The following is a 72,089-nucleotide window of genomic DNA, read 5'->3' as shown; positions in this document are numbered from 1 at the left end:
CTGTAACCGCACTCTAATGTACAACATGCAATCTGAATGCTGTGTTTATGTGTTGTATCTGAACAATCCAGTGTCGACAGTGATATGTATGTTTCATGCAGTTTTACTGTAGTGGGTTTTTGTACTTGTACGTTAACCTTTGTTACCATGTATTGGCATTTGAGGATCTGTTTTATTACCACAATGTCTCTGTTTCCATAGTTTTAGACATTCTTCCTCTTATAGTAATAATAAGATTATGGTAAAACAAAGCAAAAACACTAAAAACGTTTGAATGGAGGGTTGAACGCAAAAATCATAAAGTTCGTGTTTCAAACAAACCCCCAGGTTAGCCAAATGTATCTGGGTAAAAAATAAAACTAGAACCCAAACTGGCTATTATAGTCCTATATTTGATAAAAGGAAACTAAGTTAATTGCATGTGACACTGTATGAAGTGGTCTTATTAACTCTTGACACCAAAATAAGAGTTAGCAGCTAGCAGCATCATGAGTCTCTTTGCCGTGTTTTGAGAATAATTCTGCAATTCGACAAAATATGTCAGCAATTGGCTGACTACATCGGCAGTTATATTATTGGCCTATTTTAGTCATTCTATTTTTGCTTAATTATTGGTTGCCTCCTAACGATTGTGTGAAAGCTGCATCTCAGCGGGAAGCTGCTAATGTTTTTTTATTAGACCAAAATAGCTAAGATTACTTTCTACTCAATGAGGAGCTACAGTACTGTACATGAAACCAGAATGATCCTTTGTAGCCGCACATCAATGTAACCAAGAGACACCATCCTCGAGTTCTTGGTCTTCACTACAGTCATGCTGTTACACAATATGCAAGGACGGATGAGTGTTTTTTGTAAATCCAAACTGTAATTCTACAATAATCATTGTGCATTGATGCCATATTCCCTATATGAACAAAAGCATTCGTGCAGCGGCTGACACATCCACAATAGTGTTTCCTATCTCTAGATCACAAGATCCAAAGACAGCTCTCAGAGGGGATCTGTGCTTCTGTAATAACTCTGTGTTCACTCCAACACAGCTGCCCATGCGTAGGTTGAGGGTTTCCTGTTTCTCTATGCTCCAAGTACAGTTTGATGGATGGAGGCCGGGTTGAATCCCGCCGCACCACAATGCCAAATTGCAGCTATCTGCTGATGGTGTTTAAGAAATAACATTCTCCATCTCACCCTGTCGTGGCGCCAGGCTGTTTGGCCTGGCGGCGATGTATTAAATGGTATATTGATAATTGAAATCTTCGCCGCCCCAGCAATGCCTTTCTGCTGACTGTGATCTTTCGGGCAGATGGTCTCTATTACTCATGTGCAATTGGAGAACAGAGAGGAGGGGGAGGACAGATAGGGCTTATGTAAAATGTGGATCTTATTATTACAGCCATGTGTTAAGATTCCACAAGACATGCAGAATACATTAACACCTGATTGGACATTTCAAAGCACATCATCTTTAGGAATCCTTGTATTTCATTTCCCACATTTAATATTCCAAACATACTTAAGAATTGATAAATGTTGACCTCACAGGCTCCTTCTGACTATGTGCATCGGAGCTATAACCAGATCACTGCAGCGCAAATGAGAGACCTCTTTTCATTTCCATTGCCTCCGAAATATCACATTGAAGGGTAATAGCCCATTTCGTTTCGATTCCAATGGACTTCGCGAGTGTATTTTCACCCGTGGCGCTCGGCTGAAATAGAAATAGAACAGACTGTTGACAGTAACCAATGTCACATAATCTCCCCCTGAAGGACAAGCATCAAAGATCAATTTATTTTCCTAAATGCTATTCATATATCCATCTCTGCAGAGCGCCAGGGGACATTGCATATCAGAGTTTAAATCTAATGTTGCACGAATGGATTCTACGGTGGGGCAAAAGACAATACAGTGACAGAGAAGGCGGACATGAGAGAGAGGTGACAAACAAGCTCATGGGAAACAACAGGATAAATTGAAAAGCTGCATGCAAAGTGACGTGGGAAATGAGGAAACGGTTTGTTTTCTCAAGAAAGCTATTTGCACTGCACCTAGAGATGGTTGCCCCTGACAAAGAGGCAGTCGTGGAATAACAACAAAAAAGGTGAAAGTGCTTATTTGATGTATTTGCATTGCATAATTAAAGCTAATTGTAAGTGTTTCTTTGCACGTACCTTTTTGGCTCAACGTTTTTTAAATTCTGTTTATAGTTTAAAAACCTGCTTCTTCTTGCACTTCATAATTGCTCGGCACACATGGGACAGAGAGGCTTTGTTTACTGTACCACGAGCAGGCAGATCAATTTCTCTCCCACTCTGCCCCCTTTGATAATTGCTGAGCAGAAGATGTGTGTTTCACAGTTACAATTCTGCCAGCTCTGAAACACGTTGGACAGGAATAAAAAGCGAGAGGCTGTGAGGTGCACGGGAGAGACGAGAGAATAAAAAGCTGGCAGCATCTTTTTGAAAATGCAAGGCCTGATATGATCGGGGAAAAAATCAATACTATTAAAAATGAAGGATGGGCCAACAGAAAGCCCTTCAAAGTGTCAGTTTCAATAAAAGATGGCACGGGTATAATTAGCCGGTGTGAAGAAGCCACATATCTCCTGCATGACCTTGTGAACAAATTAATGCTTGATACGCTAACAGAGTGAAAGGAATCAACAGATTTGCAGTGAATCTAGCTAGGACGCGAGATAATTCTGGTTAAAATAGTTGTATTTTTAATATTAAGAGAATAAATCTGATGTCAACACATATTGGTTTGATCTGTGACATGATGAGTGAAAATGTACCTGAAGTTAAAGAGGCCCTATTGTGCTTTTCTGGGTTTTCAATTTCCTGTAGTGTGATATAGGTGCATGTAAATGTTCTGCAAAGGCTCAAATCCCAAAGTTCCCTCCAGTCAGTTGAATTAAGCTTTTATTGTATTATAAAGATTATTTATTGTTTCCCTCTTTTTTATGTGATATGTGGGATGCTTCTTTATTTATAATTTTTTAATTAGTGCTAATGTTCATGCTAATAATAAATGAAGCTCAAAAACATCCCATGATTAGCCAGATAGCTTTAGCTGAAATTGCTGTTTTTGCACACCAACATACGAAAGCAGGTCAAATGTGTTGCAGATATGTGAGCAGAGAGACAAATAATCCTGCACATAAATGTAATGTTTCTAAAAGAGAGGTTTGAGTAGCACCCAGCTTTCATGTTGTCTCTTAAAGCTCAACATGAGGAATGGGAAAAGGTCTAGGTAATGAAAATATTATTACCATTTATATCTATGAGGAGGCAGGTGTCCAATCCCGGCTCCTACCCTGCAGATACGGTAGCGGCTGGTTTTTATGTGGCCCCGGAGAGGCCCCTTTAAAGTGACAGTGCACGGGTATGGCAATGAACTTTGTACTTCTTTAGAAAGAGGGGTAAAGAGAGGCAATTTATGGAGTGACGGGTGCCGGAGATGATGCCCAATATGCTTCAGCTCTTTACAATTCACAGCCTCTGCGGCACTGAGTAAACAGCTGGGGAGCAAAACAGGGTGCTCTGCAATTTCTTCCTCCCCTTTCCGCTTTTTTCACCGCTCTTTTTTATTATGCTCGGTCGGCAATGTCCTTGAGAGAACATACTTTTTAGATTTCTCAGGAGAAATGTATAACTATAGTGCCTTGCCTGTTGTTTGGATGCCAATATTGCAGTTTTTTAGCCGCACATCTATCAATGGTGACGGAGCAGGGGTGTTTACAGGAGGGCATTGTCGCCTGTATAAGCATGCAGGGGTTAAGAATGCTGTCATGAGCAGGTGTTTAATGGATAGTTGTGGGTTTGACAACAAGAATTCACTGCTATCTTGATGCAACACCATTATTGTGAATCTTTTTTACGATGCCTGTCGGCGAAAAGAGTCCTATCAAAGATAGAGACTCTTAGCTTTCCAAGCTAGTACACCAATATATAAATTGTTAGGGCTAACTTCATAATACTGAGCTGTATAATGTATATCTCAGGCTCATTGTATCTGGGTTTAAACGAAAATGCTTTTCCCCTGTATTGTTTTTCTTCCACTTCTTTTAAGAGCTTTCTACTTTATAGTTCTGCTTAATGTAAAGCCTGACTTTCCTTTTTCTTTTTTTGTAAAATGTACTTCATTTACTGGAAAAGGTTTTCATTATTCAGTATACAAGTAATCCAGTGATACAGGAAGCACTTTGATCAAATTCAGCATACCTGTAAAGAAAGTAGGTAAATAGATAGGAAAACATTTTTACTTCTTACTTTATGTAAATTAATTTGTATTAAATATGTTTCATGATTCCCTCTTAGAAAAATAAAGACATGAAATAAACGTTATTAAAATGTATATCTTGTTCAACATATCTTTATTTTTATGGATTGCTAATTTACTGAGACAACTGAGCTTACAATAACTGTGTGTACTAGCCTTGCCTTATTGTGTCAGGTACAGGTGTGTTGGCCAGGATGTTGTCACGGCTAGCGCCCAATCAGATCACTCGATTTGAGCTACCCAAATGAAAAGAAAAAACTGTCTCAGCTACCTAATTTATTCAGAGCTTCAAATTGTAATGCAATCCAGAATAAATTTCCAACAAGAAATGTAATTTATGTCAACTGTATAATTTTAGGCAGAAACGTCTGCATACCAATGTACTGTATTTTAGAAACTTTTACTTTTGGGAATTTATATTTCCTTTTCTATTCATAAGATCTGCGTATATTGCTTTTCTCTGGGGTTTCTGCGCATGCCAGAGGCCGAAAGAGGTCCCACAGTCAAGCCTTGCAGGTCAAATCCCTGTCGAGAGCAGCAAGAGAGCTTGTGCCAAACATCTTGAGCTCTGACCTCAAGAGAAATCTATCGCTCACTCTGGCCCGGGTTGTCTGACTGGAAACTTCTTCAGACCCTGATGCAGATCTATAGTGGTAGCTGCGGGGGTTCTCACATGCTGCCATGGCTCTGAGGTCCAAGGGCCAAACAAGTGAACACACAGCAGAGTTCGCTGGGTTTGTCAGAAGGAGCTGTGTGTTTGTCCTGATTCGCTGCCTGTACCCTGCGCAGAGGCATTATGCAAGGTAGCGTGGATAAGGAAATGGTTCTGTCCACCCACAGGGACGGATCTTAAGACTGTGTGCAGGGAGAGAATGAAATGCGCTGGTATATCTTGTTGTTTTCCCTGCTGCTGCTGTAAAAGGCTCTTGCACATTTCTTCCCAGTGCGCAACACACTGAACGACCTCAAACTTTCCGTTAACGCACAATACAATGTTTAAGTGGCACAGCAGCGCCATTGATCTCTGTGTAAATAACTTAATATTCTCTGTGGGGCTCCATATTGTTTAAGATAACACAACATTCCTGCACAATGGAGAAGATTACAAAATATATTACAGGGAAATATTTTTTGTCATTGCTTTATTTATATCTCCGAACTGTTGACTGATTCAAGGTTCAAGGGGTTCAAGGTTCTTTATTGTCAATCTGACATAGCTACAGAGTAATTATGCAGTTGAAAATCTTATGTCACAGGCTTCTCCAACAATGCAACATAATAACATAATAACAATAAGAGCATGAGCAATACAAAAATAATAATAGTTATAAAAATGAAATAAAGTGATGATGTGGAATAGTGCAGTACGAGTCTATATACAAGTTATTGGAATGATATATATATATTAGGTATTAGATACATACTACTGAGTAGCAGATGAATGTTTGATGTTGTTTCAACAGTTCAATTTTTTAACAGTCTCACTGCCCGCGGGAAGAAACTGTCTCCGAATCTTCTTGTCCTTGCCAGGATGCTGCGGTAACGTCTGCCAGACGGCAACAGAAAGAACAGTTTGTGGCTGGGGTGATGGGGGTCTTTGATAATCCGTAGTGATTTCCGTAGTGATTTCTTCCTGAGCCGCTGGGAGTAAAGGTCCTCCATGCAATTCTCAGCAAAGGATGTCTTTTGGAAAGGAATCCAACACGGGTAAATATCTATATTACACCTTTGTTTTCTCACCTTAGTGTGTATTTTGTTTTGCTAACTTCCAGCATTACCACATGAGGCGGAGAAATATAAAAGGGAAACACAATGCATATTTCAGCCTGAGAACGAATGTAATGGAAATGCACGATGATGATGATTCATGCATATAATGGCTCTGGCATCCCAAATGAATGCCTCCGTTGCGCAACCCTTCAAGCCGGCGTCGAGATACCGCATCAAACTGTCATACTCGGCTTTTCATTTTACATATTGCCCCGAGGGTTGTTTGGAAATGTTTGCATCCGGGACGCCTTATGATTTAACATAACAATTGAACTTGTGAACTCCCTTTCCACCATAGTTTAGCTGTTGAGATTCATAAAAGTGAAGGAAAGCTTTACCCAACAGAATGCTTCGGACAAGAGCTACATAAAGTGTGTGGCAGAGAAACTCCCTCTGGAGGGAACTTTGGGATTTTAGCCTTTGGAGACCATTTACATGCACAAAAACCTTTATAAAACAATACACACAAGAGAATACCCCCCCCCCCAAAAAATGGTAGGGCCCCTTTAAAGTGCTGTTAATCAGATATTTGTTCTTATTTACAGCTTTAAGAAGACTTATTTATAATTGACCTGGGCTGAATAAATCTAAGCAAGCACTGAAATCAAACTAGCCACAGATTGTGACGTTTGACGCTTGTTTGAATGTGGAATGGAAACACAGCATTTTCTGGTTAGCCTGAATTATACATTTCTAGCAAAGGAGGGGCTACTGTTATAAAGAAAAACAGAAAAAAAAACATTATTCACTGTGGTGAAGTAAACAAGGCATGAAACAAGGTGCATCCATGGAGTTTGTATGGATGTGTGTACATCTCAGCCCTGGGTATCCCTGCAGGGGGAACACCGGATGCTTCACATACACACACACATGCGCACACACACACACACTCGCTCAGTCTACTCTGGCAGAGATTAGCATGATAAACATGTCTCCTGGGGAAGGGGAAGTAACAGGGTAAGATGGACACACAGTATTGGACGCTTCCCAGGACTGCAGAGCATGTAGTGTCGTTTCATATTCATATCACACACAGCAACACACAGCGGCGGCAAGCACTGCTATTGGCAGCCACTGCTGCTGTTATTTGATTTTAAAACACACATTCTGAAAGATTTTCAATAAAGGAAGATATATTAAAACTGCCGAAAAAAATATATATGTGTCTGAAACAAATATAAATGTGACGCTTATATAAAACTATGCTCACACATTTACCACTCTAACCAAGGGTGATGGAAACAGCTTGAATTATTGAGAACAGAAGCAGGAGGAAATGTGTGATTACTGTGACACAACAGGACAAAGGAAGACTATTTTTGTGAGCTGTTTATGTATTAACAACGCCAGTTGTGGCTGCATTTGGCAGAATTGCTGGGATAAATGATGCACAAGTGAAAGTGCAAGATTAATAAGCAGTTCATCCCCGAAGAGGTAACATCTCCTGCATGTTAATGTATTCACTCTCTTCCTTTTGTGAAAATAAAAGCACACACGCACAAACACACCCACTTAAACAAAAGCATACACAGGCATATACAATTATTTCCACATAGACAGGTTTTATCCTTATTTGATAAAATGTCACATTTTGTATCAGAAAATTACATAATGTATTCGTCCAATGGAGGTGTCTCAGGCAGGCAGGGGGGGGGGGGGGAGGGAGGAGTGTGTGGGAGGGAAACTTTGGGATTTTAGCCTTTGCAGACCATTTACCCATTTGGGGAAAAAAAGTTATTCAGTTAAGGAAGTGGATTGTTTAAACCTAATTTTCACACATTAAATATTGTATTTCCTGCCACTAGAAGATGGTTCACTGCAGAAAATAATGTATATTCCAAGAAGCACAGCTGAGGAAAAATAAGAGGAAATGAAAATGGGCTGATCATTATGCAGTCCCTCATATTAATTGAAAAAAAGGAGACGAAAAACAGCAATTTCTAGAAACAATGTCCCAGTTACTCAGGATAATCCACAGACCTCAGCATCAATCGTTTTCATATAGGGGCTAATTCTTCAGTTAGGAAGAAGCCAGAGTAAAACCTGGAGGTCTGTGGATTAACAGGGACTGGGAAGACACACTGCTGAGTCTTTTTAAAATGCCATTTTTCAAACCTCTAAGCTCCAGGAACCACATTACATTCATTGTATTGTGGCGACAAAAGAGGTGGATATCTTCAAAGCTGAGCTAAGAAAACCAAATCTATCTGCATTGCTAGATACCGCCACTGAAAAAAATGTTTTTTTATGATTTTAGTACTATGGTTGGGATACATCCCTAGATTTAAAATAAATAAACAATGTTGAGCCCTAAACTGTATCAGGGTGTTCCACAGTATAGGGTCCTAAAAAGGCAGCATCACCAGATAGACGGTGGGACTAGGTTAGGTGTATCAACTGTAAACTTATTTATTTCTGTGAAAGTAACATTTAATATTGAAAGGGCAAATTAGACTCTGCAGCTCTAAATAGGCGCTGCAGTTACTTTTTCTGTCCTTTTCTATTTTGTGATGACGCAGAACATTCTAAGGCCCTTTCTCCACCTAATTTGTATTTTTAGCATCCAAAATTATCCATCGAGATTGCTCCAATTCCTGTGATCCTTGTCCAAGAAAAATTGTTTGATGTTGAGCGTGGGGTTTTGTTGGAAATGTTCAGCAGGCTCCAAAAGAATATTTTTTGCCATATTTTGAAGTGGCAACACTGCATGGCGGTGCCAGCAGCCACCAACTGTCTCCTCTTTGAAAATGTCCTGGAATAGAAGGCCCTTAGTGGCGTCTAAAGAAGAACAGGAGCAAAGAGGGAATACTTATCTATGTTATTTCCTGTCCCACCAATATGATAACTCCTCTGTGACTCATACCACACATGGTGAGTCCACCCAGAGGTGTGTGTGTGTGTGATTTGTTCATCAACAGTAACTATTCCTGTTTGAAGATAATTTAACATGCTTCTACTACACCTGACTGGTTCCGCCTCAGCACTGAAATCAATTTCCCCTCTCTCCCCACTGTAGATCCTACTCTGAGCCTCACATCCTCTGCTGCCAGACGGCTCAGCTGTCCGTCATGTAGCAGCCGTTAGCATCCCAGACAGTAATTGGATGTGTGCTGCACACAGGCAGTCTCCTTCATTTACATTAGACTGTGAATATCTGAGCAGAAAATAAGGCAAATTTGCATTGATACACTTATACATCTAGATGAACTGCTATAGGTGGAAATATTCATATAAATCCATCTTAATAGGAACACCTGCCTTTGCACAAAGATGACTCATGGGAAGGAAAGAGGAAAAAGTGAACACCTCACCTCCAATCTCAGCTGAGGTTTCTATAATGGAAAGTAGGAATAGGTGTGCATTAAAAGATGATATGTAGCTGAGTCACTTGGAGCAACACAATACTTTTTAATGCCCATAATCAAATGTTCCATACTTTGTTTTTCACATGCTTCATTTGAGAGTGCTGGAGACGCATATCAATTGGCATGACCACCATATTCCACTAACAGCAAGCTTGAATAACACCAAAATACTTCCTGTCTTTGTTTGATTTAATGTTGGAACACTTTTGACAGCAATTTCTTAGTGCAAGATAAAGCAAAGCAAATCCCCTGCATTGTTTTGGTGTTTGTCCTGCAGCTGATTTAAGAGAGCATTAAACTCACTCAATCATGAAATATTTACCACCGCTTAATTATTTGAGGCTTGGCAGCCATATTCAAGAGCACCTCAGTAGACGAGCCAGTTTCCAAAGGAAAAAACATCCTGTGAAGTTAGCCATGGCCCCGATTAATATTCCTCTATTGAAAAGCCAGATGATCTTCCCACACATTTAAGACTTGGGCCCTTCTGCAATTCACTGGCTTACTCACAGCCCAATAGAGATGTCTTTAATACAAAAAGTCTACAAAGTGTAGAAGTAGAGAGCTGAGGCATGCGAGAATGTTGTACAAATACAGTAACTGAAAGCTGCATTGCTGAATTTTGAAGAGCGTGGGATTTTATTTGTAAAGAATGATTTGAAAGTTTGTTATCAGCTTCCTAAAAACACCCTAAAACTAGAAATACCACTTGGAGCTGAGTGATAACAATTGCTGTGTTTTAAAGTGAACTGTTACACACTTTTCAGAGCCAAGTCATATTAACTTATCCTGGGACACTCAATTAACAGGGTTTGAAAAAAATCAAAGACTATTTGAGATCAAAATAGAAGCACCCATCAATGTTTTCTGTACAATTCAAGCGTCTTTCTATAAACACAACTCCAACCTTTAATGACTACTTAAAGTACTACTCCATAATGATAACATCTGTTGATGACGAATAGAGCATGGTGTTAGTTCAGGCAGAGCATCAACTGTTTTATTCATGTTTAACAATCACTTACTCATCCCCGAGCTATGTGCCTACCAGCTGACTAGTCATGTCCAATTATATTCACAGCGGTGCACAGTGCAGCCAATATAACGTGAGACTTATCAGATGCTATCGCTATTTGGTGCCACAGCTACTTCTCCATTCTAGAGTCCTTCCTGTTATGAAACTGTGTTGGATCACAGATTGATTGGAGATCATAGTTAAGTTGCCACACATGGCCAGGACATCAGAAATGTTCGTTAATATTGAGGGGGTCCACATTGATAGAGAGCTCAGTTGACACACTCATGTTGCAACTGAGCATCCATCTGCCCTCCATTTGTTTTGAGACTTTTTGGTATTTGGAATAATAGTTTGCTTGTTTTCGACAGTGCCATATTCAATTTTTGGTTGGTTTGGAAACCAGTTTAAGAGTGAATTATTGAGTTGGGTTATAACAGAAGGGATGATTATGGGGAAGGGTCCATACCATTTTTGAGTGGTCAACTATTTAACAGGCCAACATGATTGTATCCACCCATGTCAATGAATTATTTGGGGTAAAGGGAGCTGTAGTGTAAGCATAATCTTTATAAAGCTTAATTTGTCCCTTGTCATTTTAACTGAACAATGAACAACTTCTGAAGGATAGGCAGAAGGATAAGGAGGGAAGTGAGAATAATGTGTATAATTTAAAATAATTTAGAGATTTATGGCTTGACTATCTGTAGCAGAGGGAATGGCTCGTGATTAATTGGCTGCTTGTTTTTATCTCAGGTTAATGTTCTTATTTAATATTTTCATTGTGATGTCTGGTAAAAGTTCCTTTCTCCAAGAAAATGTTCAGCCACGGTAGACTATAAAATAACCATAACCGTTATAAATAATTTTGATGCAGGTAGCACAGCTAAACGATGCTGACCTGGTCCCCACCGGAGAGTTCGGATCAAGCCCTGAATGAGTTCTCTACCTTGAGACGGCATCAAGCCTGAGGCTGAAGAAACTGGCATTCACAAGGCTACTACAGGCTTCAAAGAACAGATGGCGAGACCAGGCAGCCTGCCACCAAAAGAGCAGTACTGACGCTCCCCCATATTTTTGAGCTTTTCTTGTCCGTACGTTGGACTGCTAATTTATCCCTTACTAAAAACGGCCAAGTTATTTCTGTTGACTCGCCCTTTTTGCGGTTTCCAAAGCACTTCCATAGTCTAAAACTGCTAAGATTTCATAAACTTACAACATTCACATGTTAGCATGCTAAGAGACTTAACTAGGTATTTGAAGACAGAAAAAGCTAATCGTAAGCACATTAGCTTGTAGCTTAAATCACCACTCTGCCTTCATACTTTAGCATGGGTTTAGACTCTTAAGGCCCTGAGACACCAAACTGACACCAAAGAACACGTACCGACGGACCCGACTTTTCTGTCGCCTCACGTCTCCTCTTGGCCAACAGTCGCACTGGAACACACCGCAAAGACTTCAGCCGACGGCATGCGCATGCGTGAGTGGCAATAACTCTCCTTACCAGCAGGCGGCGGTAGTGTGTATTCGTCATTCAAAAGAGGCAACAAGCGGAAGACAGACTGCGTGATACACCGAGAGAAGAAGAACAGACTGCGTGATATAAACAAACAACAAATAGCGCGTGCGTTCCATTTTCACTCTACAGCGAGAAGCTCATGGGGCTTTCCCGAACCTGTGTCGAGAGCTGGAGTTAAATGAAATCTCAGATTTGCCTTCTTAATAGTTTGTTTGGGTCCCTCACTTCCGTTTCGCTTCTCATGCACTGATTCGCTAGCTGAACAGCCAATCAGAGTGATTTATTTTGCCGACAGCCTTTTGCTGACAGCCCTCAACATGTTGAATTGGCGGCGGAGGGTGTCAGCACGGCCGAAAAGACACGACGGTGTGGGACACACCAATCTGAGTAGGGCGACAGGACGCTCATCGACGGCCAGACATCTATCGACGGCCAAAATCGGCCGGGTGTGTCAGGGCCTTAAGTCTTCTTCAATTTTGATGTTGTTCTAACGAAGGCACTAAGTCAAAGCTGTTTGACAAGAACAAAAGGAAGATTCACCCACAAAAACATGCACACACCTACAACATAAAGGCTGATTGGAACAATGGCACTGGCAATGACTTAAACATGACACAAATCCGATGGTAAGCCCCCAAAGTTGCACATACGTTACATTCCATAAAAACACAGGACAAAAAAACCCATTTCTCTTTTGTCTATCTTCCTTCTCTTTTCTTTTAAAAACCTATGAGGCCTTGTTCCTGTGACGACAGCACTTGGCAGCCTGCGGCGGTGTCACGCCTGCAATACAACACCAGGGGTCGTTTGCCAGCCTATCGTAGCTCGGTTTCCATAATCTGTGATGTCTCGCTTCACAGCTCAGAGAGTGGACGAAGGTCTCCCTGGCAACTGGACAGATGCTGAGCAGGAGACATTACTGTTCTGAACCCACCCACCCACAGCACACACTCACACAGACACACACATATATATATCCTACTATTTGTGATGTTCACCGTTCTCTGTAGCCCAGGGGAGGCCCAGTGGACCAAGAAGGCTTCTGTGTTTCATGCACTGTTAGGTTGGCTAGGGGCTCTTTATAGCAGACTCCTGCCAGTCAGAATCCTGCTGATCCAGAGGGATCCCATAGCTCTCATGGGAACACAATGAAAAATAATGCCTATTGATGCATTATCACTGAAGAGAACCTGCTTTTGAGTCTCAATGCAGACAAAAGGTTGCATACGAGTGAGGTTTAAGAAGGAAAAACAAGGTGTTAATTCTTGTATCCGACAAACCTCAGTGGGAACCGGGTTGATGGAGCAGAAAAACAAACAACAGGTTATATTGTTTTGCATTCTGATCACTTGTGTGACACCTCACTGACAGCTTGGCTTGCAGCCCCAGAGAGCAAAAGAGGTTTTGGAAAATGAACAGGTCCAGATTGAGATTTCCATTATCTCATGCTTGATCACCTCTCAAATTGCTATACAAATTTGTTCCTTCATGCTTTGCTAGTTTTAGGTTGGATTGTTTCATTCTGGGCCTAAGCGAAAAAGTCATTTTATGGGTTGTTTTAGCAAATCGTGTTATTCCGAAATGAGCCATTACTTACACTAATATGACACAAAGCTCATTCTGACCAAAGGCCGCATATTTGCCAGCCTCACTGAAGCAATTCATATTTACATGATAAAGACTTCTTCATTTAGCGGATCTACTCATATCTACCTTCAAGCCTTTCATCAGTAAGAATGCAATATTTTGCTGCTGTGCCCGCTTCCTCTAACCAATGTTCCTCAGATCTGAGGCACTAGAGGCAGGGCTCGAGCGTCTCATTACGCCAGATACTGAATTTTTAATGAGTCCTTATCATGGGACATTTTCCGACAGCAGTTCTGTCAGTGCAAACAGGTGGAATAGGGTTCCATCAGGTCACCGTCTGCACAGACAAAATATATCCACTGATCCCCATCTATATCCTGTCTGCCAAATGAAAAGGAAAGAAACCCGACAAGGGATAAAAGCTTGCCGCTGCCATATCAGAGCCGGATCTTGACCTATAATGTCCTTGTGGAGTGGCTGCGAGACACACGGTACCCTTCAAAAGCCATCAATTTATTTCAGGGTGAGGCGAAAGCTAATTTCAACAGCCCTCAAAGGATCTGCTGATTTAATAGATTACCCAGAACAGCATTATAACCTCACTGTACTCCTGTATGCCATTAGACTTATTTGCACTGCATTACTGATTTAATCTTATTTAAATGTACTCTGGTAATTAGGCCCTGCAGTAATTATAGAGAATGATCGTATTAATGCAAAGTTGAAAATAGAGAATTGACAAATGCAGGCTTATTAACGGACTTCCAAATGCACCTCATATTTATTCAAGTTTTTTTTTTTATGCTGGTGTCTGTACATCAGAGAGACAAGCAGCAGACCGAGCGCCAAGAGCAAGAGACCATTAAGCCTCAAGAGACTGGCAGCAGAGGGGGTAGAAGAGAAAGAGAGAGTGCAGAGTCCGATCAATATTCAAACAGCAAAATGAATTTGACTGGAGCGAGAACTTCTCATCAAATGGGAAAAGAAATTGGATATGAAAGATGACCTGCCATAAAATCCGATATCCCACAATGCCATCTGTCAGACAGCGGCTTGGGAATAATGACAACGGCTAATGAAAGTTGAGCCCTGGTTCGGCGGTGGTTTAAATCAGATCCTCGCTTTGCTGACTCAGAGATCTGTCCGTTGTCCAACCCAGCAGGATGCCACAGAACAAAAGAGCGGGAAAACCCTCCACATTATCCCAAACTGTTCCAACTGAATACGGAGGGGGTAGTTTGTGATGCTTCTCAGGTCCTACAGTGGGTTCGTACTTACCTCAGATTAACAGGGGGTCAGATGTCAGGGTCGGTAACAAGACTGGAGGAGTGGTGGACTCTCCAGTTCTGTTACTTTGCAACAAAATTGGGAATTACAAGCAGGATTACAATGTTACTAAAAAAAGAGCATATTTTCTTTGTTGTGAAAGGATCAGATTGTATTTCTTCTCTGTAGGCTATACTGTTCTGTAGGCAATTACTTTAAGTGTTCATTTATATGCATATACCCTGACATTTCTTTATGGTTTTCACTTTCTTTGGTTCCTTTGTTATTTTTTTAATTCAGTAGGTGAACCCATATGTTCATAAAATAGTGTGTGTGAGCTTAACCGTATGGATTAAACTAAAACGGAGCATTTTCTGTTAGCTCAGATTTCATTTCTGCCTTTTTAAACTGTAGTATGTTCTCATGTGCTTCATTGTTGGTGTATAGGCTACTGCCTGAATACGCTTAATGAAAGGCAGGTTCCTAAAAAATAAGATTTCTGAGCAAAGGACACATTTCTGACACTGAATATCTTGTTTTCTTCATAAGGTCACATTGTGCTGTTGTCTTACATATTACACTTAAGTAAAACACATAATATTGTTATTTCTTTTCTCTTGTATTAATTTGCATTGCATTCAGTATTAAGGTAAACTAAAACAGAAAGTAATTAGGTCAGATTCCTTTTTATTTTGATCAGATTAGGTTACTGATTACATTTTTTACAGGTAGCTAGTAATTATAACGTATCACATTTCAAAGTAACCCTACTAACACTGTTTATTCCCTAATATATGATGTACAATGCAAATACGTTTGGGTCAGGCAATTACACTGTAACATCAAAGTCTTTAAATGCTAGATGGTGAAATGGATAAAACGTGTTCAAACTTCAAAAGAGCAATACATGTTGTTGTGTATGTTATATTATTTTTAGACTTAATTTAGTCTTTTTTTACTAAATAAAAACCTCTAGGCAAACAAAGGGCAATTATTAAGACATAAACTTTTTTTGTGCCTTAGTTCCTCTTTCCTATCCTTGTCATTTGTTCCAGCCTTCATGTTCATTTCTTGGTGACTTGCAGACTAACATGAAATTTAAAAGGTCAAGCTGTCATGCTTTCCGTATTTCTCCTGGTTCTATTAACAGAACAGCATGAGATACACGTAAGTAGCAGCAGCGAGCTCCCATTGTTGAAAGGTTTTCATTAGAGAAGTGTTTTCCTTAATCTGGTGTGTTTTCAGCATCGTGGCAGCCGGGAGACTCAGAGCCTCGGGGCCTTAAACTGGAACGCAAGTGTCTGCCTTTTCAAAGCAAACGTATGTAAAGTTAATGGCCTCTTAAATAAACTGTCAATCGTGTTGGCTTGTTTTTTCTTCGCCGCCCGAGTGCACAAATCTTCCACCATGATAGATATAACTCCACTCTGGGAAAGCTTTCTCGCTTCCCCTCTCCTCCTTTACCCACCAACCTATTACCTATAATAATTGATCGTTTCTGATCCTGACGATTTACATTCCAATCTAGAAAAATCTACAGATGGAGGCGGGGGAGGGGCAGTCAGTTGAAGCAATGACACTGTGTTCAGATAGATTGCGCGGGTGCAAGGTGACTAATGTCAGGAGAAAAGGGTCTTATATCTTACTGTCTCATTCAAATATACACTCTGCTGTCGGGCTGTCAGCCTAAATCACGGCGCACTGGTTTCCCTGGGCCAGAAGGCGAATTAGCGATATTGAATCCGCAGTCGAAAGATAGAACAGCTCATAGAGTTTGGCAACTTTGGACCAGCAATAAAAGTCGGCACGAAAAAGGATGGAAAGAAGAAAACAGACCAAGTAGTTCAAGCAGGAAGAATATGAAGTTCTCAAACAGCAGATAAACCTTTGTGACAACAGTATCTGTGGGCATCTGTTACTGCATTTCAAGTTAGGATATACCTCCAGGACTCGACCAACGCCATGAAATTCTATCTACTCCGCCAGGGCCAATGAATCTCCTGAATACAGCTCTGAGGTTGGCAGCTGGATGCGTGTTTTTTGTCTCAGTCTCATCAGTTAAGGACATTTAGACCAGACGTGCCCTCTTCCTTTTTTTTGCCTGTGAGTATCTAAAAGCAGTTTCCTTGTTAAATATTCATGCTGCCCTTCTCTTTCAAGCAGGCGAAGATATTTTTTGAAGTGCGCAAGTGCTGTATTGGTGTTTTGATGACGGGGCGTAAATGGAGCGTGAGGACTGCAGATGTGCGGCCCAGGATTCGGATGATAATAGCCGTGTCCGTTACATGAGGGAAGAAAAGCGAGGCGCGCACCTGACGACAGCAATCTACCTTTGTTTGTGTATATGAGACAGGCCGAGGGAGGCGAGGAAGGAGAGGAGGAATGAGATACTCGCGAGGGAAAAGCCCTCGATAGAAATCTTATTTTGCGAGTTCCCCATTTTTGTCCTCGCTCTTACCCACCCAGCAGCTCCTTACTTGAAAGCCAGAACTTCTTGCACGTCCTTGAGAATAACCTGCTTGTAATGAGCGCTGTATAATCTTTCGTAGGACTTACTTTAATTGACAAAAGAACCATCAAAGGCAACTTCATAGCTTGGACTAAGCGTAAATCATGTTTTAATTAAGGAGGATATAAGGATTCCTTTTTCCCTCAGCGATGAAGACGTTCCCAATGGACTGCCTTCAAATTCCAGAGTAACATCACTCCAAATAACTTAACTAGATGCTAATTGGAGAATGTGCCAGCCAAGAAGAGACTTCATCGTTCAGTCTTTTAGGCGAAAGGGCTACGGTGGTGCTTTTTTACTTTTAAACAGGAGCCAAGTTGATTGCTTCCAAAACAGCACTTCCTTTTGGGCAACGGATTTCGCAAACGGGACAGAACAAGAAAGGGATACATTGTAAGTGTCAGCAATTTGTTTGTGGCTTTGCCCTTTGATTTTTCTCTCAGAACTTTTCGTTTGAATAAAAACGAAGGGATGCTGTGAAATGGGAATTAAATGTAAGGATGACATGAAAATCCCTGACTAAGAAAAGCAGTTAACATCGCAGCAAGTTGGGTACAGTACACTTCTTCAAGAGGAAGCAAAAAGGAGAGCCTGAAACACATGCAATGACTGTATTGTATTCTGTTAAGCAATCACAGCTCTCATTCAGGTGTATGATTCACAGATAACCTTGAGGTATGAATGGAGCCAACAAATAACTGCCCACAGAAGCTATCACCGGTGTACCAGTCATTAACATGTCATTTATGTATATTGGGGCGTGGGGGGAGACAATAGGCCATAAGGGGGGCCAGGTGGAAGAATTAAACTCGCAAATCACTTAGGATCTGCCATTTCTACTGGCAACACGTTAGCAATAAACACAAACTCATTATTGCAGCGCACTTCCTTGGCCTATAAATGTCTTCACAATGGAGACAGGTAATAGTGATGAGTAAAGCCTTACATTGAACTGATAGGCCAGAAGGGAACCCGCCCAGCATCTGTGTGTTTTCCAGGGAAAATGGCTGAAATGGCAGTTGCAATGGCCTGCGAGTTGTTTGATTAGGGCTCCCTGTGGACCAATCACGCTGCTCCAGAAAGAGTGGAGAGAGAAAGAAGGAAGAGTGTGCTGTTGGTGAGCATTAACCACCAATAACAAGTCAGGTTTGCTTTCTGAGTGCTTCAAAAGCAGCTTGATTCCAATCACACAATACATACAGTACAGTATGAAGCTGGGGACAATTAGCTTAGCATGAAGACTGACAAACGATGGTAAACTGCTAAAAAATCATTATCACCCACATAGAATTACTAATAACCAATTACATTTCATGACCACATTTTATGAATTTTGCAAGAATAACTGACTCATTTGAACATCTCATTTAAATTATTGTCATATTTGTTTTGGGTTTTTGTGACTAATATGTGAAAAAACATAATAATGATATTGTTTGAAAAATGTCCTAATATGTAGTCTTTATTTCAGACAAAGCTAACAGACATTGGCTCTAGTTTCACATTGAATGCACAAGCTTTTTTAACAAGACTATTCCTCTAACCTGTGGCATTAAGTGACAGTTTGTTACAGTTCATTCATATCCCATATTTGCTTGTAGTTATTATGCTAAAAGAGATACAAAGTTGCCCCCCCCTCTTGCTTCGTAGCTGCAAATGCAAAGTGTCCCATCAATTGGCAAACAATCTCATCTAGCCAGGCCTTTAACCTTGAAAGCTGGCATCCGATGCAAAGGCAAGTTTTATGATTCGAGTCTGGCCTCCAGAAGAAAAACAGTGAGTCACTGTTCATTTACATCCGTAGCAGCATGCCCTCTGGTGATACCAAGGCAAATGACTGTGCCTAATTCTTGAATGTTACACAATTATAACAGCACCTTAGATTACACAAACAAGACCTCCACGCACTCACACTTACTTAAAGCCCACTTGTCACATCAGAGCAACACTCACATTACGCCAGCCCACCCAGACACACATCACACGCAGGCGCTAATGAATGGCACCGCTAATTAGCCTTCCTTCCTTTTCTTCTGCCTCCCACTCCCTTAACACAGGATCACAGAGTGTGGGTCGGCCATTCTCAGTGTGGAGGGCAGACTATTCGCCAGAGGGCCCTTTACTGCCGAAATCACCAAGATGCCGGTGAGCAGCTTGTCTGATTAGCACTGATTACTCTCTAATTGGAGTTCTCCAAAACACGATGACCTCTGCTTTGTTTACTGATGGGATTAATCACAGTCTGGCAGAATTAGAAATCCCAACTGAATTCATTCCTTTCTCATTATTTGCAGGCTGCGTAGCTCGGCGCCCTGCCCCTCACCACCCGATGCTGAGTGGTCGGCAAATCATTTCAAAATGCTGAACAAGCGGTGTGTCAAAACCAGGTTAAACATCAGCCATGTCACCGTCCCCCCTTTCGATTTTCCAGTTTAACCCAGCTGTTAGTCTGCCTCTGTTAACTCTGACTCAAAGAGTAAAGCTTTAGTTTCCCATTTCTGCATCTGCAAAAGTGTAGTGGCTCTATGAAGAACATTAAACACCATTTGGCATACGTATTATGCTCTTTTGGGTTTTCTCCTTCCTGAGGTGTGTCATATTCCAACACATTGTACGTGATAGGCTAAGGGGCGGAACATTTCTAAGCGGTTGACCAATCACAACAGAGCTGACCAGCTAACCAATCAGAGCAGACTGGGCTCTGGTTTCAGACAGAGGGTGAAAAGAGGTGCTTCAGAAAATTAAGAGCTTTTGAACATTAAAGCATGTATGTAGCATAATATGTCCCCTAGCTAATTTCAATTATTTGTATGTGTGTATTGTGTTAAATAGTGCATATTTTATTATAGTGTATGCTAACACAATTTCTGATGAACAGGGAATTTGTGTGGTTTGGGTCCAGCCACATTTGTTACTTAACTGACATTGTAATTAACCAACTTAATCAACATCTGAAAACATACATAACATATAATAACCCAGTGATTTATTACAGACACTAACTCCCAATTAGTGAGATGTTGGCTGTTTCTCGATTGAGTACTTTGGTGTTATTCAATCCTATCTTCATCTTCTTATATACAGCATTACTCTTATCAATACTATAGCATAGGCAGGCTCTGTTCACCATACCTCAACACGTTGCAGTCACAGGCTGAGCAAGAAATCAGATGTTCAGGTTTTTTGCAGTGTCTCTGTATTGTTTGAAAATGAATGACATGAGATCTATGGTGGGTAGGGGGTTTTGCAGTAACTCATCTTATGCTTGCATCATTACGTGAAGAACTTGGGGATAAGCCTTTAACAACATCCAGCTGCATTGATCAAAAATGCATTGATTAAAAATGGTTAAGTTCAGCCATGTAAGGTTTTGTCAGAGATACACAGACGCAGTACATCTGATGACAAAGAGCAGCACCACTGAGATTGCACACAAAGGGTGAAAACAACAACCTTCAAGTTTGTTTGACCACTTCAGACAAGCAAGGTAACTGACGACATAACAAGAATCCTCCGGAGAGCCCGAAGACAGGAGTAGTTATACATGTAGACAGGTACAAAGACAGAAACACAGATGCATGTGGATAGATCTGGTGTGACAGGCAGGATACCAGGCAGCAAGTGAGAGGACAGAACAGATGCTCTGGGACAGCATGGGCTAGCAGCCGTCAAAACCACAGAGTGTGTTGTCAGTGCAGAGAGGTTGATGGCAACATCACAGATCCAACTTAAGATCCTACTCGGGAGCGTCGGCTGCACCACGAGGACCGAGTTACTGTGGCTGGCAGCGGCAATAAATGACCGGATCCAATAATCTCACTGGCATCTGTCACACCCTGAACTCTGTAGTCCAGTCTACAGTGTAAACAATGTCTATTGTATAGGCTTTCGGTATGAAAAACCACAATTGAAATGTTTGTTATTCTTCTAGAAACTCTTGAAGAAACAGTGTGACGTGACGCTTGATGAATTTCTCGCTGCGAGTTATGTGAGAATATTAATATGCCTCTCATGTAAGTTAATTTATTCAAAGAGCTAGCTATTAACCTCGCTAAACATACAGTCTATAGAAGCTAAGGGGAAACAGCTAGCTTGGCTATTAAAGGTAGGGTAGGTAATTTCGGAGAAACCAGCTCGAGATCGCTAGAATTTGAAAATACACAACCGGAGAAAATCTGCCACTTCCTTACAGAGCCCCTCCTCCAACACACACGAACGCGCACATGACCAATGAGGGCACGAGATAAGTTTGTGCACAGATGGAAGGCTGACAGGCAGGTAGGCCATCCAGTTATTTTAGCCGGGCCGGCTAAAATGATTGGTCGTGCTTTTTACAGTACTACGGCTTCCACAGATGACATTTTTTTATGGATTTTTTGTCAAAGCACTTAAGATATTCATTGCTATCGGGATGTTAAGAGCATTCCATGGAATATAACAACAAGTGTATCTCGAGCCGGTTTCTCAAACTTACCTACCCCACCTTTAAGGTAAAATAATATGCATACTTACTTACTGGTAAATCTGATAAACTTTGTTTTTTTTAAGGATATATGTGGCCAGATGCAGGGACAGATGAGGCCACTGCGCCTGGAAGCTGTCTGACACAAAATATCTACAGCATGATTCCCTGTAAAACCACAACGGTCAGTGTCTCTCAGTGGATGCATTGAACAAATGATATGCTTTAATTAGGGAGCTGCTGGTACAGTGAAGTGTACTTTTGAACTTGGTACACAGCTAGGCCAGCTGTTTCCACTTGCTTCCAGTCTTTATGCTATGCTACGCTAATTGTCTCCTCGCTCCGGTTGGATACTCACACAGATACACGAGAGTGGTGTCGACCCTCTTATCAAGCTAACGTTAAGAAAGCCAATAAATAAGGCACATCAAGGCCCTTTTATTTAGTTACAGTTTGTATGCATGTGTTCGACAAAGGTCAAAAAAGGTTTTGGCCATTTTCCGACTTCTTTGCCTCCTCATCAGCAAGGCTCTGTTTGTTGTTGGAAAATGTTTACGTAACCTAGCAATAGCGGTTGAAAGCTATTTTGTTAAGTAGTAAGCTATGTGGTTGAGTTGCCTCATAGCAAAAGGCTCTAGTTCACGAAGCGGAGCCAGCCATAATTGAATTGTAAGACTTGTATGAAACACATTTTAAATGGAGATAGTGTCATTATTCTACAGCCAATATATTGTGCAATCAAAATTAAGTTCATAATGAAAAGTTAAAGCAGAAATGTTATCTCTTAACAGGAAATTAGTAGACCATCTCAAGCCATTAGCCTTTTTTACAGTTACGCAAGCATCACCCTGATCTACATGATTCATTAGGTTCGTGTTTTCATGTCAGAATTTCGGTTTAACACTGAAAAACAGAACTGATAATATCAGCATTCATTTATGTGAGGTTTCTCAGTAGCATCCAGAAGTCTATTAACATGAACAGATTTAACCCAGTGAGAGCATGCCAGAACGATCTGACAAAAAAACATTCCTAATATACGGACATTTTCCATTAGGCAGAATGAAAAATAGCACATTTTAAAAAACGCCACAGAATAGTTGGTAATGGGTCTTTTTCATCTGAAAATGTAAGATCCTGCCATCAAAAAAATGCTACCCTCTTGGTTTAGAAACCCTAACGCTTAAGGATCCACTTTAACTTTACAGGTGCAACCAAGGACAATGAACCAAACATCTAGATTCTTAGAAAAAAGAACATCTGCAAGAATAAGTGAAACATACAGATCAAAAGGGTTTTCACAAATCATTCCTCATCTCTCTCCATGCTGCCTGGGATCCTTGGGTTGTGGAGATCTCTCATCAATAACAGTGAGCCTGGCAGTGTACGATGAGCGAACACTGCACTGTCATCTGAACATCATCAAAGATGAATCTGTTCTGAATGGTTAAAGAGAGCACAGCTCACTCTCACCACACAAGGACCTGCTGAGCACACCTCTTAGCCCTTTGCAGCCTGAACCAAATTGCCTTATCTTGTGTAGAAAAACGATGGAGCTGCTATTACCAACGGGGATACTAAAACATTTAACTGACAGCTTCCAATTACACACGTATTGATTACAGTAGAATTCTCTCTTACCCTCTTGCCTCTGCTATACCTATCATCTGGACCTTTATTTGCCCTTCTGCAGATGACAAGATAGTGAGGCCCCACAGATCAAAATGTCAAGAAAAAAAAGAAGAGAAATTACACAGAACAGCAGAACAGAGAGTACCCAAAGAGCCTTGCTGACAATAATTGCAGCAGAGTGGTAATGGCTCACAATTGCACTTGTACCCTAAGATTAAAAAAGGCTTTGGACGTTTTTATAGGAACGTTTAACTGCACATGGCACACATAGGCCTTTTCAAAAGCTTTTTGAAGGCTGCATAAGGTTGCATTTTAATTTCTGAGGTAGCTTCCAATCCAATTTTCCTATGAAAAATCTTAACTCTCTCGTTATCAGGAGAGTAAAACAAGAAAAACAGAATAATTCAGTTTGACAGGCCCTCTGGATGACCCTGATATTTTACTAACGGAAATATACCACATCCTGGTCGGCCTGACAGAACTGTGCCTACAAACGCAATGTAAACGCCAAAATTGGCTGTGTAAAACTCTTGCTCCATTACGAAGGGAGCATGGTGCCTGATAGCCTTCATCGCCACTAAAGCTCTTCATTAATCTCCATCCACAAGGTCAAGGAGTTCGCCTGTACGAGACAAATGAATTAAAGCTCCGCCATCAAGAAACTAACCTAGTCCGACCAAGCGACAGGGGCGGGGTGCAGATTTTGGGAGAACATTTGTTATCAAATTACGCTGCAATGTAATTCCTTTAGAGAGAAGACAGTTGTTATGTTGGAGAAAGTGTTGATCATGAAATCAGTCCTCAGGTTGTGTAAAGAAATCTAATTTCATTTTTCTTGTTCTGAAGACCGTTGGAGGTCAATTTGTCTTAATATATTTGTTGTGAACGGATTGATAATCGATGTGTACATGTGTAATCTATTCATGTGAAGCACTTACCACAAATGCAAAAATATATATGTAAAAAAATATATATATTTGTCTCAAAAACTACGGAAGAAAATAAGGGCCACATGTGAAATGATTAGATATTAGATGTGATCAAAATTTATTTTTTTCAGATTTAAGTCAGAATTCCGACTTTATTCTCAGAACGAATAAAAAAACCAACTACCCAATAATAATATGGTCCAAAAAGAGCTCCAAACCCCAAGAAAACTCAACGGCTTCTTCCCAATGCAGTTAACAAAAACTCTGGGCATATAGAGCTTTTATGTGAACAGCACCTGACCCTGAAATAACTCCCTCCCACCAAAGCAGGCTTGGTAAAGGTTAGCCTCTAGGGCAGCACTTAATGTAAAGGAAAAATATTGCGTGCCTACACAAATAAATCAAAATGCATTTAGGACAGGTGTGCACTCATTCATAATCTCCAGTTCACTACACACCCTCCCGTGAGCATTGTATGCAGCTAACACAACAGCTCATACCAGAACATTGTGATTTCATTACCTCTCATATCCTTTGCAGGTGTGTGCCCTTTTCCTATAGTTTTGTAATCAAGGTTTGCTAATGGAAGATGAAATGAACACATTCCAAAGCAGTTTATCCATAGTTCCCGGTCAGCTGCAGGGACTTTGTGAAAGGCACTCACTTATTAAGGCCTGTGATCAAAAGTGCTTCGGCTGATGATAAGATGGGGTTGTATGAGATACGCCTCTTTAATAAATCCTCTTCCAGTAGATGTTTTGGAGCCATTACATCCTGTCCTCAGAGGAAAAGGGGAATCAATTTTAATGGGGGTGGATACTGCCATCAAGATTTTAATGACGGACATTTTGTAGGAGAAGTGACCAGAGAAAAATTGGTGGTACTAGACAAGAGAACATGGCTGAGAAGCAAATGGCATGACCTCAATTACATGAGCGCCTCTGAGTTTGTATCGCACCTAGAGATGCACATTTGCACACCTCACTAAATGCATACTTGCTTGTGCACTTTCACAGACAAATTAGTACATTAAAGAAAATCAGAGCAGCTTTGTAAGCTTTTTGTCTGTGAGCTGTTTTATTTATTGTTAAAAAAACTATATACATATTTATTTTTAAAGGGAAACAACTGACTCAGGTAAAACATTTTTTTAAATATTTTTTATTCATTTTGTATTTTAAATATGAATTTTTAAATGTTGGTTTTTCCTTTTGAAAAACGACGACATTGTCGAGCCTTTTATCAGAATTTCTAAAATAATTAAATGTTTTCATGATAAACCCAGTGGAGTTTTCTTGTAAACAAACCATTTTGTTGCTCGCTAAATACGATGTGTTTCATTGATGTTTAACAAATGGGCGTTTCCTTCATCATATCAAATATTATTTAATTTGCTTATTTCTAACTGTGAGCGTGCTAGCATTTTTGTCCATCTTGTTTCTGCACGCCACCACATGACACATTAAAAAAATTACCCACACAAGGGACAATTGTCCTTTAAAGTAATAACTTTGCAGGACACCCTTGAGGACTACACTTTTAAATTCTGAAGGACTACATTTTTTAATAAAATGTCCCTTCAACTGATCAGTTTCTCTTGATTAACAACACTTTTTTTTCTTTTTTACAGCAGTCTTTACTCATAGAAATGGAGGGATGGGAAATAGTACAGCGGATAAGCTCTCATATTATAACAATTGTGCATTTTATGATAAAAGCATGACATTTCTAACATAGTTAGTGCATACCATAAGGTTTATTTTCAGATGTGGAGGGAAGTCAGATTTGACCTGTGAGGACCGTGAGAGGTCAAATCCAAGATGGCCGCCAGTCTCTCGGGTCAAATGTTCAAACACGCTTAATTTTGGAACCAAACATTGTAGAAAAACATTTAAGGTGTCATATCCAACTAAATTAGGGATGCCCAATCATTTGGTGATACTTTTGAGATCACCAGAATTCAAGAAAATGCATTTAGGTGAAGATAAAGGTAGAAATTGACCAAAAATAAGCTGTCAATCAGTTGAAATTTGCTGTGTGTGTGTGTGTGGGTGTGTGTGTGTGTTGTATTTAATTTTTGTTGAAGTATTTCACTAAAAAGCAACCTTAGCAAAACAGGAAATTATGTCAAATTCATATTTTAAGAATTAGCAAGCACCTATCTATTTTCAAACGTTTTATTTAGCTAATGTTGCAATTGTTGCAAAATCGCTACTGTATTTTTTTAATGCGAAATATTGGAATATTTTGCATTTTTTTGTTGTTTACTCTCTCATAATTTTTATTTATTTCAGGTTGAAAATATCCCGTACGACCACAAATTAAAAAGGTCTTCGGTACAGGATTAGTGTAGCATCAGTGTGGACATTTATCATGTCTCTGCTGTTATGTATGGGTTGTAGATCTTAAGAGGATGACTACAAGGGATCCAAATTAAGTTTATTATCAGAGATATTTAAGTTAATTGATTTTCTACATAAAAGGAAGGCTCCTTGCACATTTGCTTGAGCTTGAATTTAGTTCACCTTATAGTATAGTCCCTGTTCATCCCTTTATAACCATTTATTGCCACCACGACAACGAAATGGTTTGCATAATATATATTTTAAAAGTAATAATTCCAATATTATGTCCTGCTCGGATAAAACTTGTTATATCCTTAGAGTCATTTAAAATGAGTTTTGTTCTCTATACCATGGAGTCTAAATGGGTAAACCTTTGTATTTGTAATTGTACAGCCATGCTAGGACAAACAAATCCCCTTTGCCCATGTTCTCTCTGTACTCTGTCACACACACAACATACATAACCCTTTCTTTGCATGACCTCTAAGTGTCCATGTGAGCCACTAAAGAACAGAAAAAAAGCTGCGCTACCTTGGGCGTTTTATAGGTGGACAGGCAGGGAATCGAACCCCAACCCTCTATAAGTGGAAAGCGACAGCGGTGAACCTTGTAGTTGAGTGCAGCCCTTTGTTATAACAGCGAGGGTTAAGACAGCTGTTTGTGCTCTACATGGAACTGTTTTCCAACTCTCTCTTTGGTTTACATTCTTTTAGCATGTTGTCCCTCTCTGAACCTTTCTGTTCCCCATTCTTCTTTCTCCAATAAGTGGTGCATCAGTATTTTTCTATTAAATATGACATTGGGGAATAAAACGCTGTTTTGTTGATAGTTCCATCCATTTATACATACTTCATCCTCCTGTCACGGAGTTCAAGCACTTAGACTTAGAGAGTTGGGCGGGGAACAAATATTATGCTCGTCACAATCATGTTAGTATGTATTTGAAGACAAAAACAAATGTTTTCTTCAGCATGCAGACTGTGCCAAGTAAAGCCATATTCCTCCAGTCTCTGTATTAATGCTAGCGCTGGGTGACCATAAATCCACTGGAATATACTATACCACAACACACACACACACACACACACACACACACACACACACACACACACACACACACACACACACACACACACACACACACACACACACACACACACACACACACACACACACACACACACACACACACACACACACACACCACACACACACACACACACACACACACACACACACACACACACACACCACACACACACACACACACACACACACACACACACACACACACCAACACACCAACTGATTGACAGCTTATTTTTGGTCAATTTCTACCTTTATCTTCACCTAAATTCCTTTTCTTGAATTCTGGCGATCTCAAAAGTATCACCAAATGATTGGGCATCCCTAATTTAGTTGGATATGACACCTTAAATGTTTTTCTACAATGTTTGGTTTCAAAATTAAGCGTGTTTGACATTTGACCCGAGAGACTGGCGGCCATCTTGGATTTGACCTCTCACGGTCCTCACAGGTCAAATCTGACTTCCCTCCACATCTGAAAATAAACCTAAACTAACTATGTTAGAAATGTCATGCTTTTCTCATAAAATGCACAATTGTTGTGCTTATCCGCTGTACTAAAAGTCTTTGTCTGCAATAAAATGTTGGAAGTTACAGAATGTACTTTTATAAGAACTGCAACATTATTTATATTGTAGAGAAGTCTGTGTGAGCTTTGAAAATGTGCTTAACAAATTAGCATGATTTCCAAAAACGAACTAAATGCTCAGCCATTAGTGTGATGTCTTATAGAGTGGCGAAGTCCCTCCCCTTCCGGTGGACCTCCATGGGACCTTATTTCGGAAAAAGTATGTATTGAAGTCAATGGCGAGAGAAAGATTATCTTTCGATCCCGTTTGAATTGTGCCACGAATTACACATATGATGTTTGTCAATTTAAAAGATAATTTTGCAAGTCAAAAAAAAAAAAAAGTGTCGTAAAACTGTGAAGTAACACTTTTTTTTGGTGTGAAACCACTCAATGAACTACATCTCCCGTCTCGCACCACACACCAAGACGGCCGTCACGTTGGCACATTTCACCTCTTTCTTTCACAATGAAGCAAAAAGTATTAAAAGAGGTGAAAATCACTACAAGTCTGGGCATGTTGAGAGCTGTACATACACACAAGGGGAGTTAGTCGGTTCCGTAAGAGCCAGCATGCGGGACCGGGATTCTGGGATTCGTAGGCTTTCTAGTTGCGTATTTTTCATAGTCTTATATTTCAACAGTTTTACGACAAACTGTGACTTTTTTTACATGGAAATTATTATTTAAGATTGACAAACATCATGTGTAATTTGTGGCACAATTCAAACGGGATCGAGAGATAAGTTTTCTCTCTCCATTGACTTCAATACATACTTTTTCCGAAATAAGGTCCCATGGGTCGGAAGTAGATGGGCGGGACTTCGCCTCTCTATATGGTCTTGGAAGAAAATACCTAGTGATGTCATCAGGATTTTTTTGTCCATAGTTTGAACAATGTGAAATCCGGCAGAGTGGGTTTACCAACAAATCTATTGCGACAAAAGTAAGGATCAAGTCTTTCTTTGGAGCTCGGCCTATTTTATGCATAAAAAGTCAGGATATTTTGACCTCTACATCTTAATTTTGACCATTCTTCTTCTTCTCTGTCCCTTATCCTCTACAACTTCCCCAAAATACAATACTAACTAACTTGATTCCTCTTTAAACAGACTTGCCTGAATAATTCCAATACAAAGGCTGCAAACATCTACAAATGTGCCTGTGTGTGTCGAAGGAACCAAAGTGAGGACATTTCTATAGTACACATGCAGCCATTCAATCTTCCGTTCACTCGTGGTCACACAAGTGCAGCTACACATTGGAGCAATAATGGAGGTGAACAACTGGTCAAGGTCAGCTAGGCAACTTCTATCCATTACACACATGAAAGGGAGACGGGGGGCGTGCTGTTCTGTTCTATATCAGCGAGATCATAACATACGCTCAAATACACAAGCGCACGCCTTTGAAGCACTTACACACTTTGCTGCCGTAATAATTCACGTTCTCTGGCGCATGCTGTGTCAATGTGATGCTCACTAAATGGGAAACACCATTTGAGGTGGTACGACTGCTAGTGGTGCATGTGAAACGTGGCTCCCCATAGCTACAAATCATTACAAATCTATATGTGTGTGTGTTGGCACTCAGTGGGAGGGACAGGGATGCATGTTTGCCACAAGCAGTTATAAGACGAGTGGCTGTTGTATTGCAAACACACGTCAAAGAGTGTACAGTAAGCATCATGCGTGGATGATGGGACGGTGGGTGATGCGACTGAAGTTGGGCGGAAAAAGGGTTCGATTTGCCACCTAAAAAAGAGATTAAAATGGAAAAAATGTACGTAAAGGGTTGTCAATGTCAATGCAATAACGCTTGTGATTAAACTAGAAATACCTCAACATGCTAAAAAATTATTACGCAAATTAATCACAATCAGCAAGTTTGACCCAAATTGCCCCCGTAATACCAGCAAGGATGTTTACCATGAATTGCATTGCAGTGAAAAGGCAAAGAAAGTGAAGGAATCAGCACAAGCTACATGTACTGCAGTGACTGGAGACCCCTGCACATCAGAAAGTACCATCAATACCTCGGTGTAACACAACTAATCGATGAAAAATGGTAACTGCACTCGTTCTTTAGGTGTGGGGAAAACAGAGGAAAGGCATTTTGCTAGGATAGCGGCAGAGATGATTTGCCCTGTGTAGCGCCCATAATATAAAAGAGGGTGATCGTAGCAGTCTCGTTGGTCCTGATTGATAGCATATATTAATTAACTAAATAGTAAAATCTCTTGTTTATGCACATGATATAAACACTGTATGTAATCCAGTCTTGATTTGCTTGATTATATCACCAACTTCTACATAATATTGCTTTTTTATAGACCAATACTTCCTTGATTGGCATAACAATAATTCACCTACACATTTTAGGAATTAATAAGTTTGACGCTAAACAAACAACAAATTCAAAAAAATTCCTCATATTGCTTGAAATAACTGCAAAGTTACAAAAAATTCACTCGAAACTCAAACTGAAAAATTCTCTGCCCCAGTTTCCATCACCTCCTGGCTTTGCCTCTTGGCCGCTGCTACACGAGATGCGAAGCTTGGCCACCACTTGACAGCTGCAGCCAGGAAAAAAAGACATTTCAGATAAGTCGAGCTCAGTGGGTGAACGCTCCCCCGTGGAGCACTGCGGTTTATTGTCCCAACAACCGGCGGTCATGTCACACCTCAGAGTGTAACTTAGCCCCGACACCTCACACACTGGCTCCATGCCCTGCGGTGGCTTAAGAACGCCGCTGAGCCGTGTTCTGGCCAATGACACTCACCAGCAAGGTGACTCAGGGCTCGCCTGCTGTAAAATGGCACCGCTTCACATCAGATTGATAATGTGTTTCTCTCTGTGTGTGTGGTGTGTGTGTGTGTGTGTGTGTGTGTGTGTGTGTGTGTGTGTGTGTGTGTGTGTGTGTGTGTGTGTGTGTGTGTGTGTGTGTGTGTTTCTGTGTATGTGTGTGTTTCTGTGTTTCTGTGTTTCTGTGTGTGTGTGTGTGTGTGTGTGTGTGTGTGTGTGTGTTTCTGTGTGTCTGTGTTTCTGTGTGTGTGTCTGTGTGTGTGCGTGTTTATGTGTGTGTGTGTGTGTTTCTGTGTGTGTGTGTTTCTGTGTGTGTTTCTGTGTGCGTGTGTGTGTTTCTGTGTGCGTGTGTGTGTTTCTGTGTGTGTTTCTGTGTGCGTGTGTGTGTTTCTGTGTGTGTGTGTGTGTGTTTCTGTGTGTGTGTGTGTGTTTCTGTGTGTGTGTGTGTGTTTCTGTGTGTGTGTGTGTTTCTGTGTGTATGTGTGTGTTTCTGTGTGTATGTGTGTGTATGTGTGTGTGTGTGTTTCTGTGTGTATGTGTGTGTGTTTCTGTGTGTATGTGTGTGTGTGTTTCTGTGTGTGTTTCTGTGTGTGTTTCTGTGTGTGCGTGTTTCTGTGTGTATTTCTGTGTGTGTGTGTTTCTGTGTGTGTTTCTGTGTGTGTTTCTGTGTGTGTTTCTGTGTGTGTGTGTGTGTGTGTGTGTGTGTGTGTGTGTGTGTGTGTGTGTGTGTGCATGCGTGTGTGTGCGTGTGTGTGTGTCTCTCTGGTTAACTGGTCAATTGGATGCATGACAGCCTGAGGAAGAGAGAAGGGACTGCAGCAATTAGCATGTCATTTTAAAAGTAGTAATCTAATTAAAAAAAAAAAAACACCACTTACAGTAATGAAACAAAATACAGGGGGAATTTTTCTCGTGTCTGAAATGTGGCTTTTATGAGTTGAAGTCTGCTTGAGGTAGGCATTTCAAAAGTGCCACCTCCACCCACTCATCCACCTGTAGGCTCTGAGTCTGTCAGTGCTACCATAACAACAGTTAGCCATAATCTTCACTTCCTGTTCTCTATGGCTTGGTCTTTGAGTAGAGACGAAGTTAAAAGCTTGACACTCAAGATAAACTGTGCACTGCTGAAAATACATTTTCCTATTCCCGCCTCAGTCAATCACGATGAATAGTTTCAAACATGGCGATAAGTACATGGCAACGAATAGCAACAATACGCATCACAGCAGTCAATGTTCTTTGACAAAGCCCATAAAAGGTACCCCACTTCAGCAAATTGGACCCACTTAGCAGTCAGTTGAGAATAGTTATTAGATATAGATGCACATGTAGGCCGTGACAGAAGTTAACTATTTACACGATGGGAAACTGTCACGATCTGTCTGTGTTGTGTTTTGTCTTGTCTTTTTCTGGTTTCCTGTTTTGTTTTGAAATGTTTTCCTCGTGTCTTCTCTGTTCCTTCTTCCTGTGTTTGCCTTCCTGTCTTAGTTTCCCTGGTGTGTTTGATTGTGTTTACCTGTTGCCCTTGTGTTTCTGCCTCCCTTACCCCAGCTGTGTCTCGTCTTGTGATTACCCCTCTCTGTATTTAGTCTTGTCTCTTCCTGTGTTCCCCTGTCGGTTCATTGTTTGTTTCTCCTGTCTCCCACCATGTTGGTCACGGTCAGTTTTCTATAGAACCTATGTGTTTCATGCCATGCTATTGTTCAGCTTTAGAATAAAGCTCGTTTTTGTTTCGAGACCGTTTACCTTTTCTGATAGTCTGCATTTGGGTCCTACCCTTCCACGCATCCTTACAGAAACAAATGCACCTGCTGGTTTGCCACAGCCTCGGAGACTGTGGACTTTTCTATTCTGTTTCAAAATGTCTGTTAAAGTCTCTCCCCAGTACACTGGAGCAAGATACTACTTGCATACTAATTTGCACCGTTAATATCAAAGTGTCTCTAATTCAACAGAACAAGTCATTTTTTGTGCAGCAAATCCTAATTGCCATGAGAATGTCCTTAATTTGTTTGGCGGCAGATTGCGAGTACTTTGCTGATTGACTTTGAGAAACCCCACAAATCTAATTTTCAGTATTTGTTTTTGTTTTGATGAAGACTAATGGGTGTCCTAATTATTCATAATGAGGATAATTTTTGCATGGATTCTGTTGGTTCCTGTCCAATCGGTGGATGTTTTTCCACCTGAAGCTCTGATCCAACTCAAATCAACTTTTTAGCAAACATAATTTAAAGAGGACACATTCTGCTCAGATGTGCTGCTCCCTCAGGTAGAATGTGCTGGAGCGCCAGCCAATCAAATTGCAAGTGGTACATAATGATGTCACTATGTGTCACGGACGTAAACAAAGGAGTCCAATGGAAACGTTTCTGGGGGGAGAGAAACTCCCTCTGGAGGATACTTATGTAACACACTACAGGAAAAGGACAACCCCTAAAAGCATAATAGGGCCCCTTTAATATAAATCCAAAGACAGTGAGCAGTAAGAAACAAATGGCTTGCCAGTAGAGGACATTTAAAGGTGGGCATGCCTTTAAAATTATCGCAAGCACCATTCACTCCGGTACAAATACGCATATAAAGAAACACAGCCTTTAACTGGTCGATAAAAAGAGCTGTATTTGGGCTCCAAGCAGCAGAACATAACACTGGAAGAGAGCGTTTAAAAGCTTCCCCTTCTGGGCACACCATCATCTGGTTTACTGGGAAATGTGGTACAGTTTGTGTGTACTTCTGTGTGATTATACAGTATGCATGCATGTGTGTGGCTTGTGTCTAGGTGGGAGAGTGGAGGCATCCTTGGAGATTTAAACCTTGAACCCCCCCCCCCCCCCCCCCCAATGATCCTTTCCTCTTCTTCTCACTCCTCTTAGCTCTCTCCCGCTCGTTCTCATGGTTTGCTTTGAGGCAGAACTCAATTCCTCAATTCCACACCCTGAGTGGTGTTGATAAGGGCCCCGCTCGCTGCAGTCGGGGCCCCAGAGAGGGACACAGCATGCACTCACAACGGCAGAAAATCGAATTCCTCAAGACAATGAGATCCATTTGTAGAGTTAAGCCGGATGAAAGGCCCATATTTAGCCAGCCACTGTTTCTGCCAGCATCTCCCTGTTTCCCATTGTTGGCCAGAGGAAAATAAAAAGCTTATTTAAGAGAAAGAAAGTTGTGAAAAAGTGTTGTGACTCCGATAATTAGCAGAGAAGCCAGCTGGAGTGTTTATTCCTGTATTCACAGTTATTCTATGGATGATTGACAGATATTTTCACCGCTTTTACAGAAACTAACAAAAAACGAATTATCGTACTGTACAGTGGATTACTGTTTATAAGGCTTAATGCATTGGCTGAATGGAATATAAACTGTGAGTGAGGAATGATGTATGAATGATGCCACAATCGTTATTGTCTTTGTGTCAATCAAATTCAGCTTTTAACAGAGAAAAATATAGTATACAAAATGTGCTATCTCTAAAGAACGACCTAATAAAATGAAACAAAATATACTGTAAACGGAATAAATGTTGCTAATTGACAACAAGCAGCTTAATTTAGGATAATGAGCGTAAATGGGATGCTACACTGCGGCCCATGAGTGTTCAGCGAAGCAGACAAGCATTAGTTCCAGTTGTTCCTCATTAACTGTATGTCCCATTGATTCCTCCAATGGTGCGGTAAATGGAACAGACCTCAGTCAATGAACTGCCTGCAAACAATCTCTTTGATTGGGGGGTGACATCATCTAAACACACTGCCAGGTCTCGCTTCACATATTTTAAGATATATCTTCTGGAGCTACACAGGTTTTTGCAGACAGTTAGAATGGCATGGTCGTCTTAAAAGGTACATTTGACAAAAAGTGCTAGGAGCAGACGGTTCAGTATTTTCAAAAATGTTTCCAATTACACCCTCGATGCTGCTTTATATTAAACTTTGACCAACAACAACAACAATAATAATAATAATAATAGCAATAATAATTGGGAGGGGGGGGCGCAGCTGTTCTTATGTTCTCTGAGGGGAGGCTCACCTTCCCACTCTTTGAAAACCCCTGCTCTAAACAATATAAAACCCGTGAGTCTTGGTGGCTGTTGCTATAAAAGATATGTGCCAGGTGTTACGAAGAAACTATCCAAAAAACACTTTAAATTCAAAGTACATTGACTTATGGCGCAGACTGTAAGCACAGAAGCGGCATCTTCTAGTGACAGAACTTTAGGATCTGTGAGTGGATGTTTCTCGGCCACAATCAACCTGGGACTTGGAGTCAACTTCTCATACGTCACAAGTATGTACCTTGAATTTAGTTTGAAAATCCAGATATTTTCTAATGCAGTTTCCATCTTTTGGACTATGGAGAGGTTCATGATTATCCAAGCTGTGGAAGTGCTTTAACTATCAATCACGTAACACTGTCAATAGGAAAGATAATGGGTTTTTTAAAACAAATGGCATAGGAAATAGATCCTCCTGCTGTTGACTTGAGCTGTACTGTAGATGTTTGTATTCTACTATTATCATCAGGATTGCTCTGAAGTCAATCCTCTAATCTAATAACTATTATTCTAATGCTGTGTTTACAGCAATCAGACAAAGAGGTGGAGACAAAGTGAGTTTGGGGAAGGTTGAAAACATGTGGTCTCAACTGATTAAACCTGATTGTAAACAGTAAAGTGGTCCAAATTATAACATCAAGCTAAGAGGAATTCACCAGGAAAAAAAATCTACTAAAAGACGGGACGGACATGTAAAAACATTAGATAGAAAACAAACGGCAGTCTTTAAATAAATGTCAAAACAATAAAAAGTCTACTTTTATGTGCGAGTTATGGTGTTTCTTTCTCTCTTTCTACCTTTTCATGTTTTTGTTGGTGAGTCAGTGCATGGGAATGCTTGGAGATAAAAGAGGAGGTGAAGAGCAGCAAACAAAGACTTGATGACTTGTGTGTGTTTGGCATGTCCAATGGGAGTAAGGGATGCAGTTTTTATTGGCATTGATTGGAGCATTATACAGTGCATTGTTGCAAGATTATTGCATTAACTGGTCTGACTAAATCACATTAGGAATGCGAGAGAAGAGAATGGAGTATGTCATAGCCTTGCAGATACACACATCGTAGCCTCTGCCTTTCTGCCCTTGTTTGGCGGCGTGCCAGGCAGCTACGAGAACTGCGGGAAGTTTGCCGACTCCTCTGACAAATGGACTTTTATTTCTTGAAAGGAGAAGGCAACTTTTCGAGGTGATGATTTATGTTGTGTATCTGTCCTTGATGACTGTAGTGATCCACCCTAGCTGGGTCCCGTGGATTTCAGATTCAACCTATTGTCCCGATGGTTTGAAGATGACATGCTTTTGTTCTCTAAAACAATGGCAATCGTGAAAATACTATTTCTGCGGTAACTTTTTTTGCTGCGAGCGATATTCCTTGAAAAGTTCGCCCGGTGACCCCGTTAGAGGAAGTGTTCCTGAGAGGAAGTGACACTGCGGGCCAAAGTGAGGATCCTTTGTAGTTGGTATGCCTCCTACGCCTCATTGCCCCATGACCTACTTCATGCAGGCTCCCTCGCAGTTTGCGGAGACAAATTGTGCCTCGTCAGTGTCTATAAAAACCAGCGTTCCTCAGAGCCCGGCTCGAGCTGCTCTGGAGGTTAATTGACCCCAGGCAGTCTGCCTCCCTTCGCCCAAGTCAGGGGGCCACTTAGCCGGAGAACTGCAGCTCTCGAAGCTGGGCTCTCGTGTGGGAGTCTGCGCCTTTCCCATTTCCTCCTGCAGTCTCTCTTTCCCCTCCATCTCTATTTGTCTGTCTCAGTCTATCTCTGTTTCTCTCGCTTCAGCTGTATATACCTCTCCACGCATAATGAGATATTTCGCTCCTCAGAGAGAGGTGCTAAAGGCCTGCTGCTAGGACCCCACCTGTTCACCACGGGGCCCTGCACCTCCTGGCTGCCCTCATTAGAGCCTGGGTGAATGCTGAAGCTCTGCATGGGTCTGTTTCCATGATGATCGTAGCCAGAGTACAGCAGGTCAATTACACAGGTAATACAAGTTGGATTCAACATATAGAAAAGACACAATGTATTCAAAGGAGGGCTGCATGATTTGGAAGGAAAATACCATTACTTTGACTGATATTGCGATGTGATTGACAATATTGAAGAGTTTGATACTTTTACGGCAGTATTGTCCATTGAAAAATATAATTAAATAATCATGCTTTTTTTAAGAGGATCTGTACCAAACAAGTCTTTATTTATAATTAAAGCTAACCAATCATGTCTCTGAAGTTTTTGGCTCGAAATACCAATACAATCATGCATTGCAGCATCCCATAATCCCCTCTGTTTCAGCCCTGTTTCAAAAGTGCTGATTCTCTGTCTGTTACTTTAGATGAAAATAAGGAGCCCCTCCCCACGCCCCTCTGAGAGATATTTGGTTAAAAAGAACACAATGGTGCTCTAGGAGGAGATTCAGGTGATAATGTGAAAAAAAAAATTGTGGGGGGGGGGTTACCTTGGTTGGTGATTGGCTAATGGTTACACAACCCAAAAAAACGTTATGACATCACAAAGTGGCCAAAATCTGATCAGCTCATTTTCAGACAGGTTTTTATATAAATGGATCAGGACAAAAAGAGAGCGAATCTTTTTTCTTGAAACTTTCAGAATCTCTTTACACAGAGGGGACACATGAAAAGGTGGATTTTGCATAATAGGTGACCTGTTGAATATTGCTTGTAGGGTGAATGTCTCTGCAGCACTATTTTACACCACACTTGTAAAAGCATTTTCCAAAATCAACTTCCTGTGCAGATGGAGCAATTCTACAGAGGATAGAAAAACTAATAATGAGTAAACATCACAAAAACCTTGGTGGATCACTATGGCCACAATCTCCAAAATGATAACACACATCACACACAAACCGAAGACCCATGGTTTTCTCTTCAGCAGTCAGAGAATTTCAAAAAGCCTCATTCTCTGCTGTGATAATTACCCATGCTGCTCTCTGATGGAACATTTGCATAATCATCATCAGCCATTCACAGAGGACACACAAAGGATTATAATGAGGCAACAGAGAAACAAGAAGAATTTCAGGGAGCCATTGAAGAGTCACAGCGAGGGGGCAGTCATTGTCGCCTGATATAACGCACAGAACGCCACCAAAAGAGGAACTGAGATGTAATGATCTTCTGTTCAGGGGGAAAAGAAATCACAAAAACGCTTAGGCCAATGTGTCCCCGGGTGATCGTGTTGCTCAACTTTGCGTATCCTTTTCAGTTTGCTGAGATAATGTATTTGTGGAGAGTTGCTGGAGAGGTGAGCCGGAGAGTGGGAAGTAAAAAAAAAAAAAATCCTCTTACAACCTTGCTGCAATAATCACAGTAGGTGGAAGCAGCAGGAGCTGTCAGATCCACCTGCCGATCCACAGTTGTTTCTCCAAACTTCGTTCTACATGCTGAGGCATGAGTTCATGTGCAATGCAGCAGGTAAACTTTATTTTCGACAAAAATAATGTAGATTGGCATTAAAAAGCTTCAGTTTTTTATACTATAATATATATTTTGTTGTATATTTATTTATCTACTTTTTTTTAATGTTTTGATATTTATTTTTATATCTGTTTTATTCGTTTCTCAATTTTTCTACATTTATTTATTTATCTTTATAATATTTATGTTGTATATTTGTTTATAAATGTTTATGTTGTTATTGTTCTGTGTATTCAGGTACACTTTATTTTACTTCACAATGTATTGGCAATACTTACTTTTTTTTATTTAGGTTAAATAAAATGTTGTTTTATTTATTTCTATTATATATTTTAGAATTTGTTCCTAGATTTACATTTTTAGATTTTTCTGGAAGGTACTGAGACACATGTTAGACATTTATTTGTCAAGAATAAAAGATTTCTAGGTCTTTGTAATCACTTTTATGAGGAGCTTAGGAAAGCCCAATACAATCTGTATTCGTCAGCTAGAGAGTGCGTCACCTGCAACCTTTTTAATGCTGGGTCCAGGATGAGAGGACGACTGGGTTCGATAAGGCAATCATAAAGTCATACATTCTTGCTGTGACTTGGCCCGAGATAACACGGCGGACTACACATTGGGTGCAAACCAATCATAGCTCGCAGGTTATTCACGGCCTGTGTGAGGTACGAAGGTAAACAATGTTTTTTTGGTCAACTGGCAGCAAAAACATCACTTCTCTTTGTCATGTTTTACTCTTGTATTTGGTTAAAACGTCGTATAACATGTCTTAGATGCTGTCAAACGTGAGGAGAAAAACTCAAGTCGAACATGGTTGTTTTTTTTTCATACGTTTTCTGCACGGGATAAACCAGGGAACTGTTACGCAAAACACACATTTTTGTTCCCATCATCCTGCGTATGTCTCTTCAGACCATTTTCAGGACGATACTATCCGACCCCAAAAGAAAAGTGGTTAAAAAAATGTTTGTTTGTCTCCAGAGAGTGGAAAAAAGATCTTTTTGCAAAGTATCTTAGGGACAAATCTTTTCTCTGGAGTTTTTTTTTTTCACAGTCTGGGATAAACTGGAAAACGTGTGTGTGCACATCAAAGAGAATGGCATGAGCCGTGATCAACAGGCCTTACAAACTCCCATGTGGCGTCTTTCAAAATAAATGCATCTGCACTTTGAAGTGAAAGAGCTTTATTTATGGACGGGGAGCTGAAAAGTAGGCAGACCGGTATGACCGACAAGAGTGGTGGGGGGATTCTATCATTCAGTCCGGTAAATGACTAATTGAAGCTCCATGATGTGCTGCCTCAAACATTTATGTTGTAATAACGACAGAGCACTCTAAATCAATAATTCAGGTTAAGATGATAATGTATGCATGCAGAGTTTGTATCACAACAGAAGCCTTACATGGTTTTATCACATGTGAACAAAGTAGGTTAAACCATGATATGTGAAGGGAATGTTTGAAAAAGCCGCCTGACTTGGTAAATTCATATTGTGTAAAGTTAAATGTGCTTCAACTGACGGGTATGCAAATGGTTTATTTATTACACGGCTTAGTCAAATACTTGATTCCGATTGGTTGATTTTAGAGCTGATTCATTTTTGCTCACCGCTGCTAAGGAAAATCAAGGGACTATGTGGAATCATGTCAATCCGCAGAGACAACACTGGTCAATTTTAACGTCAGCTGTGGACAGCAAACATTCATTTTCATCCATTATCCCAAACACCTTTAAATACTTTTGAACATTCACTTTTATATTTGTGGAGAGCACGTAACTTTGGATTCATGGCGGCTAAACTGTCCCCAGTAAGGGAAAGAAAAACAGTGTTGAAAGACTGGTGTGACTACCCGATTTGCATGTCTGTCCGATTTGAAAAAGTCCTATTTCGGTTGCCGTACATAGCTGTCCAATATGGAGGACCAACTCGCGCTTGCACAGTGCAAATCGGGCAGACATGCAAATCGGGTAGTCACAACTGGATAATGGAAAAATGTGCTACCGTCAAGTTGCTGTCGCCGTAGAACAGACTATTTATTTTATTGCGAGTCAACTTGTTGGGATATTTAGTACGTAGCCATGTAATACGCAGGATAATGCTCAGCGATGTTTGCTTCAGTGTTACTTCAACGCCTCGCTTCACATTGCCCGTTGCATAAACCACAATCAAATTGCCGTGACGCAGATGAATGAAGGCGGGGCTTAAGGAAAACGCAAGTGCCCAAATTGTGCATTCAGCCAATGAGAGCAACATATGCCCATTGCACTGTGCAGCAGGCTAGCTTATTTGAAGACTGCTTGCCAAACAGCCATCTGTGGGGAGAAGTGCCATCACTGAGATGTTTCTCCTCAGAAAAACATCCTGCCTGTGTCCCCCTTCCTTCCCTCCCATCTCTCTCCCTTCCTGCAGCTTCCTCACCTCACTAAAGTCCCCAATGAAGGCACTTGTCATCTGTACACCTCCTTCTTGTCATGTTTTCTTTCCCCTCCTCTCCCTCCCTCCCTCCTCTCTGTAACTTTCACTTTCCCTGCCTCGTCTTCCTCGGAGCCGGTCCATAGTGACAGCGCTGCCTCTTCCTCTGGATGCTGGGGGGCTGACAAGGGGAAGGAAGGGAGGCCCCGAAAACACTGAGAGACCTCCGTGCACTCTCACCAAGAGAGGCGTATAGGAGGGAAAACAACTGAATTAGTGGAGGAGAAGGAGAAAAGAGGCAAGTTCAGACAAAGCAAGAAAGAATAAGGGAAAGATATGGTAAGATGGAGCGAAAAGGCGAGTGATTAAAAAAAGGAGGGGGTGCAGAGAGTGTGCAGGGAAGGCTGTGGGGATATGAAACATCCTCAGGCAATATTCCTCAGTCTCAGTTCTCTCACGGTGAAAAGACGAAAAACTTAGCTTTTATGCCGCAAACTTTGCTGCGTTGTAGACGAGGCTTAGGGGTAAGAGCAGCGCAACGAGGATGATGAGGAATACAAATGTTAACTCTCCTTTGACTGCAAAACATAGGGCATTAAGTCGTTACTTGTGAGGTGTGATCTTTTTGACAAGGGCATCACAGCAACCACCGTGGGCTGCCAGAGAGGTTGAGCAGAATGAACTTTTGGCCGCGCTGACCCGCTGACACACACTTCATCATTCATTACATTCATCTGCTGGTCTTTTCAGTAGGCGGGAGAATCGATCTTCCTCTAAAACTTCCTTAAACAGCGATTTTCCAATGATACCTTAGCAGCTTTAGCTAGAAACAGCAGGTATGTAAAGCTTTAGAATTCTTAACATGTTGAAGTGATGTGCTGTTTAGTCATTTAAAGTTCATAGGCTCCCTTTAAGACCAGAACAAAAGTGCAAACGTTTAAGGAATGGATTAAAAAGTGTGATTATATGCTCCAACATAAGATGATAATTAGTATGATCGGCTAACTAGCTTACTTAAAATAGCAACTCATTAAATAGCCATAGTAACATTAAAGTCCCTATTCACTGTTTGGACGTGACTCTGTCCTGTGTGTGACAGGTTTTTAAGTTTACAGTAAGTTAAGATAATGTAAGCGTTACATTTGCCAAATACATTGGCTAGTCCTCATCCCAGAAGCTTTTCCTCTGGTAAGGCTAAAGGCCGCTACACACCCACCTGAGACCAAAGAACGCGTACCGAAGGCGTCCCGACTTTTCCCGACTTTTACGTCACCTGCGTCGGCTACTTCGCCCGCCTACAAACACACCGCAAATACTTCAGTCGACGAGTGGCAATAACTGTCCTTACCAGCAAGCAGCGGTAGTGTGAACAGCCAATCAGAGTGATTGCTTGTCCCGACTTTCTCTGACCTCCCGCGGCCGATTCAACATGTTGAGGCGTCGGGAGGTGTGAAAAGGTGCCGTAAAGAGACGACGGTGCGGGACACACAAACCTGAGTAGGGCGCCGCGAATGCCCGACTGCCTCTGACGGCCTCTGACGGCCTCTGACGGCCTCTGACGGCCTCTGACTCCCAAAATCGGGCTGGTGTGTCCGGGCCTTTACAATGAAAACACAATTTGAACGAGCCAAACAAGGTAACGTTAGAAGGAAATAACTGTGATTTTATTTTATTTTTTCATTATACTTGTAATGCTCGGTGTAACAAGCTCCAAACTGCAAAAATAAAAACAATGCTGTTTCTTAATCTCCATGTATAATAGGAATGAGAAACCTGCTTTTCCTACCTCTGTTGGAAATCAAGTATATCATATTACAAATGACAAAGAGTTTCCTGTGGTTTCACTGTAAACTGTGCTCTGCAAGATCTAAAGACAGGCATAGCAACTGTAACCAAGGTGGGCAGGGACTAGCGCATGATCAATTACCTCAGAAATTGACCAAATAAGTGAGTTTTTGAAGAAACTGCTCTATTTTTATTTTAAAGTTGTGCATAAAGTGCATATTGATTAGCGCTTTGAGAACTCTCCAGGCTTCCCTTTTCTGACCACACTTGTAGATGGAGCCTCAGGCTATGAAGTGTGTGTGTGTGTGTACGTTTGTGTGTGTGTGAGGTTTAGAGAGGTGTGTGGGCGCAACTGACGCATTTTGACTGCTTTAGAAGAACAAGGTCTGCGGAGCTAACATGACAAGTTCCCCTCATTCTTCTGCCCCCTGTCACTCTACTCTCATTATGAATTATTGGCCTGCCACACAACAGCCAGATATTATTCTAATGTGAACTAGGTCATTGGAAACTGTGGCACTATGACTCACTCAGGTTCAAGGATGCGAATTTCAAGCATTTGCCCATTATATCATTACACATACTACTTCTCTTGCGGACATAATGCAAATTGGTAAAGTATAAGTGAAGTATTCCTGTTTGATCGCTACATGAGGTAGAGCTAGTAGGCATATTCTCTCTCCTATACCTCTCATTATGTAACACACTTATTTACAGAAGACATGAAACAGATTTTGTGCAATATCACAAATAGCATGCTGTTTTTGAACCCATTGAGGGTCATTACTCGTGGGGATTTTCGTACATAACCCATCAGAGGTATGATTATCAGGAAGAAAATACAATTTCCCTCAGTGGTTTATAAAGGGCACCGGGTTTAATTCAATCAGACACAGCAGGATACACAAGAACAATAAAGCCGAGCCAATATAGAGCTAGGTTGCTTTCTTATTTTATTCTTGGCACATGCGGAGCAAATACGGAGGGAAAAAAAGAACGTAATTGGAATTTTAAGTCCTGAGTTTTGGAGTCTGCCGACGTCCAGGTTTGTCATTTCTTCGGGGGCTTTAACCAAAGCCCAGGCTGCGTGTTCTGTCTTAGACAGATAAACGCTGCGAGCCCAAACCTGCGAGCCTTAACTATTATTTAAAGAAGCACCCATGAGGGCTAATGTCTGACGTCACGGCTATTGTAGTGGGTGTGATTAACTGGAAATAGATTTGGAATCAGAGCTAAGAATGGCGTCTTCAAGGGAACGTGATTGATGTGATCCTGAAAGGCCTCGAGCCCTGGAGAATATTCATAAATTACAACTTAGTTGTGCAATATTTCCATTTCCGCAACCAATAGAAATACAGTCGATATAAGTGAATGTTTGTACTTCAAGGTTTTACTTTGCTCTTCTAAACAACCAGTGTCTGTTTCCTCTCTGGCGCAGAGGAAATGGGATTGCTTGAAATACAAAAATAGGTAAGCAGCAGTCGCTACAATGATAAAACAGACAGGGAAAACTCATTAAAAGAAAAAACAAGCTTTCACAGTGCTGACCATGCACACAGGTGAACTCCTGGCAGGTTAAGAGCAAATATGACAAAACACTGACTGCGTGTAGGAATGAAGATTACATCATAGGTTAAAGAAAAAGGAGAGAATGAGCTATAGGTTAGAGAATGCAAATCTTTTAATAGGGAAGTTGTTCATAGAAGTCTGATTTACTTTATTTAACACAGATGTATTACTTGAGTTCATAATGCAGAAAAATATCCTCTTCTTTCTAGATTTAGTTGAAAGATATACAATAAGTTAATACAGTGGCATGCACTTTTATTGTTATACTTTAAAGGGGACCTATCATGCAAAATGCACTTGTGTACGTCTTTTATACATGAATATGTGTCCCCGGTGTTCCAGGGAACTCACCAAGTGTCAGAAAACACAACCCTCTCTATTTTCCTCCATACCCAAATCTCTAAAAAAGGGGCTGCAACGGATCTGATAAAAACTGATCCAGATTTGAACACTGTCCTGACGTCAGGACGGTGGCGCTACGGCTATTGGGCCAACTCCACCAATCAGGAGGAGACAGCCACGGCCATTGCCGTTCGAAAGCGCTGGAGACGCTGTAGTACATATGCCAGGCCAGTAGATGGTGCTGTTCTCACTGAATCTGCCCTTGCACAAACAGAGCTGGAAATTGTCAAATTGAGCAAAATGAGGCATGGCTAAAATGCATGATCTGTTTGGTATTTTGAAAAAAAAAAAGTATAAATATGCCTTATATAGGTATGGTCCTACACTATATTATTCAAATATAGCATGATAGGTCCACTTTAAGTATTGTTTGCCTATACTTTTACCCAAACAACCTCAAGCTTTTACTTTTTATTTGGCCATTCTAAGGACACAAAACATCAAGTTTTCTGTGAAATAATCCATCTTCACAATGATTTGACTTTACTTTTATAAAGTAAAGTATGTCTGATTCAAAGATTACGCCACTTTAGAGTGTCTCGTCCCTGCACCAGCAAGGTGTTTGTTGCTAAAATAAGTTTCCGACTTTGCGGAAAACTATAATTTCAGGAGGAAATTGCTTTATGTCTTAACAGCGTGCAACACAGCTGTATTTTCAGACCGCCACAATCAGGGCAGACATTAAAGCCTCGGGGTGGTTTTGTGAAGGATATGTTTTGTTTGAGTTACATCGACAGTGGTCTCTTTATATACAGCTTTTCCCGAGAGACCATTATTCCTCTGGAGACCTCCCCCATGGACATTCTTCAGTTAAGAATGGAAGGATTTTGCAAAACATATAAAGAAAATGATAGTTAGCGTAGCTTGAGTAACGTAGAAAAATGCTAATGCAGGCTGTGCATACAGTGCCTTAGGAGAATGAACATATAGCTTGCAGACTAGAATACATTCAGGGGTTTTCTGGGAAATAATTCAATATTCTTTGCATTTATCTTCGATTCCATGCCCAAAACCAACGTCTATTGAATAAAATGTTGTATAATACATGACTGCTGGCGGTACACAGGACCGGTTTACAGATCTGCACGGCCTCAGCAGAGCACACAACATTTTCTTTATGTCACTTGTAAAAGACCCATTTATAACTGTGAAATTCAGTCAATAAATTCTACTGGCCTCTGCGGCCTTTTTCTCCCCCTGCGGAACACATCACTATAATGTCACCATGAAACGCTTTCAGAATATTCCCCAATCTCCGCAATAAACAAAAAATGAGCGAAAACATTACTCACACTGTAAACACCTCTGGCTTTTTCGCAGGGAGCTCCCACTTTACTCCAAAGTAATCTTTTATTGCATCAAATTCGATGCATATTTCTCACACTGGGGTATTTATTTTTCTATATGGAAGATCCTAACTCCTCGTTGACACTGCCAAGCTGTGGAGGAGTTTTATGACGCACCGAGCGCACCCTTGACTGGCTTCATGAGGTGCGAAGTCAACACGGTCAACTTATACAGTGAAGGTTCAGGATAAAAATGCAGAATCAGCTCTGGGTATGGTGCCATCTCTGCCCCATTCACCCTGAACATTTCAAATAGTTTTGGTTTCTTGTAAGAATGGATAAGTAGGAGATCTTTTGGATTTGATTACATACAAGAGCTTAAGCTTTCAGGAAGAATACACTAGACTTAGATGCTTTAAATATTCAGAGGGTGTTTTTGAAGCATTGCAGAAGCTTGTTAAGAAAGGATTTGCTGTTGGAGGTTAAATACACTGACAGCCCACGTGCTAAAGTGTATTTTCATGTCTCTGTCAGTAGCTATATTCCACAGTGGAATAAAACAGAGAGGTGCAACAAATGTACTTGGGTTAACTTGTATATGCGTATCTATCTTTCTCTGAAAGGGAGAAGTCAAATGCAAGCAAGCTCAAGACATAACTACCTACAAAAAAACGGAATGTTGTATTCTGCAACCTTTGGCTGTAGGTTTTATTTCATTAATCTGTTGGTAGTCTTTTACAGATGCAATAGAGACATCTGTTTGGAAAGAAGGATCTTGCATTTTCCTTAATAAATCTAAAAAGCTACATTAACACATCATATATTCCTTGCATTTTTTAAGAAGGCATTTCATAAATAAGAGGCACTCTAGTCTGAGTACAGTAGAGTGTCACTTGGTGAAAACTTCCCTGCCCCACTGCGGTTTGAAAATCACTGACGAGCCTTAGTACTTTGATGAAGTTGTACCTTGGCTGATATTGTTATATCACGCCTACTGATATGTTCATTTTCTATAGCAAATGTATTGTGTATTTTCTAAATGGCAACATGCTGAGGCAGTTATAGAGAAGGACAAGATGCCTAATCTTTTAAATATGGTGCACTGATATGGCAACTTTTTGTTTTTGAAAATATACACAAATGGTCGTATAATGATGTGACTTCCAAGTTTGAGTGCCCTAAAAGTGCATTATTTCTATAAGCCAGCAGGGGGCGACAACACTGGTTGCAAAAATAATTCAAATTGTATAGAAGTCTATGAGAGTATGACCCTACATTTCACTTGATTTATTTCCACGGTAAACATTTTCTGTTGGAGAAATACTGTTGTCTCCACTCTTAGGGTTTGTTTTAATGCACTGATATCATGTGTGACTGTGTAGGACCTTGCAGCTGCCTCTTTATGATAGGAGGAAGCAGGGCATTTCAGGTTGTTGATCTTTATGAGGAGACAGGCACATACTTGTTGTCTCCTACATATCTCACATCTGAAGGAAGTCCAGAAGTCGCAGATGACCCATCGCAGATGACCCGACTTTCCGACACCCGCGGCTGATATTAGCGCCACCTCGATTTACGACTTTGTTGTTATCTATCTCCGTGTTTTGGACTATATAAGCCTGATGTTTTTTGCTGCTCCGGTGAGCAACATACCCCATGTGTGTGAGTTAACGCATTTCCTTTGTATGTGATTTAACTCTGCTCCTTCTTGCAAGAATAAATTAGTACTGTACCTGATTATTGATTCTCAACCTGGTGTCAAGTGATATTTTCCTAACATTTTCTCTATGAGTTTAAGTGTTCTTTAGTACAGCAGAATGTTCTTTTTGTCAAATAGACGATAACGCTGTGAATGTCTTCGGGTGTGGCTACCTTGTGATTGACATGTTGCTATGACACAATATTTGGGAATCCAGCGTTTTAGTTTTAGAACCTTAACTTTATTCACCTTACCTCCATTCTTGTGTCACTTTTCATAAAAAAAAAAAGAAGAAATTTCTAGTGAGTGCTAACCCTGTATGTTTTTAGCCACATCATCCTAACTGTACTTTAATGCAGTTTATGTGTATGTCGAATCTTCCTAATTTTGTGGAACAAGGCTTGACATGATGCACAAGAAAAGGATTCATGATTTAATGTATAACTGGACTTGTAATCTACGAAAGGGCACATTTAGAGAAATACTGGGCATGTTTAATATCTCAAAAAGGCTTCAATGAATAATGCAGAACCTTTTTAAAAGACTCCTAAAAACCACTAAAGGAGATTTAGAAATGACCACAAAAGCATATGACCACTTTAAATAAAGAAAAATAACAGTTTACTTTTTTTTAAATTGATTTGTGTGTATTTCGTCTATTTAAAACATATCCTATTAAAAACAACAGATGTGTCATGTAGCCTGTCATCCTGTTTGTGAAGCTTAAAAAAAACCTGACATTTTCTTCAATTATGGAGCCAAAAAACTGACCTGTATTTCACCACATATTAAACCAGACAAGGTTAACTCATTAAACTTGACCACATCAGTGAAGATGCTAATATAAAAGCTTCTCGCCAGCTGATTACATTTTCCACCATCATTAAAGCTGGGGTCTGTTTAAAGGGCATGTGTCCCATCATCACTAACAGAAGGCTGTTAGGAACTTAACAGTAAACACAAATCTTAAGTAGGATTACAGAAAATACAGAAAACTAAATAAAAGGGAAAAAAGCAGAAAGTATTTGAAAAATAAAAAAACTGAAAAACTACTTTAGTTTGAGAGAGCAGCACCTAGGAGAACATCATAAGCATTTAATTAAAAATAACTGTCTTCAAAGTTATTATATTTATTCATCAAGGTCGTCCACTTATGGGTTCAGTACCAAATAAAATATGTTATGCAATTTATATGAAATTTCAATAATGACTGGTGATTCAAAGAGGAACTTATGGGGATATTGACCCAGAGGCTTTACAGAAATGTGAATGACATCAACTAGATAAAAGTAGACTAACTTGTACGGTAAGGTTGTATATATTAAGACTTCCACCCAGCCTAACAGCCTCAGTTAGTACAGTCTTTAGATCAGAACCCTACGGGCTGTCAGATGAGTTACGTTTCGTTTAGAGGCAGCGGATAACCCTGCCCGACCTCCAGGAACATCATTTTGTAGAACATTGTGTTAGAAAATCCTCCTGGGATCTGAGTCGGGAGCTCTGGCGCTAATAGGTACAGATATCCATTTTCTTTCCTGCCTGCGCCTTCTTCCTCATTCCCCCTGCACTGCAAGAAATGTCCGCCTTAAATGTACTTATACAGGAAGGTGGCAGCTGCTGGTCAGGCGGATGAAGTTAGTAAATGTGCAAGGAAGTAGTGGCAAATCAAAGATAATATATAATTGCTTTTGTCACACATTCTGCTATATTGGTAAAGTCAAACTGCTGTCTTGATCACAAGCATGTGTTAATTAACTACACTGAAACATTTTGCCTATTGTTATTTAAATTATCTGTTGAGTGTCACAATAATGAAAGTGCTGTTTTACACCAAAAGGCTATTTGCCCATTAATCTGACAAAAAACAGAATGCTTTTTTGTGCGCCCAGTAAATCGAGTTTAAGCAGGTATAAGCCTTTTGTGACTTCACAGTAACTTGAAAGCCAACTACAGTGCAGTATGTAATGAACACAAGGAAGATGTATTGACACCTCAGGCGGACGAATACAGATAGAAAACAGAGAGGTACAACTTTCATGAATATTTGTATATTCATAGGTTCAGATTTTTTGGAGTGTAGATTTAGTAGAAAAACACAACTGACACTTTAAGGCTGTGAGGTAGTGCGATCTTCTAGCAATTGTATGGTTTGGGGTTCAATTCCAGCCCCTGCAGTCAACATGTGGATGTGTCCGCAAGATAATTGACCCCAAGTTGCTCCTGATGGCATGGACAGCGGTGAATGAATGTGTGTTAGTTTCCCTGTGCAGGTGGCTCCTCTATGAATGGGGGAATGCTGACTTGTACAGAAAATGTAAATGTGCTCTAAGGGGTCGTAAATACTGGAAAAAGCTATACAAATGCAGTTCATTTACCATTTATCATTCAACACAAACAATTTCTATAAACATATATTAGTCATTAATAGCCACAATTTGCAATGGCTAATCCTGCACATAGAACACCAAATAGTGTCAGTTATCTATCATAACTGAATGTGTTTTATCCCTATCATGCTAAGCTGCTTACTTGATACATTGTACACAAAACAAAAACCCTAGCTTTCCTGTAGTATGGGTAATTGAGTTATAGTTAGGTGGAATGTAACACAAATGTTTATTTCATTTATAATGGCGACTGCTGCTGAGGGGGTTCGATCCCCATTCCTTTTAGTCAACATGCTGAAGTGTCCTTGGGCAAAATATTTAACCCCAAATCGAATTACTCCGGTAGGCATGTCCAAGGTATTGAACTGCGTGTTAATAAATGTGTATAAAATATCAAATTAATTGTAATGTTATGTTATATTAAACACTATGTTCACATTTTATTTGAATATTTCCATTTGACTTTGACTCCGTTACAAATCTGTGGGAAATGTTGTACTATTTACTCCACATTTATTTGACAGTTAACAAATAAAAGTTCTTAATTGTAGAATGAGATATCAAATAAGGTACCCAACATTATATAAAATAGTTACCTTGACCAATGCTAAAGGGATCAAGTATTAAAATGTATAAAAACAGCTTCCAACAAATGTGCAGCAGACAATTAAATATCACCCATCAGCCACTTAAATATTTCTTAAGTCAGCACTATTCACACCTCAGAAGAATGTTGTAAATATGGATATTTCTTGCAGCGTGCTTCACCTCCAACAGAATAAGACATGGATGAGAACAGACTTCTGGGATATGACTGACAGCTGCTCTCAGCCAACCAGAGGCGGGATGCTGCGAGCTTCTCTGGCGCTATTGGCTGTCCTCAGGAGAGCCGGGATTTGTTCTCATATTAATGACTGCTGAGGAGACGGTGGTCCGCCTGACACTTGATCGAGGGGAGAGATGCGCCGTTAACAGACGCTGAGAGGACGGGAAGAGAAGGGCACGCGGGGAATCTTTCTCCACACACAAGCTGCTTTTTGGACTTCGACCTTTTTCCCTTTTCATGCAAAAGCCGTGCGTTTTGCCGTGGAAGAATCCGAGAACTGATATCTCGCCAACTGCGTAAAATATAAGAAGACCACACATTGTTGCCTGGCTTTATGTCGCGCGCTGGAGCTCGCTCGTCATTGGAGCGGCGCACTTGATGGGAATATAGACAGCACACACACAGGGCTATCATGGTTAAATCGGGTAAGTTTACTCTGTTTACTCCTTAGATTTATTTCTGTCACTTAATAAGCTCGTTACGTATCGGTTCGTATGCGTAATACATTTTCCAAGTTGACGAAAAACGCTGTGGATGTATCCTGGCGGTTTCAATAACCTATCTTTAGCTTTTTTAAACAACAATCACCTATGCAAATTAGGGGATATAATGCAGGAAAATGTTGCTGATGACTGGTCTCGAACCCTCACTTGACGCGCTTTTGCGCAACTATGCAGGATGCGCCTTAACCAGACCGGATTTATGATGGACTCGCCAAAGAGCCGAATTCGTTAAGAAAATTCGAGGCGGACTCTCGTGTGTGTGTGTGTGTGTGTGTGTGTGTGTGTGTGTGTGTGTGTGTGTGTGTGTGTGTGTGTGTGTGTGTGTGTGTGTGTGTGTGTGTGTGTGTGTGTGTGTGTGTGTGTGTGTGTGTGTGGATTGAAGGACTGTCAGTTTTATGTCCCCCCGAGTTCACACCAGACACGTCTCGAAGAAATCCACAGAATAGTGCCCCCCCCCCTTTCATAAAACCTTCCTCTTGCAAAGTCCTCATCTACACATGCCACGAAAGTACGTTACGAATCTGGGCTTCTTTTACACGCATTATCACTTAAAGGTGGAGAGAAATGATCATGTATATTCAGCCATCAGCACATGCATGCAGGGCTTTTGTGTAATCAACACAGCCACTGAGAGGCGTCTTTAAACGCATCACCATCATCACTTGCCCGTACACCCACACATCCAGGGCTGGAGAGAGAGGGAATTCACTAATCCTTTAACTGCATTGGGGCGTCTCTCTACCATCTCTCTCTCTCTCTCACCCCCCCTTCCCTCTGTCCTAAATGCATGTCATCCAGCAGATGTATTACTCATGAATATTTCAAAGGCAGATAAACCGATAATGGCCGATAATGACAAATGTGATTTTCACCAACTACTAAATTTGCTGGCAGTAATCCTCATGTTATTCCTATGCATGTCTGTCCATGTGTGTGTGCTTGTTCCCGGTGATGGATACAATAGATGTTGGCCTCCACAGTGCGAATGACTCACCCCAAAGCAGCTGCTCGATGCGAAACACAGTGAAATGCCATGAGAGCCATCATGCCCTAACACCAGACACGCTGAGAAAACCTCGGCCCACACACCAAGCATTGTTCCCACCTCAAATGATGTGACTACCTGCTGAGCAGTTTATATCGGAATACTCAGCCATAAAAAGTGCACTAGAAATCCTTGAAAGCACATGTTTATGAAGGGTTGTTCCTGTGTACATCGAAAGTTGCACGCAAAACATAGTCCCAAACTGTTAGTGAGGTTACATTTAAAGTATGTATCCATGTTCCACCCCAAAGGTGATAAAAACAGAAAAGCAAAAGCAGTAATGGGTTGCTTTATTAATTTGGTCACATTTGTTCAGAACAAATCGATATTACATGTCCACACTGAGTCATACACTTAAAGCGAGTGGCTTTGCGAATTGCCTATTGATCTGCGTGTGAAACAGTGTGTGTGTGTGTGTGTGTGGGGGGGGGGGGGGGGGGGGGGGGGGGGGGGGGGGGGGGGGTGGAGAAGGTATTGTGCCTGCAGTGGCCTTGTGGAGGCTTGGAGATCATGATAGGCAGCAGCACAGTGTGGGTGTTCCATATTCATTTCTCTATAGGCAGAGGGCTGCATGTTCCTGTGAACTGGAGAGGATGTGTCGGTGGCAAACTGCTACTACCGGTTCAGAGGAGCGTCGTCAGAAATCAAATTAATCTCCAGATCTTTTTTCAATAATAGTTGTAACAAGATGCTCCAGGATCTAACCAGGCTCCTCAGTGAAATGCATGTAAACATATTCACAAGACGGCTGCAGGGGATCAGCATGTGCAGCCGAGCATAGGCTCTCTGATAGCATCCAGTTCCCAAACAAACACAGGCACCCATTAAAATGGAATAAGCACACAGACGGAGGGCAAAAGGAACAAGGGGGACAAGAGTGTTTTCATATTTTTCAAAATGTACTATCTGGTGGATGGACTGTAGCACACCCACATCATGTGAAAAGAGACACAAAGAGAGAGGAAAGAAAAGCCAAGGATCAAAACAGTTTGATGGCAGCATTCGTGACATTTTGCTGTTCGGTCCATATCAAAAGGTCAGAATGGGATGTGACACTTCCTTTGTCTGCAATGACATTTGCTTCTGCATTAGCATTTTAAGTATTTAGCTAGCACACGTTTCTAGAGTGTGTCTGTTGTAAAAAAAAAAAAGATCGATCACATGTCGGGTATATTGGAAAAAAAGGCTGATGTTCACAACAAAATATCAAAACGAACATCACTAATTAGTCTGCTATTGTGCAGAATCATATCAGAGACGGACAGATAGGGACATATGTTCAGATTGCAGTTTCAAACATGAGCAGAGAAGAAGGAGGACATCTGAGGGCCACTGCTGTGCTGTCCATCTGTTCTGTGTTCAGATTGATACATATAGACCTTCAGAGCATTAATAAAAACCTGTATCATAAGAATAAGTCTTCATGTATTGATACAGCTGCAGTGACTTATGCGTAAAGAAATGCATGATCCTATAGACATTCAAAGCCTGTTGGAAATATGCATATAAATGCAGATACAAAAAGCAATGTCTGTCATCAAATCAGCCAACCATTCGCCTGCTGAGCCTTCAAACAGACACAAGGACATTGTGTCATTTGAAAGTGACACATCTATCATCTGTTTTAGCTGAGGTAGAGTAGCACCGAATGAAAACAGAAGCAGAATGCCCATATCAAACCCCATGAAATCATAATAAAGAGGTCCGAGCCGGCGATAAATGCATTTCAGTGGCATATAATGATTGATTCCGTCTGCCGTAGGAGCTTATTCCCTGCAGGCGTGTGGCCCCTTGACCAGCCATATTTTATTCATATAAATATAGATAGCTGCGCATCACAGAGGCAGCACACATGCCACATTTGCACCTGCAGATTCAATTTAGCTCTGACTTTGAGGGATATGCCGCTGGCTCCATTCCCCTCTGCCGGTCCTAGCCCCCTCCCGTCCCTCACACCTCCATCTTTCATTTTGGCTAGCAGCTATACACGGGACATTATGCAGATTTTTGTCAAAAGTGAGTGTGATTATGTAGGGGGAGAAATGAGTGTTGGAATGTTCGCTACGCCTTTGACCTTATCAGCGGCAGCCTTAAGCTGGATACCTTGGCTTAATTTTAATAGATGCAGCACTATGCGAATTAGACGAGGGGACCTAGCTCTGCTCTGCGGTATGCATGCATTATGCCAATGAGCTGTATGTTTTCATGTGTCGGCGAAGTTACACGTGTCTGCGAAACATGTATCTTTCCATGTATCTGTGTGTTGCTGTCTGCTCAACTGTGCAGCTGTTTTGTTCTCCCTCACTCAGCCCAAGGGCATGTCTTGTCCAGAAAAAGAAAAAGGGCTGAAAAACCGGAGACTAAGGTCCTGTGGTTAATTTGGACCATTGATTTTACATTAACAGTCGACTTGCCTCTGATTCATGGCCATACAAGTGCAGATGTAAGGGGAACGGTTTCCATCCTCTCCCACACGGAAACATACAGGAAGCTTCATTATGCATACAGACTGCATAGAAGGCTCACTTTAATGGACTCTGCATTACCTTGGAGAAAGTATAATAGTAAATCAATGAGGTGAAGGGCAGGGGGAGGGACAGTAAAGCCTTCTAGAGGCACCCACCCACTATGGGGGCTTACCCAGATTTCTATCAGAAGTGGCATGGTTGCGTCATGGCTTCGTGCCAACTTTTAGTCCATTGTCCTGGAAGCAATATAGATCAATATTCTTCTTCTATCTGCTCTCACTTTTGACCTATTACCTCCAGAAACTCTACAAAAGCTTATATAAAAACAATATCTTAGAGAAAAATACCTTTCTACTTTTTTTTACGAGCAAAAACAACTGATGTTTTTAGACTTAGAAAAATCATAATTGTATAATTACATGGGTTTGAAATGGTTTTATTTGTATTGATAAATCTTAACAAGTCAAAACTAACCCTTCCGTTGATCACCTAACAATCTATTTGTTTTGACAGTGATGGTAGATCACCTCTAATTTTGCCAGTCTGCCAAGTGACGGCCTGTCAAAATGGTACTAGAATGTTATCCACAGTGATATATTACATGAAACTGTCTATCACGTGAAAATAATGGATAGTATTCTCATTTCAGTTGTATATGAAATGCTATTTATCATATGTATTTGACATAAATGGAGGCCTGTAAAGATGGTGGAGTAGAGTGAAGCACATAAGCTTTGAGTAAAGATTGTTTGTCTTTTCTTTTAAAGAAGGACCATGCATGAGAAGGCATTAATCTCAAAAAGAGAAGGGATGATTTTTATTTGGCTATATCCATCTGCAACCACTGGGCAGGTACACATATAACAAGCACCTTAAAACATTACTCATACTCTATCAAACTAACAAATACAGATTGTAGTTCATTTATCAGTACAAAGATCAATGCTATGTGTCGAGTGGACATTAGTGAACTGAGTTGTGGGCAGTTGGCTCTTGCCTGTGGACTAAACCACATCTGGTGTACTTTAGGGGATACAAAGAACAATACACGAGCCAAAAAAAGACTCACACAGACACAATTGTAATTAGGAAAAAGGAGCTACTGAGAAAGTCCGTCTCTGCAGGCATATAGACTAGATTTGGCACAGCTGGGGTGACAAGTATTGAGAAGGCAATTAGGCCGACAGCGAAGGAACAACGACACAGTAGGAGGCCCAGGAGGAAGGACAGGAAGCTGGAGATTCAGGGGGACTGAAACAAACGGCTTTCTAAATAATACATGGGTGCATTGTGATGCAACATTAAGATAAATGTTTACTATAAAGGTTTGAAGAACAGAGACAAATGTGAGAGTGCAGGATGAAAAGGAAAATATTTATAAAAAGAGATGTGGGGGTAGTAGTCTCATGAGAAAAAGGGAGGAGGAAGAAAGAGCCGGAGAGAGAGGGGGTGACTCGAAGAAGAAAGCCTTACGAGGCTTATTACCAGTGGATCAAAATTCCCAGTGAACCATTTCTACTATACACAGGCTATTCTCCTGAAAGAGGAGGCAATTCTGCTGCGCCCTACTTTCCACTTACGTCTGACCTTTATGTCTTCCACCCAGTTTTACCACGGTGAGAGTAATGTCTACCTCTCAGCAGATGCAATACTGCCTTGTTACAACTTAAACCGTGCAGGCCTCATAATCATTTCCCCGAGGGCCAACGCGCTCCCCACATGCATCTCTGTCTCACAGCTCACATCTCACAGACCTCCTGTCCGATGCCTGCCGTAACCCTCACAGTACTTGTGTAATAAATGGTTTTATTTTTTACATAAACGGTAGGTCAGCCCGACTCGCCACACGGGACATTCATTGAGCACCCAACTTGCGACAAAGCAATCATCTTTACTTCCCCGCTCCGCTTAACCTCATCCGAGCCCTGTGAAGCGAGGGGGAGGATTTATAACTCATTTCAATAAACAGCGTAAAACAAACAGTGTTGTCCGGCTGTTTGGCGGCCCAGCTGACCCGAGTCTGGCCTGCCTGAATTAGCACCGTAGAGCCACCAGGACCAATGCTTTCGGCCCCTACTGTGTACACTCATTAATTTAAAGTGGTCATATCTCACTGGTCTCTAATCAAGCTGTATGTGTGCCATTACTGTCCGAAACGGCCACAGTGTTAGGGTAATGGAGGTGGCCCGATGGGAAAGTTAGTGTGAGGTGTTGCCAAGATCTGGATGGAAGAGTTTTTCACCTTGACAACGGCCAAACCTCTTAAATGTCATCCGGCCATGTTTGGCACATATTTCATTAAATCTACTCAACACATATTTATGTCGCTGAGTCGAATTATTATTACTGATATTTTTTACCAGACAAGAAGAAGGACATGGAAATGTGAGACATTTTAATGAGGAGGTGTGCTAGGTTTTTCTGTAATGTCAAATGTCACGTAATTAAGAGTGTAATAATGTGTCTAACGAGAACTAATGACATAGCGGTTTATAATGGTGATGCAATGCCACCATCATTTCCCAAACAGCTTCTCAGTGGGAGAGCTCTAAATGGTGAATAACAATACTTCCATGTCAAAATATTTTCTTGTTACAAATTCCCGCTCCAAGGTACAAATATATTATTACAATTCTGAGTCATTTCCTTATTTGGCCACTTAATTTATTTTGTCTATCGAAACAAAACATTTGTAAAATGCTATAGAATTATAAATACTTAGGCAGTTGTACCATACAGTATAAATAAGGAATATAGCATGTTACTTTGATTAAACATATCAATATATTCATAATATAATAAAAACCTACCAGGGCGACATTTATCTTTTTTTCTCAAAAGAAGTAGGAAAATATTTCATTTCCTGATCAAATTACTATGTGCAATTTGGAAAGGGTATCTTGCAGTAACTAGTGATTAGATTTTTGAAATTCCCAAATGTTATATTAGTATCCTGGCATTTAGAGCGGTAGCAGGCAGCTGTTCAACGAAAACAAATGTTCCACAGCAGATAGCATCTCAAAGCCACATTTATTTCCGTATGAGTTAATGCGGACCAGAGTTAAACGGAAGCGAATATTGGATTTGGTGGCCGGAAACACAAATTCAAATAAATGCAAATGTTGCTCCTTATCTGCTGGATGTGCAGTGTAAAAAGGTCTGTTAAATAACTTAAAAAGGTCATATTTTGATGTTGTGCTACAATTTATTGCAGGTTTTCTTGGTGCAACGGAAAGGTGGTTAGCTGTATATCTCACATTTAACGCAGTCCTGAAACACGCCTGGTATTAGGAGCTTGTTTGCAGTAATGTTCGCAGTCAGGATTGACACTGGTGAAAGTGAAAAGCCCATGGGCCAGACTGTCAGCCTGCTACTGTAATGGAGGTGCTTTGGAGACCATGGCTTGAATGATTGCCCCCCTCTTTCCTCTGACACCTGGGAACTCGTGTTAGCTCCATGAGTGAACACCTTAGCCTGACCTATAAAAGGCTTCCATTGGCTGCCCAAACAAATGTCAAAGTTTAGACTAAATGTGTGAGTGCAGTTAGAGGTTAGGTAACAGGAGATCCAATTTCATGCCCTCAAGGTTATATTAACAGCTGTTGATTATGTACTGTATCTCTCTACATAATCTCCAAAGGCTTTTCTGGGCACATATTACCAGCATCCATCCTTTAATTATATTTGCCCCAGCCATATTAACTACATTTATCTTCGGGTAGCCAAACGCACGTTATTTCCACTTAATGCCAAATACACATCGATGGAAGTGGTTGTTTTCTCGCAATCTTTAACTGGCTAATTCTTCTTCTTCATGGAGCCACTAATATTTCCTGCAATGGCAACAATCTCAGGGTCACCAGGGGTTAATACACCCTACTGACTCTTTGACAAGTTCTTACTTTGGCAAGTCATTTTGTCCTCCACATCTCCTCTCTCCCTCCCTTCTCCAGCTCAATTACCGGCAACAGAGCAGCGAATTGTGGGAAATTAGCTCTACATCGTAGCAGTGGGTGGGTGTTGGGGGGGAAGGGTAGCTTGACTGGACCTCTTACTAATAGGTTAGTACAAGTGTGTGGACCTAAGTGTGTGGATTGTCACAGCAGTCACGGTGCAAAGCCTCAAGAATAAAGACTGCCTCTTCACCGGGCTTCACACAAAGCAGTGGTCCAATACCAATTTACCCGTTTAACCGCCTGTGCATGATTCGGATATCACTTTAGATGAGGCAGTTTGGTACAATAATTCAACATCATAACAAAGGGTAATGAATGCAGTGTCTCTACCCTTAACGAGACCAATTTCTCCGAGTGTTCTTAATGGACGCTCCATTGTGGAAAGCTTTTCAATTTTGCTGATGTGTTAACAAATCTTGATTAAGTATGGTGAGCTTGTAAGATGTTTCACTTGTCATTAACATTCAGCTATTCAGAAAGCATGTATTGTATCAACAATTTTTTGTAGTTATTTTACATATTCGGCTGGCCTCAATTGTCTCTATTCTAAACTGTTTATTACATAAGCAAATCATTGACTCAACACTGTTCGCCCGGACGGCCAGCATGCCTGAAGACTCAGTACATTTGCCACATCGGACACATTGCCACCCAAGTTGTCACCTCTGATTCAGTCGGCTACTTTTTTTTTGTACATATGACTCCAAATGTTTTCCTTCAGCAGCCTTTCACTGGGACATCCAGGAGACTGTGCTTTGAACCTGATTTACGTAGATGTGTCAACACATTTTTTTAATTTTTGGAACAATGAAAGGCATGTTATGTTTACATTATATATAAATAAGGACGTGCACTTAATAATACTTATTATACTTTGAGATAAATCTCCATTTCAAATGTCTTACCTAATTGAAAATGTCTAAAGTATAAATCTGCCTCAGAGTGCACGAGCCATTTGGTTTATTAAACATCCATAGTTATTGGATGTAATGGAAGAAAATGCTAAATGAGAGTCAATTTATTACCTACAGTATGTTTACATTTTGTATTTGATTGGATAATTAGTCAAAATTAAACGTGTTATACTATTAATTGATGTCAACAGAAATGACAAGGCAATTTATCACAGATCCATTTAGAGCCACAAAGGCAAGGCAAGGCAAGGCAAGGCAAGGCAAGTTTATTTTATTTATAACAAAAGGTTTTAATAAATGACTTCTTCGTCTTGAGGCCATTTATCCTCATTTTGAACAGAATGAATAATAATTTGATGTTAACTAGAGCTAGTGCAGTTAGTTGAGAAATAGATTAGTTGATGATTTGAATATAAATGGGCCAAAAATGATAGTCAAATAAAATGGGCCCAGCTCTTCAAATGGGAATTGAATGATCTCTTAATCTTCTCTAACAGTTATTATGTTTGTGTCTAGGACAATTGGCTAGAAAACAACAAACAATAGAGACACAATTAAGTCATAATGGGGTCTAGAGTGTTTTAAATATTTTATCGACCAAGCAATATATCAAGCATCAAATAAATAATGCGCCCACATGCTAACCCTAACCCATTTCAAACAGTGGTCCTATTTTGAAAACAACACATATGAATTAATATTGTTGTATTAATTAATATTTTTATGAAGCAAATGTTGGATTAGCCTTAATAATATTGTATCGTCATTAATTAGCAGGGAAATCTGTCCGGTTTGCTGGCCACACCATCTGGTAAAGCCTTTATAATCCTAGATGTTCGCCAATGTAGAATAGCAGACAATATTACCATTAAACTGAAGACAATAATTATTTCTCGTTGTCAATCTGTCTCTTAAGCCTATCATCAACCCTTACCAAAATTGGATGGTTAGACATCTTATTTATAGCCTTGTGTAAATGGAGCAGCGCTATTTTACAGGCAAGGAAAGCCGTGAAAAGAAAATATTGATCAAAAAATGGAAGCCGTAACCTAAAAAAACCTCCTCAAAGATACAATTATCGTTAATGGTAAAACAAATAACACACACCCTGCAACCCTGTCGGAGCTAACAGCAGTGACTGCACAATAAAGCAACGCTATAATAGTTAACCTGACCGCATTACACTGCTGGTAATTGTGATTACTAAAAGAGAGAAGCCAGGGAGGAGAGGTGAGAGCCAAACGCTGGCGGCTGAACAACAGACTCCGGCCTCTGCTTCCAGGGCACGGATCAACTGCACGGCCCACAATGAGGAACCAGTGCTCAGGGAATGCTGAACCTTGTTTATCAGAATGCTCTGGGTGTTGCAGCTTATTAAAGTGCCCAGCGCTTTTTAAAAAAATGATACCTCCCCCCTCTATCCCTCCAATAGGCTAGAGGTTGAGGAATGAACCCTTGGCGTGGCTTCGCCGGCGGGGTAAACTGCAGCCTTCCTTCTGAAGTTTTTATTTATTTATTATTTATTTCTCCCTTATCTCCCGTGGCTACTGAGGTGGAGACGGTGAGGTTGATGAAATGAATCCATTCCTCTCTGTTCGTGTTCTTCCCTTGATGCTTTCCATTTCATCCACTGTCTCTCTCTGACTATTCTCGTGATTTGTTGCGTGCTCTCACAGGCCCGAAATATCACAAGCACCATCGAACCCATCTGTTCAGTAAGAGGCAGTTACATACGACAAATTACACGGTACACTTCAACTGAAGAGTTTCCGCCATAGCATGGAGAAGTTGGAACATGAATGATGCGATAAAATAAGAGATATCTCGGTCGCATTGCAAGAGTGTGAAACATAGGTCTTTTTGAAATACAGCATGTGATTCCTGTCTTAAATGACTTCATGCTTGGATGAAGACATGTATGGACAATTCAATCAATAGTGGTTCCTGAAAGCTTTGTGATACCTTTGAATCACCTTTGATAATGAAATGACAAATCTGGTCATGTGCCACATTTCATTAACATTGTTATTACCTGAAATATATCCTTTTCCTACAATACTGGGAACAGTTTCTGGCTCTCTATCAATTGTAACTTAAACACACCTAAACATTGTCTTAAAAATACTTCTTATATATACCGAAGCAAATATTACCTGTATCTCTAGTTTACAGTGTTGTTCTTAATTTAACTCTGTGTACCTAAACAACTAATGGAATATGTAAAATATGTATAGCCCTCCATTTTCACTCAATTTAGACAAAGGTTGTGTCCATATTAATAGTGCGTTAATATAACCCACCGTATTTGAGTGGACATTGTATACACTAATACAGTGTCCTTAAAACAGGTTGGAAAAAGTAAATGGCACATAAACTACTTACTGCAAAGTGTTCTATTCATTTAGTCAATATAATAAATGCAAAAATTGGAATAAGTGTTAGAGTAGTGAATGAATAAGACATTTCGGAGACAGTTAAGGTGTTTTTTTCTGTCTGTGATGGTTATTTAAAAATGCCACAGTAAGAACGTGTGGTAATCTCATTTTGACCTTTTATTTGTGAATGTGTGTGTCCAAAACCAGTTTTGTTTGCCTTTAGTCCTTCGTTTGTACACTTTAACATAGCTGTTAGAAATATGTGGCCACTGACTGAATGCAGGACCTGTTTTTTGATAAATGTTAATGTGCAGATTTGTTGATTGCACAGATTAATTATGTCAACACGTTAATGCATTTTCGCTTTGTCGCTGTCGGTTGCTGCGTCCTCTAACAAACAGGTGCAAACTGCATCTGTGTCAAACGCTCCGTTTGTCTGAGACTCACTGCAGTGTGGGTTATTGCCTGCCCGTTTACTTGTTGCCATGGTGACTGACATATTCCAGTGTCTTTAAGCAGCTTGCCCTAAAGGCTAATGCTTAAACCCTAGGATGTCTGCCATTTAAGAATATTAATAAATCCTTCTCTTTAACCAATAATAGACTCACTCTACTAACATCTGTGTTGAATGCCATATTGTTGGAGCACATTGCTGCGTCCCCAGAATGAAGTCTAGAAGGTCAAGCTGATAAAAATCCACGGTTTTATATCTTGAAGGGATCATGTACAAATGTCAACATGCGTCAGTTTTCCTATACCAAATGTCAATATGCCAGAATCCTTCTCTTATAAAATTCCCTGACCACATCTAGTATCTGGTAATACTCACACTGCTTCTGTCTGTTTGTCTTACACAGGTAGGAATGGACTGGGCTGTGGACTCTGGGAGCTAGTGACGACAATCAGTGAGGACATCCACCTTTAAAGAACCAGAAGATTTTTCAGATTTTCATTCTTTTCCCCCGTTTCTCCCCCCCTCCCGCCTTTTCGGGTTTGCCTGACTGCAGCCTTGGTCCCCCGAACCCTGACACCTGCAGGCAGCGTTGAGTGATTGGTCATTACGTCCAAGGGCGTCTACGCAGCAAGACAAAAAAAAACCCCAGGGAGCCCTGCTGCAGTAGGTGGTGGCGGTGGCAGGGGCGGTGAGTCAATCGCCTCAGCAGCTGCAGCAAATGATTCATTATTTGTGAAGTTAACAGCTCAGACCGCTTAATCTACAAGGACCAATTTCTAACTGGAGGGAATCGGTCCAATATGAAGGACGTGTCATTCGTGGATCGTCTCTTTGTCGGCTTGGCCATGGCCTCTTTTGTTGTGGCCACAGAGGAGAGGCCTGATTGCCCGAAGCTCTGTGTGTGTGAGATTAGACCCTGGTTTTCCCCGAGTTCAGTGTACATGGAGGCGCAGACAGTTGACTGTAATGACCTGGGACTCTTTAGCGTGCCGGAACGATTACCGCTAGGCACACAAGTACTATTACTGCAAACAAACAATGTGGTCAAGATTGACAAACCCTTGGATTACCTGGCCAACATCACAGAGATTGATCTATCGCAAAACAACTTATCCTCCATCAGCGACGTCCACCTGGGGAATCTTCCTCAGCTGATGTCCCTTCACTTGGAGGAAAATTGGATACGAGAGTTACCTGACCGATGTCTTGCTGAGGTGGCTAACCTCCAGGAGCTATACATGAATCACAACCTCATCGCCTACATTTCCCCAATGGCTTTCCAGGGTCTCAGCAACCTTGTGCGGCTCCACCTCAATTCCAACAAGCTTGAGGCTATTAAAAGAGAGTGGTTCAACCCAATGCGAAATCTTGAAATCCTGATGATTGGCGAGAATCCTATTCTTTCTATTGACGATATGAACTTCCAACCACTCAGTAATCTCCGCAGTCTAGTCCTCACCAGAATGAACCTCTCTCAGCTTCCTGACGATGCGCTGACTGGTCTTGATAACTTAGAGAGCATCTCGTTCTATGATAATATATTCCCAGAGGTGCCTCATTCTGCCCTGAAAAATGCAAAAAATCTCAAGTTTTTGGACCTTAATAAAAACCCAATTTCTAGAATACAGAGAGGGGACTTTGTGGATATGCTGCATCTGAAAGAACTAGGGATTAACAGCATGCCAGAGTTAGTTTCCATCGACAGCTTTGCCCTCAATAACCTCCCTGAACTGACCAAAATAGAAGCCACCAACAATCCTAAACTCTCCTATATCCATCCTAATGCTTTCTACAAACTACCACGGCTGGAAACCCTAATGCTGAATGGCAATGCGCTCAGTGCCCTTCACAGGATTACTGTTGAGTCCCTCCCAAATCTCAGAGAGGTGAGCATGCACAGCAACCCCATCCGCTGTGACTGTGTAGTCCGCTGGATGAACATGAACAAAACCAACCTTCGCTTCATGGAGCCTGACTCACTGTTCTGTGTGGAGCCCCCAGAGTACGAGGGTCAGCATGTCCGACAGGTGCACTTCAGAGAGATGATGGAGATTTGTCTACCACTTATCTCTCCCGAAAGCATGCCCGGGCAAATTAAAGTAAAGAATGGTAGCTCAGTATCCCTCCATTGCAGAGCTTACGCTGAACCAGAGCCGGACATCTACTGGATCACGCCGTCTGGCACCAGGGTCCAGCCTAACACCGTGTCCGAAAAGTTCTACATGCACCCAGAGGGAACTTTTGACATCTATGATATAACAGAAAAAGAAGCTGGTCTTTACACATGTGTCGCCCATAATCTAGTTGGAGCTGATCTTAAATCTGTTTCAGTAGAAGTGAACGGATACTTCCCCCAACCTGCAAATGGGTCTCTGAATGTCATAATCGAAACAGTGGAGACAAACTCCATCTTGATTTCGTGGAAGGCGAATCGTGGCACCCTGGCTCCCAACATTAAATGGTACACAGGGTCCGATCCGAGCCAGCCCACCACCGCGTTTACCACCAGGGTTCCCTCTGACGTCCAGGTGTACAACCTCACACATCTCAGCCCCGCCACTCTGTACAAAGTCTGTGTGGATGTCGGCAGCATCCACTACAACCATGACACCAAATGTGTCAATGTCACCACTAAGGGATTAGAGCTGGCAGCCAAGGACACAGAGAAATGGGACACAGCAGTAATCACCGTCTTTGGTGTGCTCTTGGCTGTGATTTCAGTGGCATGCCTGCTTATTTATGTCTCTCTGAGGAACCACCATTTTTATGGGGATATAAGGAAATGCGAGTCCAAGGCTGCGCTGACACCGGAGGAAGCTACCGGAATGCACTCTCCTTTCTTTACAAAGCTGTGGGTCTCAGGTAAAGGACTGCCAAGTGGAGTGAACGTGAAAGCCACAGTCATAAATGTATCCGACAATGCATTTTAAGAGGCGCAGCTTTGTCGAGCACCACACACCAACTACACTGAATGGACTAGCCCACTGTCAGCGGTGGACACTTCTGTAGTACTGTTTCAAAGGCATAACCCATTGCTGGTCCCCGGCTCGGACACACTGGCAAATCTTTTATTGGACAGGGATGGAACAGTTTGAAATAAGACTACGTGCTCTCCCAGTTTCAACCCCCAGCTGATGTGGTGGCTTGGTATCATCAAATCAGGCTCACATCAACAGTAGGGGCATTTACTGCAAAACAATATATTTCACTATCATTCATACAGAGATGCAGGCAGAGAAAAGAACGTGAAAATGAAGATGGTCAACTCTCTTGTAATTGACTGTTAAATGTGTTAAGAGTTGTGGAACTGTCCGTGTGGTCCCAAGCAATACCGTCTGTGCTTTGTCGAACATCCATAGACGAGTTAGAGATACAGTAATAACACCTGTCTATTATGGGAAAGGGAGATTTAGTAGAGTAGACAAATTACAGTGACTATGGTGTAAGCCTTTTGATGAAATATAAACCCCCTTTTTCTATTTAAAATGGATTCTTGGTTTTTTTCATGGAAATATTGTTATATATTCTCTATTATGTTGATGTAATGACAAATCCTCTGTATCCGCACCGTTTGAATGGGTTTTAAATTAAGGCAAGGAGCAGACTACTTTTGATTACAATGTCACATTAAGCTTAATGAAATTCAGCTTCAAAATGCGTATCCAGGGAGGACATTTGCCAAATGGCTGTTTATGCTGTGTAGTTCTCATTGGAGGAAAACAAATATAAAACAGGTTGATTAAAACTGAGGGGATTGATGTGTTATCTCCTCACGACGCCCTGGTAAGTGCCTACAACAAGAACTACACGAGGTAAACAGAGAAGAAGAAACAGCAGAACATGACCATGTCGTCATTGCAGAATCACAGCTATTCTCCGGTACTTTTAGTGGAAATACTTTCTCAGTATTTTTAGCATACATATTTTAAGAAAACATTTCGTTGTTGCTTTGGATGTAAAGTTAAAAAGCCATTTTTATATTAACTGTACTATATGTGATCAATGGGCACAACAGGCTAATTAAGAACGTGCTAAGAAAAAAATAAATGTCATTGTTTCTTTTACAAACAAGCCTACTTTTCTGCTTTGCTTTTTTTGTTCATATGTGGATTATTTCAAAGGAAAATTCACGGTGTATAACTATACTCCTTTCCTTTCATTACCCACCAACCCTGGGGTAATGTGAACTTTTATATGTGACATTTCAACTGCAAGCATGTACTACAACATATTTATTAATGACCGAGTACTACAGAGGGAGCCTTTTGAGTCAGGCCACAGGGGAAACGTCAGGAGACTTCAGCTGAATGGTTGAATGGTCGTCCTAACCCAGGGAAGAAGAAAAAAAAAACCACAGCAACAAAAGAACAGAACTCATTAGCCGCCTCATTAAGAACATGTTCGTCCTTTAGCTGGTCTGAATACAGTCCCCGTGCTGCACTTACAGCTGCTGCCTGTGCTTAGACAGGGACACAGCGTCCCTATGACACAGAGATAAAGTACAGTGCTGAAAAGTCAATGCAGTGTGGGACCGAGCCCAGTCTAAAGCTGTAGGACTCACATTTTATTTGTCTTACTGAATTATCCAGCACACGGAATATTTCACATGAGAAAGCCAAGCATGATGAATGGCTGTCAGGGGCAGAGTGACAAGGCGGATTTATCAAACGAGGCCTGGCGCTCATACATCAGACCAGCCTTCAGCACCATGGACAGAGGCTTTTAGAGCCGGGCAATCTGTCAAAGACAAAGGGAGTTGAAATATGACGCCGTGTGGGCCTCAGGTAACGCTCGAGTCAAACTGGGTCTATCTCTTTGCAAATACGGGCTCAAATACAGACGCAGAAACAAGCCAGACATCAATGCAACTGTAAAAGTCATTTATCCACTATCAATCAAAGACTACACTGGAGAAGTAGACAAAAACCCGTTAACACAAGGACTGCACAATTAATCTCAATCTTATCAAAATTGCAATATGGACTAGTGCAAAACCGAAATCGAAGTGGGAGGCTGTGGCGCAGTGGACTAGTGCATTGGTGTTCGGATCAGGGGGGCACAGGTTCAAACCCCACTGCAGTCAGCATGTCGTTGTGTCCCTGGGCAAGACACTTCACCCCAAATTGCTCCTGTGGGGATTGCCCACAGTATTGAGTATGCAAGTCGCTTTGGATAAAAGCGTCTAACAAGTGACATGTAATGTAATGTAATGAAGTAAGCGCAATATTTGGTTGGCTTAATATTTGAAAATGTAATTCTATATATTAAAAACACTTCAAAAATCTTTATCGGGTAGAAATCCTGGTAAAAACAAATAAATGACCATCTCAAAAACATTTTCCCTAATATTGTACAATATCAGTCAAAATAAGAAGAGACACACAACATGACAGCAGAAGAATGAGTTTACCGACAAAACATGTTTCTTTGAGATTAAAGCAGCTCGTGGATATTAGCCATATTGTCCTCTCCATTTGCGTCTTCTTTTTTTTACCACTCATGATTTGATTACATACTTGAGTGGCTAAGCTGAATGTTATCCAGCCTATCCATACTGTCTGTTCCAATCTCATGCAATTCCACAATCTTGTTTTTCTAACCCCCTCCCCCCCTCTCCCATCGCCTTTGACACTCCCTCCACTGGCACGCATTTTGAGTTAGGTAATAGCTTTTTGTTATTTTGTCTGAATTTGTACAATCATAGCAACCTATATTAGGAAAAAAATAAACCCTCAGGATTTAACTTAAATCCGAGATGAAAAAAACAGTGATCTGTCACCGTTTAATCCGCAGTGAGGACGGCAAAATTACGCTGAGTCTTCAAATATTTCAAATATTGAAAAACCACCTTGTTCTATTCCAGAAAAGCCATCTGCTCTGAAGCAGATATTAAAGTGTGCTCTGTGAAGGCTTACTGTATATAGATGGGTGTTGCTACTGGTTACATATTCAATTTAATTTTCCACGATCATTGTCAGAGGGCCTGAGATGGAAGGTGCAATTTCAATAGTGTATATATTTATTTTATTTTGAACAAAAAGGCACTTAATAAGTCAGTGGATGGCAGGTCATTTTAGTTTCATATTGTTATATGGAAAAATACACTACATATAAATGTGTGAGCCTGCTTACATGTTATAGTGATACTCAGATTTGTTGAACACTCTTCAACCTGTATAACACATTCTCTTAATCTTAAAGAGACCATATTTTGGGGGGTGTTCCCCTTTCCTGTAGTGTGTTATGAAGGTTTTGGGTTTCTCTCCCACACACTCCACACGAAAGGTGCTACAGCACAGGCAGTATGAGAAAAATAACGACATTTTTGACCATTAAAGTATGTACACATGTCAACGAAGAGGCACAAAATACAAATATGAACCTGAAAATGAAAATAAAAGGGCTCATTAAAGCACGTGGGAAGGTACTATTTACACATTACACAAAGTATTTACACTAGTCTTACACAGAAAACAGTCGGATTCAATATCAATGTTTTTCTCTCGCTTATTTTCAAAGCATCAATTAAACATTTCCTTTCTGTGATAAGACAATAGAAATAATAACTAAAGCACTTCAAGGGCAGCAGAGAGCAAACACAGTTCACGCTGCTGCAGGCCCTTTTATACGTTTGAATTATCAGCGTATTAAAGTTACAAACTTCCACGTAGGTCAGCCGGTGTAGCTACAGGCAGCAACATTTAGATGAAAAGTGAAATGTCAACACGCATTTACAACCCTGCTGCTAGCACTATGTTTAATGGCAATGCTTGCTTTTAAGTAGCTATTGGAAGGAACAACAGGATGACCTATGAATTGCAATAACAAAGAAAGGATTGCTTTCATCTACAATAAAAAATATTTGACCTTTTTGGAGATATATTATCAACCTTTCTCAATTAAAGGATTTCGTTTTTTTGCTATCTTATCACCTTTTGATGTGTTTACACCAGGGTTGTTTCTTTTCTTTTCACCGAGGGCCACATACAGAAACATATACGAAGGGCTGGGCCACTCACTAGAGGTTTATTGCCTCATAAGTTCAGTTATAAGTTAGCAAAATCAATCAAATGTAGGTAAATGATGCTTATGAGTGTTGGCAGCTCATCCCTTAAAACAGAAGCCTCAGATTGATTGTAATAAGGAGAAATAGGAAGGGTGTATTTCAAGCTTGTTATGTAAATAAGTAATTGGGCTTTTTTCTTATCAACTAAGATATGTTAGAAAATGTTTCTAGTAGACTGCATTTATTTGAAAGGTGGTCTTATTAACACATGAATACTACTGTGTAATATATTTACATTTATATTTAAGAAGTACAAGATAAGACAAGCACAAGTTTCATTTGTGGGCCATATTACATTATACTTTTTTAATTTGCTGAGGGCCGATTCAAAATAGTCCGCGAGCCGCATTTGGCCCCCGGGCCGTAGTTTGGACACCCCTGGTTTACACTGATGTTGCTCTCGATGACAGGTGAATGTTTCACACACACCACGTATCGTCAGCCAGCATTTGCCCGGTGCATCGTCATCCTGAACATGCATTGCTGTGTATTTCTTGAAAGGTAGAGACAGAATGTCACGGCGGATTTGATACGGCTCGTCAAAGAGCAACCAGTCGAAAGCCATTTGTGTATGTGCGTTTCTGCTCTGTCTGGCCTCTGCCTGTCTCCATTTCCAGAGCAATCACTCCCGACGTGCAGATAAATATGACGTGAATCGCCCCCGAGTCTCTGCGGTGCATAATCATGATCACGTGAGCATGCGCACACACATACACATGCACGCAAATCTATTCACTTCCATGTAGAACTAACCCCTATGTGCACCCGATAGAGTGTTTGAGTAGAGATTTAACATTTATACACTTCCCTTTGATTTACAACGTGCATGACATCATTATAATTCGAAACATAAAATGCAACAACGAGGCTTCTCATGTTTATTAATCGGACATATTGAAAAATAAGCGTCAATAGGTCTTAGACTGCATATTCACCCTGGATTAAACGAGGAAATATTACACCACGAAGAGCTTTTCCGCTAATTGGAACCCTTTTTCATCAATTAGATGATTGGTTTCTGTGGCTACTGATTGATTGCTGCCTTCCTTTGTCTCCGTGCTATTTCCCTTATGAAGTCATGCAGCCGATCGATGTGGGGACTGATGACTTATTCACATGCATGTGCTCACATTAATGATGGATTGGGAATGAGGGGAGAAAAATAAAAGCATACGCCTAACAAGAAAGGACATGGAGTAACACCCTTTTCTTAGTAGGTTTGGTAAAGCATCGTCAACCTCATGACACAGATGCAACATCAGAATCATTAGCGCTACAGAGGCCATCGATATCCATGGCAGCACGCATTAATCATCAGCCAACATTAATGTGTTGGTGTGAAAAGGTGGAAGAGCCACCTACAGTTAAAGTCCCTGAGCAAGGACCCAGCTTTACTCGGAAACATCTGTTAACAACCTGCTGCAGGCGGATTTCAGTTGGGTAATAGTTGTTATTGCTGGGTACAACATTGTACAAATAATATTTGCAAAAGCATGCAGAAATGCTAATTTACTCACTGGTAATTATTCACTGGCCAAATTGACAGAGCATCTGTGCCAACAGTCACAGTGTTGGAGAGGAGGACATGGACGATGACGGGGAATTAAAAAGCTTTCATCTCAAATGAGTTTGTAACAGTTTAATAAAAAATACAGGAACAACAGGTAAACAATATTCTATTCATACAAATGTTTTGGTGCCTCATTAATGTCACCTCAGTACTATTTTTTGGGGGGGGGGGGACAGCTCTAAGCGGTTGACCAATCACAACAGAGCCGGCCGGTTTCAGACAGAGGGTGAAAAGAGGTTTGAGGCAGTATGAGGAAAATAAAGAGCTTTTTAAACATGAAAGCATGGAGACATGTCACTGTAGAGACACTGGTTCAGTTAAAGGTTTGATCCGTTATTCTAAGGAAATTATCCAAAGCAAAAGTGTCCTCTTATTTTGAAATGAAGGTTTTTTCTTTAGGAAAATGAAAGTAAAGCACCTGTCAACAATCATATCATTGAATGTCATGGCACTATGGGTACAAAAAGCACATTGTCATGGCAGCTGTACAGTAGTTAATTTAAAAAGTAGGAACCACCTTAACCATAAAATAAGACAGGACAAAACCCTCCATAAAGCAGATTCATGGCACTATTAAAATACAAATAAGACATTAAATTGTACGATGTGTTACCAGTAAAGTGAGTTCTGATTTAAAAAGGTTGCCTAAAATCTATAAAGTAAATCTGCGTAATATTTATTTATTGCAGTTCTTTTTTTTTAACAGAATGTGATTTTATTTGACGTCAAA

The 72,089-nt window shown here is 40.8% G+C and overlaps 1 protein-coding gene across 1 annotated transcript; it reads left to right on the top strand.

Annotated features, from left to right (window-relative positions):
• Positions 1-51,117: 51,117 nt before the first annotated feature.
• On the top strand, positions 51,118-66,794 carry LOC117483315 (leucine-rich repeat neuronal protein 3). The gene is made up of 2 exons (XM_034131605.1): positions 51,118-51,433; positions 63,127-66,794. Exon 2 carries the CDS (start codon positions 63,524-63,526, stop codon positions 65,651-65,653), a length of 2,130 nt encoding a protein of 709 aa, XP_033987496.1. The 5' UTR covers positions 51,118-51,433; positions 63,127-63,523; the 3' UTR covers positions 65,654-66,794.
• The last annotated feature ends 5,295 nt before the right edge of the window (positions 66,795-72,089 follow it).

Source organism: Trematomus bernacchii, unplaced genomic scaffold (genome assembly GCF_902827165.1).
Source record: "Trematomus bernacchii unplaced genomic scaffold, fTreBer1.1, whole genome shotgun sequence".
NCBI lineage: Eukaryota > Metazoa > Chordata > Actinopteri > Perciformes > Nototheniidae > Trematomus > Trematomus bernacchii.
The sequence above is the reverse complement of the archived record's forward strand: the minus strand, read 5'-3'. Positions and strand labels throughout refer to the sequence as shown.

Coding starts and splice junctions, on each gene's coding strand:
- LOC117483315 (XM_034131605.1), top strand. CDS start 63,524: ATGAAGGACGTGTCATTCGTGGATCGTCTCTTTGTCGGCTTGGCCATG.